At 46.3% G+C, this 58,008-nt stretch overlaps 1 long non-coding RNA gene and 3 pseudogenes across 1 annotated transcript; 1 reads left to right on the forward strand and 3 right to left on the reverse strand.

Moving 5' to 3' along the window:
* Positions 1-14,670: 14,670 nt before the first annotated feature.
* On the reverse strand, positions 14,671-27,999 carry LOC139002795 (uncharacterized). The gene is made up of 3 exons (XR_011470169.1): positions 27,912-27,999; positions 15,534-15,721; positions 14,671-14,986 (listed from the first exon to the last, which is right to left on the reverse strand). It is a non-coding gene; the product is annotated as an uncharacterized lncRNA (long non-coding RNA).
* A 12,436-nt stretch (positions 28,000-40,435) lies between these two features.
* LOC138997808 (procathepsin L pseudogene) lies at positions 40,436-41,395 on the reverse strand (annotated as a pseudogene).
* A 676-nt stretch (positions 41,396-42,071) lies between these two features.
* On the reverse strand, positions 42,072-44,719 carry LOC138998599 (nuclear pore complex protein Nup88-like; annotated as a pseudogene).
* A 9,404-nt stretch (positions 44,720-54,123) lies between these two features.
* LOC138999479 (ubiquitin-ribosomal protein eS31 fusion protein-like) lies at positions 54,124-55,028 on the forward strand (annotated as a pseudogene).
* Positions 55,029-58,008: the final 2,980 nt, after the last annotated feature.

A 58,008-nucleotide genomic window follows, 5' to 3' on the forward strand; every position in this document is an offset into this window, starting at 1 on the left:
CCTGCACACAAGAGCAGTTAGGCGGGGAAATTAGGGAACCCCAGCTCCCTGCAAAACCAGCTCAGCAAGATGCACTGGTGGAACTACTCTACTCAGCTGGTGGGAGGACAGCTATCAGCACCCCACCTGCAACCCCGACCCTGCCCAGGGATTGGAGGCCTCAGGGAAATGCCGAGATGCCCCACCTCAAGGAAGAGGCCAGGCCGCACAGGCAGGAGACACACCAGGCCCTTTACATGCACGCACAGCACTCACACATTCACCCTGTCACCGCCACCTTACGAAGCAGGCGTTCTACTGCAGAGGGGGAAGCCGAGACCGACCCCTGCAGCTTAAGGGACTTGTACAGAGATTCTTCATCACCAATGACAATGCCCCTTCCCAAATAAAAGTGACCAAACCTGCCATTATGTCACCAGCACTGGTGTTGGTCTGTGTGGGAAAGTGGCTGGGCCAAATCCGAGAAGCCCATGGCTAAAAAGGGCAGCCCCTTTTCCTTCTTCCTGGATTCGTGGGTGCTTAGACACCTGCAGTTAGAAACTGTATTGGGAATTTAATTCTTTTCTGCAGCTTAGTGCTAAGAACTGAGGATCAGGATTTTGAGTTCGCAGCACAGCCTTTTGTTATACCATTTCCTAAAATCACAGTCATCTCCCATCTTCCACAAGATTACAGTCATCGAAAATCCGGACTGTGGATCCGCTCAGGACCAACCTGGAGGACAGAAGATACGTTCTCATGGAATAAAGCAAAACTATCCTTATTTTAAAAAATCAAGACCAGAAGTCTTACACCATTTAGACTTTACAGACTAATAAAATCTAAGCCGCAGGGTTAAACATAACAAACAACACACAGTAACTAATATTAAAGATATTATAACACAAAAGCATCAGAAGCAGCCCCAGAAATTTGCTGAGGCCACCATTTAATTAATCCAACTTGTACATATGGCTTTGGTTACATGTGGTTCCAGGCCAGAGGCATGAAAGCCAGGGTCCGTGGGAGAGCCAGAAAAACAGCTGCCAATGCAGGCTATGGAGCATCCTTCCCCACCCCCATCTTGGCACCCCAGGTTCTGGTGCCCCATCTTGAGGTGCACAGAACACCCATCTTATTGGTGTACTCCTGCACCAACCCCGCTCTCTTAACCCTTGTAAGATTGTGAGTTCTTTCACATCATGAATAGTGCCTTATTCATTTTAGAATCCCTGGTGTGCTTGTGGAGAGAACGAATGAATGATCAAACATAAAGGACTGGAGGGAGACAGGGGAAGAGCAGCTCCAACCAAGGAAACTGGCTCTTTCCTAGAAAATCCTTAATGACCCTGGAGAGAGTTGGCAGAACAAAAGGTAATAAAGCTTTTGTATTAGTATTTCACTTAAGTTACTAAAAAAGGTGAGAGGGGTTTTTTGTGTGTTTTTCTTTTCTTTTCTTTTCTTTTCTTCCCTTTTCTTTTAATTAGAAGGAGCAGAGACCCACGAGGATCCCTCCAGCATTGGGGGTTTATTTTAAGGCCGCACATAGATAAGAAGATAAGGGCTGTAGACCGAATGATGGGTGTAATGGCAATCCAGGACAAGACACATGGCTCAGCCTATTGGGAGGAACAGAAGCAATTGAACCTGTATGGAGCCTGACAGAGCCCGAGATGCAGGTCAGGAACCAAGAGGTCTTTCAAGATTGTCGACGTAAGAAACATCCAGACCTGTAGAGAATTTTCATAAGAGTTTATCTGAGCCCAAACCATGGACAACTGCCTGGAAGCAAGATCTCAACTGCCCCAGAGAATTACAGTTTTGCAGTTTCTTTTATGCATTTGAAATTAAGGAGGGGTTAATAAGAAGATTACATGAAGGTAGTAGGAGAAAGCAAGGCAAGGATTGGATTACAGGATAGTTAAGATGATGTGATCTTTGAGGGTGGTTACACTTATTTCAAAGGTGTGTTAACCTAGATGCGAGCGCACACACACACGCGCACACACACACACACACACACACAATGCACAGGGCTAGCTTAAGGTAAAGACGAACCTTTCACTAAAGAAGTTACATGCCTGGGGCGTGATTACCCACTAAGAGTGTCCAGTGAGCAATTTATGATCTGCTCACTCCGTGAGGTTACTTTCCACGGTATCCCTTTTTTAGTCCACAAGATCAAACACAGTTCTACAAAACAGATACCACATCTCCTGGCCAGCTCAGCAGCAGGCTCCTTCAGTCCCTGCCTTCTGCTACTAGAGCAACTTGGTTTCTTCCTGCTGCTTATTTAAGCATCTGCTGCTTCGGGGCCTCACAGGCCTGCCTGGTCTCAGTCTCCTCTACTACCAGTGTTCCCTCTAAGTCTCCTCGACAAGTTTGCCAAGTAGAGGATCTTACTGGTATACTTGGGCTAAGCCTTCACTGGCCAACCAACAAGTAAATGGCTGCTGCTTGGACCATGTGCACAGCCCAGGGTGGTGGGGTCATAAGTGTGAGTCTGTGTGTGGCCAGAGGTTCTTTGCAGGGATGGAGAAGGCCTTGCAGTTGTCCTGAGGGCCAGTGCCCCCAGCCCCTGATCATAGACCTGGCGTAATTAAAATGTGAGGGGAGGGGAACAGATTGCTTGGAGTCACATGTTGAGTTTGTCGTTTACAGTTCTAGGATGCTTCTGACAATCACAGAGGTATCTTTTACTCTGCAAAGTTAGGGAGCACATACCCTTAGATCCCCCTGATGCCATATATATGCTCCATTTGGGTCTGAGAATCAACAATGGGTGCAGTGTGCACTTCAGCTGATAGTGGGTTGGAGGTAGGGGACTACAGAGGAAGAGGAACAGGAAGCCTTGACAAGAGATGGTGTGTGCTGATGACTTCACTAATTCATTAACGAGGGAATCTGCAGGGTGACAAAGCTGGTTTAAAAGAGGATATGAGAACAGATTGCTGCGCACGCCGAGAACAAAAAGGAATGCTGAAGATTGCAAAGTTAGATACAAAACTGGCTCGCCCTGGCCCCTGTGGCTCAGTTGGTTGGGCATCGTTCTGTGCACCAAAAGGTTGCTGGTTTGATTCCAGGTCAGGGCACATGCCTGGGTTGCAGGCTCGATCCCCGGGAGGGGACATGAAGGAGACAGCGATAGATATTTCTCTCTCACATCAATGTTTCTATCTCTCTTTCTCTCTCTCTCTCTAAATATCAAGAATAAATTTTTTTAAAAAACTGGTTAATGTCCTACACGGCAACAAAACTATAACCTTAGGGTTGTTTTTAGAAATCATTTGCATCTCTACTGAACAGAAAAGCCATTTACATTTTAACAGTTTCTACAGTCATCATTAATTTGACAGTTATGCATGTCTGGGCTATAATTGATAGTAAGTAGAAGTTACCTTCCCCTAGAGAGCCAGATGACCCCAGATGGGCTTGGTAAACATTGCTTTAATTTACTACTGAAAGGCCTTTTTGCCTGCCCCCCGTACACCAAGTTTTAATAATTTTTATTAACAGGGAGAAAAATCAACATTTTGCTTTAATAGCTATCAAAGAGGGGAAAACAATAGTGAATGTGGGCGACAGCCCAAGGAGTGGGGGCCCAGAGTTCTCTACCTGGCCTGGCAGCGCATCAGCAGTGTGACCTGAAGTCTGACCTCACTGGAACTCAGCATCCTCGTCTATAAAGTGGGGCTATTGGACTGCCCACTTGGCAAGACTTTGCCCTAAAAGTCATTTTAAAAAAATAAAATAAAAAGCACCACACCCTTTTACCCCCACTAATCCTGAGAAAGAGGAAGAGGGAAGTAGCCACAGAAGCAATTTGTGTGAACGTTGCGGGCTGGGAGAGGAGCGTTGCAAGTGGCCAGGCGCCGCTTCTTCAGTTGAGTGTGGACGAGAGGCTGGTGATGGCCACACTTCCCGGTCAAAGTCAAATGACTCACTTCCCCCACCCGCCGCAGTGGCGGCCGAAAGCGGGCGGCTGGGCGGCGCCGCGCCCCTGCGGGAACCGCCCGCCTCTGCGCCCCAGCCCCGGGGAACCGCCCGCCTCTGCGCCCCAGCCCCGGGGAACCGCCCGCCTCTGCGCCCCAGCCCCGGGGAACCGCCCGCCTCTGCGCCCAGCCCGCGGCTCCTCCCTGCGGCGCCGGAAACCCCGCCAGCTCCGCGGAGATCCGCCCTCCGCCCGGCGAGGGGCACCCGCTGCCTCCTCCTCCTGGGCTCGGGGCCAGAATCTCGCTGGGTCGACTGTACCAATGAGCCACCCTTGTTTTGTCAAACACACTCTGCAGTTTCAGGCCACCCTTGCCGGTTGCCATGGGCGTTTTCTGTTTTGACAGAAGGCGGGACATAGGGGTCCCTTGAGTCTGAGCGGCAGGTTGTGGATGTTGGCATCTCGGCGCTTTACTTCTCACTCTCCTTCTCCAGGCGCCCGACCTTGGCTACGCTCCAGGGGCTTTCGCGTTGGCGAGAGCCATGGGCACCCTTTTCCCCGCAGGTGAGGGGAGTCCTCTCCATAGTAGACGGGACCAAGGAGCCTGCCCTCTGGTTGCTTCTGCCACCTCCAACTCGGACCAGACCCACAAAAGGCCCAGAAGGAACCCTCTCCAGCAACACCGCGCAGGCATCCCAACAGGAGGAAGCAGGGATGGGAGATGGGGAGAGGGCAAGAAATAGCGACGGGGTGTCTGATCCTGCAGAAGGGGGTTAAAAAACACAAGTGCTGAGCCCTTTCCCAATCACTGCTTCTCAGTGGGGGGAGGGGTGTTGTGGCACTTGGGCAGGACAGTTCTGGGCTAGTGAAGACGGGGCTGCGTTACAGGCAGTTTAGCATCACTCGCTCCCCGGGCATTAAATGCCATGGCACCTCCCCATCTAGGTGACAACCAAAGACGCCACCTCCTGTGTCCAAATACACTTTAGAGATGGGGTGCCTCCTTGGGTTGCAATCTCTGTTGAATCATTTCCTAAACTACATTCCAAAGCACATTCATTAGCTCCTTGAGATGCAAGTTGGAATGCTATGAAGAGTCCACAGTCAATAGGATGCTGGGGTTGGGAAATGGTGGGTTAAAAAAAAGGGTGCAACCCTAACCGGTTTGGCTCGGTGGATGGAGTGTCTGCCTGTGGACTGAAGGGTCCCGGGTTCGATTCCGGGAAAGGGCACATGCACGGGGTTGTGGCTCAATCCTCAGTGCGGGGCGTGCCAGAGGCAGCCGATCAATGATTCTCTCTCATCATTGATGTTTCTATCTCTCCTTCTCACTTCCTCTCTGAAATCAATAAAAATAAAAGAGTGAAAGTCAAAAAAAATTTTTTTTTAAAAGGAACAAAATTTTTTACTACAGGACTTCTCAGAACCTTTAATACAAGGGTGGGCAAAAGTAGGTTTACCATTGTGAGTATGCAAAACACAGTTTATTCTTGTATTATTTATTAAGTATTGCTCACCCTTTATATAAACATGTTTTTTGAGTCATTAAGATTCGTCAATCTAATTGTCAAAGAATTCTTTCTCTTTGGGACTCCCGTTGGGTGGACCTACCTTGGATAACTCTTGACTACACTGTACCCCCAGGACCCTCCCCCCCGCCCCCCCGGGGGACCTTGGTGTCCTCCACCTGGTGAAGCACAGGGGTGAGTGCGCAGAAGGCCCTCGTGTTTTTACTGAATTGGAGCAGCTTCAGAACGCTGGGAAACCAGAATGTGTGAAGCTACCAGGAAGGAGGCCAGAGCGCCCGGAAACCACAGCAAAGATGACCTCACAAAGAAACCAGTGTGCTGGGCTCCGCGAGCGCTGGAGGGGGTGCGCCCAGCTACTGAGAAGCAGCAGGCCTCCGGGCGCTTCTGGCAGGCACGGTTCAGGGAAAGTAAAATAGATAGAGATGCACGTATGGCTGAAATTCTCCAAATGCTGACAGATGGGTTGGAGGTCTCCTGTCCCGCTGGCCGGGCAGCCTTGGGGTGGAAGCCTTGCCTGGGAGATGGTCCTGGCAGCGCTGGTGCAATGCTGGAAATATAAGTCCAGGCAGATACAAAGGCAGTGAGTCACCGTAAACCGGCAGCCATCAGGTGCTCAGGAGGGAAGCTGAAGCCAGAACATTCACTGCGCTGAGCGAGGAGCAGGACCATCCTGTTGTGTAAAACACAAAGAGCAGAGTGTTCAGGCCCAGGGATCGGGTTTCTCAAAATGGAAGCCCGAGCTCTGCACCCCGAGTTTCAGGCTTTGCTCCAAGGTCAGGTGGACAAAAACCTGCCTATTCCCATCAAGGACGATGCCACAAAAACACACCCATTCCTCCCAGGGCGCGGGCAGGGGGCCAGGGCTGACAGAGATCTGCCGGTTCCCATGAACAACTGGGTGAGCAGCCAGTGTCAGGGTCCCAGCACCTCGCCCACACCCTCCCGGGCTTGTAAGTCTGGCTTCTGCCTTCCCAGGTGCTCTGTGCTAGTGAAATCTCTCTCTGAGCAGTTATAAGCTGTTGGCTCCTACATTTCCCGTTTAACCTGCCAGGCCTGTGCCTGAGGCCCTGTGCTCAAGATCACAGCTCCAACAAAAGGAGAGAAAAGTGAAGATAGGTAATCCCCACTTCTACAGGGCCAGGTGGGCTCTGAGGGTTCTGCCTTAGCCTGCTAGGCAGCCCAGAGAGTTTGGGGGGGGGGGGTGGTGGTGGTGGTTAATGGGTGTGTGTGTGTGTGTGTGTGTGTGCGTGTGCGTGTGTGTGTGTGTTGCCTGGGCAACATTTTTGCTCACAGGTCACAGTCAGGCTTATTAAACTTGGATGACAGTAAACCAATGACTAACTGGATAATTAAAGCCACAAGTCAGGAGGCCTGGGTGGGTCCCTCCTCTGGAATCTCCAGTGGCCTGTTCCGTAGGCAAATGCTGCTCATTCTCTTCACAGCAGAAATGCTTCTGTGAATTGGAAACCTTCTGTGGTGACCTCCACCTCCTTCCAAGGTCACTGCTCCACTGTCCATTGCTTCATCCCCTCACCCACCACCACTGTCCCCTGCGAGGAAGGAGGAAATCTGACCACACTCCCCACCGCTGCCGCGACAGGAACATGACAGATGGTTTCCAACTAAAACCAAAGTTACTCAGCAGAGCTTCCTGCCAGGCTGCTGTGCTGGAGGCTGGAGGGCACAGCGGGCCTCCTCCGGGCTTTCTGTCCTACACGACTTCTCCTCTCAGGTCACTGGAGAGGCTCCCCACTTCCCGCGGAGAGTGGACGAGAGCTTTCAAGGCAGACAAGGCTGCCACTGAGCAGCCCCTGGCTCGCTTCAAAGGCTGTGTCTCCTCCCAGTCGGAAACTCTCAGTGAACGTCTGTCCCCCATTTCTGAGACTAAATGAGGAGCTGCTGGTGTTTGCAATGTCCCCAATGGCATGTCTTTATTTCTGCCTCAAACAGGGCCTGTGGGCCACTCTCTGTAGGAATGCCCCAGCCTCCCCTCACATGGATGCTTTCTTTCTGTGGCTGACACCATGTTGGTGCCCCTGCCCTCTCTGCTGCCCCTCTGGTGGACCCTGCTTCTTCCCTCTTCTCCACTGTGCCCTCTGTCTGTCTGTCTGTCTGTCCCTCCTGCATCCCTTGTCTTAAGCAGCAGCCTCTTTCCACTGAGAAAACATGGGTAGAGAAGGGGATGCAATTGGGCGTGGGGTATATGATTTTTATGCAAAACACAAAGAATAATGTTCAAGTCCAAAGATCGGATTGTATGCTATTGCAGAATAGGTTTGTGGTCATTTTAATTTTATTTTTTTATTGATTTTTTTTTTTTTTTTGAGAGAGAGATTTGCTCTTCCACTCTTGTATATGCCCTGACTGGGGATTGAACCCGAAACCTTGGCCTATCAGGACAACACTCTAACCAACTGAACTACCTGTCCAGGGCCTGTGGTTATTTTAATTAAAAAAAAAAATCAATGTTCCCTCCAAATCTTTGAGGACCTTTGATTCCAGGAGGGTGTGAACCATGGTTAGCCCATGGCTCCATGCTCTACCCCACCCCCACCCCCCACCCCCAGCAGGCTGCTACTCACTCTTAGATATGAGGACCTAACATGAGAAACAAGAGTAATTTGGGTTTTTACTTTTTAGCAAGAATCTCTTTCCACTAGATTATGAAACTCTCAAGGACAGGGGTTCTCTGACACTGAAGTTCATGGTCTTGTGCTAATGCCTGGAAAACAGCAAGTGTTCCCAGGTGATGTGTGTTTGTTGGATTCCTATCACTCCTTAAGAAAAATTAAAGAAGTCGTTCTCTGTTCCCACGGTGCTGCGTGTGAAGATGTTTAGGCCGCATGCAGGTTGAGAAATGGCACGTCGATCGTCTGCATCTCATACCACCAGGAACTAACATTGCCAAACCTCTGGTCTCGCCCACTGTTCCGTCATCTGTGTTTAGCAGATAAGACAGTAAACCGGAGGGCCCTTCCGGAGACCCGCAGACTGACGAGGGCATTTGAGACAAAGAAACCCAATGGAGTCCTAAACCAGAATACAAAGTAGAAAAATGATCGTGAAGTGGCCCCAAGCCTCAGACCTGCACTAGACATCACCTTCCGCCTCCGGCCTTCCAGGCCATTGAAGATGCTCATCTCAGGCCTTGCTGCTGTGGCCGGGCTTCCTGGCCAGGCAGGCCCGAGGGAGGGGGGAGGGAGGAAGCTCTGTGGGTGAGCTCGGAAAGGCAGATGAATAACGTACACGTAGGGGTGACGCAGGGAGGTGGCTTAGGACAGAGGAAGCTTCAGTGTGGACCACTCCCTTTGCAGAAGTGGCTTTCTTGTCCCCTCGTCCCTCAAACACACACTCCACCTAAAAAATAATAACTGTTCATAACTCTGAAGGCAGGCCCACGCCTGTGTGTACATCCATACCTGTATGTGTGTTCTGCCAGATTTCTTTGTTCCTGAGGAGAAACATAAGCTACAAACATACATTCCTTTCAGTGTTGAATTACTACTGCTTAAAAAATCAAAGAAAAAAAGTGCAGTCAAACCATCTATTAACAAATACATTTAAGGGAGAACAGTGCAAGTTCCTGCAGTCGCTGGTGGCCAGTTTTCCAGAACAGAATTGTGCTGTTGGCGCACTTAATAAGTGTGATGACAACCACCAATTTGTTTATTTCTTTATTTTTAAATATTGAAACTCTCTGAGTTATACACCGATCACTTACTTGAAATAATACCAAATAGTAGCATTATGGTGACAGAGAGAACTCAACCACTTCCTGGCAACTATCAAGTGTTTCATTTTAGTCTACCTTTCTAAAGTTTAGAAGTCACTTTGAAGCCCTGGCCCAGTAGCTCAGTTGGTCAGAGAATCATCTTAATATGCCAAGATTGTGGGTTCCATCCCCAGTCACATATAAGGGTACATATAAGAATCAACCAGTGAATACATAAATGAGTAGAGCACCAAATCTCTCTCTCTCTCTCTCTCTCTCTCTCTCTCTCCCTCTCTCTCTCTCTTTCCCCTCAAATAAATAAGTAAATTTTAAGTCACCCAACAAGGAGACCATGGGCAGGATCCCTGGGATATATTCTGAACAATGGGGTTAAGTCCCTGTCCCTTATGCTTTCTGTTGCCAACAAGCCATGGCACCAGGCCTGGAGGACTATGTGTTGGTCATAATGAACCATCTGGCTGCCTGGCAGAGGAGCCCATGAGAGCAGGTGTCCGGGATGCTACTGACATTACTACTGACCTCGGCCAAGGAGTGGGTTTGGTTTTACTCAGAATGGCTCAGCCTGGAGGTAGAATGCATCCTGTTGGTCCAGGATGATGTCAGGGACTAGGCTCAACATTCTCAATCTCCAAACTGAATATTTTCTTGAGCAGTGGGGCCAGCATTGCACCTGGGTTGTGCTGGGACCTCATTCTGCCCATCTCTCCCCCCACCCAATGCCCTGGCCAATGACAATGTCAGGGCCAACGCTTGGCTCCTGGAGGTTCTCTTTGTGTTTGTGTGTGTGGTTTAGTAAATGTGTATTTTGAGAAAAAAGGGGAGTTCAATATACAATGTAGTTTTAGGAGAAGTGCTTTAGCCATTCCTTGCTTCCAAACAAAATGTCACCCCAAGATTTTCCTATTTAGAAATTCTGGGGCCCCTACTCACCCACTGACACAAACAAGTGGTTTCTGATAGAGTACCGAAGCACATAAAGGACTTACCTTTACAAACTAAATGATAGCTCAAGGTTGTCCACATCATAAGGTTTCTTGAGTTGGGATGTTTTCCCAGCGTGGGAAAGATGCGTTACTGTCTGTATACTGCAGGACTTGAGGGCAGCCCGGGGAACGAGCTATCCGTTATTAGGGGTTATTGGAGGCACGGGGCAGTCAGAGGGAGACGGAGTGGGAGGATCGCCCATCCGTGGCGCTGCAGGGGGCACATTACACAGCAGCCACGAAGGGGATTTCTAGGGCCCAGAGAATTCCTTCTCCCTCCAACAGAGGAAATCGCCAAGTAGGAGGTGGGTTTAGCCTTCAGGACTTCAGGACTTAGGAACCTCCTTTGGGGTGTCTGCTTTTCGGGGGGGGGGGGGGAAGATGTTAGAGCACACCCAGACCAACCCTGAGGCCAGGCTCTCGTCTCCGACTGTAGCCAACGGTATGATTGGCTTGGTCTGAGGAATTTTCTAAATGAAATGTGTCATTATTTTAAAATTGGGAGAATTCAGTTAAATTGGAGACTTCTGACTTCTTTCAAAGAACCAAAGTATTGGCAACACTAGATTCTCATTGGTGCATGAAAACAACAGGCATGAGCAGGTAGTGGCCACACCAGGCAGCCCAGGCAGACGTCTCTTCCACACACACACACACGCACACGCACACGCACACGCACACGCGCACGCCTATGGCCCTTCCCGCCTGGGTGCCCTGCAGGCTGAGCGGCCACGCTCCCCAGCTCCCTCTGCCACTCAGAGGGAGTGTGGACACACGTTTCTGGCTCACAGTCAGCGGAGAGCCACCGTGTACTCCTGCCTGGGCCCCCACACAAACACGAAAGCCCCCTCCCCGTTTCCTAAAGCCAAAGAATGTCAGGATTAACCTCTAATTGAAACGTTTGAAAGAAGAGCTAAAGGCAGCTGTAGCCCTAGCATTCCACAGCACCTCGTTAACACGTTAACACGGGGACTTTTGGTAACTCTGGGACAACCGGAGACACATGACCCAATTCACAGGCTCCCGTGAGGCAAGGCCGCTGTTCGGGATTCTTGACATGCTCTTGGGGCCTGACGCTCTGCTCCAGACACAGCGCTGTGGTGACAGGCCCGGCCTCGGGAGCCGGGCAGTCGGGGGGACGGGGGCGGGCAGGGAGGCGGGGGGTTCCAGTCGAGGCCAAGCTCCACTGGCCTCCGGGGAGCCCAATTTATAGGCTCCAAAGCAGGGGAGAAGCAGGCTGTCCCAGGGCCGGCACATGGCAGACCTGAGCGGACGCTGGGCCACAGTGGCTGCTCCTGGAGTCACACACGGACTCTCTCCTGGGGTCCACCGTGAGGGCTGCCGTCGCCTCTGGGCGGAACGTGGGAATTGTGTGGCACGTGCTAAAAGGGGCCTCGGAGTCAGAAAACATGGGAGCCCTGCGAGCATCTTACAACATCTGTTTCAGGATTGCCAGCTGTGACTGCGCTTCAGAATCACCTCGAACACGTTCTAAATACATGTTCCCAGGCTCCAGCTCTCACCCCCTTGTACCCCCCCACCCCCTCTGCCCCCAACACAGTCTGGCTTGGGAACCACTGCTGTCCGAAGCCTTCCCCTCTGCTTCTGAAGTATAATCCCAGGTTACAGCACTCGCCCGGGCCACGCCGCTGGCCTGACAGGACTGGGTGCCTCGACTGGAATCCAGGGCTTTTTCTACAGCAACCGCCTCCCGGATGAGCCCACAGAGGGGCTGCCAGACCACCCCAGAGATTCTGGATGGGAAAGATGGCGAGAGGCTTCGTCTTTGTGCATGGAAAGCAGCCCCGATAATTTCCCCACTCTTGGCCTCCGCTGTGGGCTATGACCCCCATGCCTCAGCCTCCAGTCATCTGCGCAGGAGACTCTGCCTCCAGCTCTATCATGACCACCGCTTCACTTGTCCTGTGAGGGTGGGGGAACAGCTGCGCCTGCGTCGTAGACTTCAGTGTGCCTCCGTTTACCTCCATATAAAATGCAGAGGGTGACCGGCACCCTTATGTCTCCTTATGTCTGTGTCTTCAGCACTTTGCAGGCCGAGTGAATGGACACACAAAAGCATCTCTTGATCCCCCCGACAGGCAGAGAAAGAAGCTTTCTGTTCCCACACAAAGCTATTCTGAAAGTCCAGGCGGCTCCTGCCACATTTTTAATAATTCAGATGTCAAAATACCACTGTGGCTTTTCTGGTTACCCGGCACGCCCGCCAGGAAGGGCTGCCTGCCTTCTCTTGGTTTCTGGAGGGCTGGTGAAATATTTCCGGTGGGTGAGCATGGGAGGAGCCCCAGTTTTGAAGTACTGGACAAGATAAAAGATTAAGTACTACTATTAATAATAAATAGCTAGCATTGAGTTGTTATCAAGTGCCGGGCATTCTGCCAAACATTTTATAGGCATTATCCTATCTAATCCTCCTGTGAATGAAGTGTTGCGAGTATTCCCATTTTACAGATGAGGAAAATGAGGCTCAGAAAATTTGAAGAACTTGCCCAAGATCACATAGCTGTTAAATGAAAGAGGTATGACTCAAACCCACACACTTCAGTGTCTAGGAGCAGAGATCGGTAAAGGGGGTTGGTGACAGGCCACTGTGGTCATGAGCTTGACGTTTCCCGTAGCACTGCCTGCTACTGCCTAGTGGGGTGTTACACCTGATGCAGCTGAGGCCAAGGACAGCTGGGGCACTGCAGCTGTGCCGTCTGCTGGGAGGAGAACAGCTCTGTCAGTTCAGGGACTGCCTGACCCAGCCTAACCAAATTAGAGCAAGTGATGGGTGCGGCATAATTGACATGTACATTGTTAATTGAACCCCATGGGAGATGATTTTAAATAGAGACAAGTACCATGCTGTGTGAACTATTTGGGTTATGAAGCCCTGATTCTCTGACTCTTGCAGGGAGAGAGAACTGTGTCACGATACCCTGAACACTCCAAGGAGCTGTTCCCCAATCAGGGGAGCAGCAGGAGAGCTGGGTTGGGGAAGATTCTCCCTGGGAATTTCAGGAATTTCAATCTCACTACCTATCATTTTACCTATAAAGCCCAAATGAAGAACCATGCATGCCCAGGGACTTCCTAACCAGGGGGACTCAGAACCCCAATAAAAAAGCCAGCCTGGCCCAGCTGGTGTGGCTCAATGGTTGAGCATCGACCAATGAACCAGGAAGTCCCAATTCGATTCCTGGCCAGAGCACATGCCCGGGCTGGGGGCTCAATCCCTAGTGGGGGGCATGCGGGAGGCAGCCAAACAATGATTCACATCACTGATGTTTCTATCTCTCTCTCCCTTTCTCTCTGAAATCAATAAAATATATGTATATTTTTAAAAAGCCAGCCGTGGTAAGACAGCAAAACAGGCACAGCTTGAAGCTCCCATATGTATCTGCAACCCCCCCCCCCGCCCCCCATTCCTGCTTCCCCTTTCGCAGGTTCACAGAACCAGCAACCTTCCCAGGGGCCTTGGTGAGGGACCCACACGTACACTGTCTCTGAACATCACCAATACCCAACTCCTACTCCTGTTCCCTTATCACTAGCAGGACTGACCTGTCCTACTTCCCACGCCCTCATACTTGCTTCCTGACCTTCATAGAGTCTGTGTGCCCCTGTGTGCCAGCCTCTGATCCTAATGGCTCACATGTGCTCCTCCTCTCAGGCAAGACCTGCTGTCTGGATGGCGCGTAACCATTACCCGAGAAAAGTTTACTGTTGAATTAATGAATGAAAGTAAGAATAGCAAAAATTCGCTGGAAATCCCGTGCCTCCCCTCAAACCGGTATTGGCTCACTGGCTAGTAAAAATGAACCGGGGAGCAAAAGACCTTTGCCTCTTTAAAAGCAGAAGCTGTTTAAATAACACTACCTGGTGACAATGACCAGGAGAGATCAGGACATGAGGATTCCACCCACCCCCCCGCCCCGCCCCCCGCCCCCTTGCATTCCCTTTCCTCCCCTTCCTAGCCAGGTTCCATGCTCCCAGCCCTGCAGTTGGGAGGAGTTAACCTACTGGGTTCTCTGGGGGGACCTTGGGAGGCTTACGCCATCCAATGGGATCCATTGTCCTCGCCACCCTGGCCACAAGGGTTGGTTTGGAGATAGCCACCTGGCCTAGATGCAAGAAGACTTTGCCAAGGGCTTCGGGGTCTTGAAATCATCAGGCGCGTCAGTCTAAGAATAACGCCAGTGCTGTGGGAGACTAAGGAGATGGGAAGTCACTGGGAATTCATTGGCTTGTCCAGCTCCTATATAAGACCCTACCTGAAGTCCATCTGACTTCCGGACCTTCCAATGAATAAACAAGTAAAGCCTCCTTTTTGTTTAAGCCCAATAATACAGAACACAATTATAACCTCTTGCTTCCTTTTTATAATTGATCTCAGAGACTATATTTTGTCATTTTAAATTACCTTTATCTTCTGGCTTACTTAACTTAAATAAAAAAACAAAACCCCGAATTTTTCACTCTTTTTTCTTTTTCATTAAACTTGTTGGAGTGACTCTGGTTAACAAAATTCTACAGGTTTCAGGTGCACAATTCTACAACACGACACAATTTCTCACTCTTCAATCAAAGCCTTCCCCAGGCGTGTGCTGTCTCAGCTGAATGAGGAAATAACAGTGACTTCAACAAGACAGAAACCCATTTCTCTTTCCTGTAAAGGAAGTGGGAATCTGGCTGGTATGGGAGTTATGGTGTCATCCAGGCTCTGGGTGTCCTCTATCCTTTTGTTCCGCCATCCTTACATAGCGCCCATCTTCCAAGTCACTTCACAGTCCGTGTGGCAGCTGGAGCTCCAGCCATCACGTTGATCTTCCTGTTCCAGGAGGTACCGAGGAAGGAGGAAGGAGAAGCCATGAGTGTCAGTGTCTACCTCTCTGGAGGCGTCTTCACCGAAGAGCCACCCAACAGCTTCCGCTTCTATCTCAATGGCCATTCCAGCTACAAAGGTGGCGAACAAATGTAGTCTTTTCGCTGAGCACATTGGCACCAAGATTAAGATCTGGGCTGTGTTACTAAGGTAGAAGGGGAGAGTAGACACGGGGAGGCAACTAGCAGTTTCTGCCCCCACCCTACTTACCAAACAAGTTCACCGGCTGCTGTGTTCAGTTCTCTGCGTGGTGCCTGTTCCTCCAAGGAGAGCCCCTTTTAAGCTGCAGTTACTGCGGTTACTCTCTCCACAGACCCTTCACATCCCAAACCGGTCCCCCACCGCACCCCCACCCAGGAGCCTCTGACCAGCATCTTCTGATTTAGTCAGTAGACCACATTAGTCTTTCATTAGAATCGTGGCTTCACTTGAACTCGTGGCGCACTTGAACCTCCTCTCTGTCATGCTCCAGTCAGACCCCATTCATACTTACCCTTCTCCATTCACTAGTCTTTCCCTGGAACTGTGTTCTTTCCAACACAGGTCTGCTCGCCAAGAGTCCGTTTCTAACTTCTTTCTGGCATTAGTGTTCTGAACCCCCTGGGTAAGGCCCGGGTGGCCGAGGGCAACAAGGACTGTGGTCAGCATCAGCATCTGAGTCGGGGCTGGCCTTCTCCAAATCTGCATGAATAGCAGGGCACAGATGACTGAGTAAGGCCGGCACGGTGATTTTTTTATTTTCTTCCTTTCGGATTTCCCAAGGCCTGCTGACACAATGTACATTTCAGCCCTCATAGAGTCCCCGCAGTGCCCGGTTATCAATGAAGAGCCCACACAAGGCAAAATAAAACAATAATAATGAAGTGAATTATTGTCTCAGTAGAGACTAAACAGCTGCTCCTCCCTACCTCAGCTGCACAAAAGCAGGAAAAAAAATCAATGTCTCATACTACTAACAAAACATGTTACCTTGAGTTACCTTGAATCCTCATATAAGAATGCCATTTAGAAGTATCTAGTTCTTTCACTTGAATTTTCCCTTGATTTTAATAATGAACTGAAAGCTATTGTAACTCAAAATTTTACATTCTATTATGTCTTTTCAAACAGAAACATCATTAGGCAGATGTGAACAATTATCCCCAATTGGATTTTATTTTTAAGTTCTAGACTTCAGAGGAACAGCTAAATTATGCTTTAAATCAGAGCTTGGGTGGGTGGGAAGAGATGAACCAGAGAATTTATATGCACATATGCATAACCTAAGGACACAGACAATAGTGTGGTGAAGGCCTGGGGCGGGGGATGGGTGCGGGCCAGAAGGGGTCAGTGAGGAAAAAAAGGGAACATTTGTAATTCAACAACAAAGATAAATAAATAAAAAAATAAACCACCAGTTAAACCAGAAAAGACAACAACAACAAAAAACCAAACAAACCATGAAACCTATGAGACCTGACATTATAGATTTAACCAAGAGGGCTTGATTTGGATTTAGAAAGTTTGTTCATTGATCTAGTGATTATATATATATATATAACATTTATAAAATATATATATTTTTTAACCCAATGATTGTAATAGCGCCTATATTAGGGCCAGAGGCGTTCATTATCTTGACGACCAAATGAGAAATGGTGGAAAGGTTTGAGACGTAAGAGGCTCTGTGGCTGTGTTGAGAGGGCACATAAAGAAATTTGAAAAGAAGGTGTTGGCATACGTCCTCTCTGCTTTCCAATTTCCAACAACAGACGGTGACATCACAGTTCCAGACATTTCTCATCTATTACTTGGACTAAACAGAGCTTTATTCTCCAGGGAAAACGGGCAGCGTGAACTAAAAAGAGGTGCATTTTGCTGATAAGCCGTCGGGTCCATACTCAGGCGGCACAGCACGGTCAGAACGCCATCCTGGGAACCACTCGGCTCCCCTGGGAGCACAGGCACCAGGACCCGAGGACGTTGGGGAGCTGGTTGGGTACCAGAGGATGTGTCTTGTGGGTGCTGGTGAAGATATACTGAGGGGAGCAGGCTGTGAAACAGACAGGACTGGCCCCAGAAAGGTCATTTGAAGGAGAATTTACCGAGAAATGACATTCTCCTCCGTCCTTAAGTAGAAAGCCGGCCGGTGCTGGCAGCCCCGCAGCCCGGGCTCCTTTCCAGGCTGCAGCACCCCTACAGGCAGCTGAGCAACGTGACCCTGGCAGCAGAGAAACCCTGGACAGGCCTCTGAGGCCGGGGAGCCTGACCACCACCTCACTGAGGAGAAGTGGCCCTGACCTTGGAGACAATCTTCTTGCCTTGACTTTAAGGCCTCCTTTGTTCTCTCCACTCCGGCCTACCACAGCCGACTTCCTCTCCCCTGCCTGCTGTCGTATTTTGCTCAGGGGACCCTGAGCCACGAAGCTGGTGGGAGGTGGGGAGGAGAGCGGCGGGGGACATCATTTTACACAAGGCTCCGCACAACCAGCTGTATGATGCTAGGCATGTCACCTAACCTCTCTGTGCCTCTGTTGCCACTACTGTACAGTGGGATTCTAATCATGGTCACCTGATAGGACTGTTAACGAGCCCTTGGATCCTGCTGCAAAGCACTGGAGCACAGTGCCCGGCTGGTAGTCAGAACGCCAGAGAGGCAAGCTATTGCTCGCCCCCAGTAACAGGTGAGCGGTTTCTTCCATTGCACTTTCTCCCGGATTTCCACTTCACTCACACACACACACTGGCCTCTCCCAACACAGGACAGAGGTGATAAGCAAGGGAACGGTCTCCCTTGGTCTCACCGTCCTTTAATTCTGTCAGTAGTTCTTGGCCTATCGAAGATACCCTTGTGCCCACGTGAGCGTGTGTGTGCGTAGATTCTCTTAATTATACAAAGTCTATGCGGATGTGATTCAGTGTTAATCTAATGGCGAAAGGCTAAGTCACATTTGTTCAACTGTTAGTGCGCAGGCTTCGGGAACATGTGGATAAAATGTAACTAACGTTATCTTGGTTCAAATTCCTTTTTTGCGCCCGACCGACTGTTGTCTCATTGAACTTTGCAGGGCGTTTGGTTTTTTTTTCCTAGTTACAGCATCCAGATCTTCTCGCACGGCGATAGAGTGATGCCAAATTAGGTCTGTGGAGGCCTCCTTTTGGCTTCTCCGGTCACCGTGCAGAACATATTTTTCATGCACGTTGAAGACGGCCCATTAGTTCTTGGCAAGGAGATAAGTTTTCAGAGCTGCTCTCTCTCGCAGGCCTCCCCGTTCTCATACACAAACCTCTCGGAGGGGAGAGGCTGTCCCCTCTGATAGGACAGGAGCGAACTCCAACCGCGATCGCCCTGTGACAGCCAGGCAATCGTGACCTCCGTGACGTCTGATCCGATCAATCATCGAGTTCCCAGTGCACAGCCCGGATTAAAATCTCTCCCCCCCTTTCAGGGGAGAAGCATTTTTGTTTCAAAATCATACAGTCGGAGCTTTGGAAATTAATTTTCAAACGTCTTTGCCTCCGGAGAAGGCATGCCCGTTCACATCTGAAATTTTCCCTCGATGCCTTAGGTGATGTATCGACGGAGCTTCTGAGCTTCCACAGTGCAGCTGAAAAGGAGACAAAGAAAGTTTTGCCCCTCTCTGTTTCCGTGGAAATGTAAGCCATCCTAATGTGGGTTGAGCCAGGATTCTCAATGGAATCTTCAGACCGGTTCCTGGGAGGAAAATCCAGTCAGCGCCTGTTATCGTACCTAATCGCCACTGGGTGTGGACTCCCTGACCTAAATGTGCTCTGAGCAAAGCGTCTTCCACGTAAGGGGCGGTGAGCACCATCGTGAAAGGGGCTGAGGTGCTAAGGATCAGTATTTACTGGCAACCAGCATTTTGGAGCATGGTTACCATGGTAACATTGTCAGCCCCAAATGACTGTCATGAGGTGGAAAAGTCCTCTTAAAATAAATGCAAGCAGAAAAGGGGACATTTATAAACCTTTTACCAAACACCTATCTGTTCATAAAGTAGCACGTGTTTGTTTTTTGGGCTATAGATATTCAAAGATCCGGGGAAATTTCCTGACATAAACATTTTCTTAAAAGAACTGTTATTCTCATCTCTCAAAATATGTAAAAATAACTCATTCAGATTTTTTTTAAAGGACAGAGTTCTAAGGCCTCATGGACTTGTACATGTAGATATTATGCAGTTTTGACATAAATTCTGCACCAAATTACCAATGGCTTATTTGAAAGTTGCAGAAAGGTACTTGCCTGGGAGTCTTTATGTCTAAGTTGTACAAATTATTTCTGGCAGGTTTAATAAATAAGGTGTCATAGAATGTGTTATGCAGCGAGGGGACGACATTGGGCACACGGAGGAAGACACACGGGCACAGTTTTTGCTGAGCTCCACCCCTCGCTTGCCTTCCCTTACTAACAGGACCACAATTTTATCAGAGCAGCGATGTGCTAGGCCTCCCTTGCAGTTAGAGGCGGCCATATGCTATAGTTCTGGCCAGTGATCTATAGGCAGAAGTTCCTGGAGAGGGTGTTGTTGGGAAACAATTCTCCATGGCCTCTCATATTTCTGTTTATCTCGCAAGCAGGGGCGCTGATGATCCTTTGTTCTTCCCAAGGATGTTTGAATGGCATGCAACCTTGGAAGACAGAGCTACTGCCTCTCCAGAGCCATGGGGAGGCTTGCTTAAGATCACTTGGAAGACAGATATGGCATCACTCCAGGGCAAGAGGCAGGCCTACCTACTGGCCATTTTGTAAGATTTCATCTTGCCTCTCCTGTAAGACATTCCTGAGGCCTCTCCGTATAGCTCCCTTGGGTCTTCAGGGCAAGGAGAACGGCTACAAATAGGCTGGTGCTCACGCTACTTGCTGTGTTGAGAGTAATAAAGTCCATTATCTCTGACCCAGGAGTCTCCCGACTTCTGTCAGCATCCACGAAACCAGGGCAGACTAACTTTTAGTGTGTGAACAGGGTGAAACCTCGGACTCTCCATAGTTCTTGACAAGATATTCCTTTCAGAATAAAAGAGGGAGGGAGGAGAAAGCTCTTGCCTCTCGACCCTTCTCCTTTCTTCCTACCTTGAGGTACAGAAACCAATTTGGGACCATCAGGTGACAGCATGAGGACAAACGTCTACATCTAAAGGTGGGATGGCAGAACAGAAAGATGAAGGACCTGGGTTCCTGGTAGAGAGTCTCTGTCCTCGCCCTGGGCTGCATAATTAATTTCAGGCTTCTGCTGATATGAGAGACATGAACCTCTAATTGTTTACATCAATGTTAATTTTGTTTGTTTTTTTTTCAGGCAAATGCATCCCTAGAATTTGTGTCAACCATAGTTACACAGTAATTGCATAATAGTAATTGTGTCAAATATAGGCAAACTTATGGCTAGGATGTTGCTACCTTCCTTCTTGATTCTGATTCTACCTTCCTGTATATTAACATTATTATATGTATCTCCTATAAACTAACTCAAATCCTTTTGGGAAAGATGTGCAAAAAATCAATTCAATAAATATAATTTGGTCCCAGGCCAAATGTATCCCGGAACTTCGGCGAGTTATCTCTTAAGTTACTAGTCAAAAAGGAAAAACAATAGGACTACCCTTTTGCAAACTCACACCTGGTGTCATGAGGTCTGTTTACTCACCATTGTTATCTAGCCCCTCGCAGAATGGCTGGCTGGTAGTAGGCCTTCAAATATTTACTGACCAAGTGCTCATGAAAGGTGTCTCTTTATCAAATGTGTTGGTTATGCCCAAAGAATATTCACATTTAACAGAGAGCATTTAAGTACAGTACGTCTGTCATTTGACCACAATAAGTGTTTTAAGGGGGGAAAAAACCCAACACAACACAGCTCAACTTCAAAGAAACAATTTCTTATCTTTGTTCCTAAGGGCTACAAAATGCCACATAACTTAACAAGGGAATCAAAAGAATCTACATAACCTCAAAGGCTGGCTCAATAGGATACCAGAAGTAATAGCAACTGTCATCAGAGATGAAAACATCTTTGAATGTCATGTCCAAAAATTATTTTTAGAACATTGGATAAGATTTGAAACTTGTATTAAGAAGAAATATTAACTAATACACAAGATGAGACTATAGGAGGGCAATGTAGAATTTTACACCAATAATAGGGTAAATAAAATTATACTGTGCACAATAAGATGAGTTACAAACATCCTTAGTATTATTTTTCAGTACATTATGATTCTTAGTTTCTGTTCAAAAACCTAAGCTATGTGAAATTGCCTATGATATGTGTCCTCAGTATGATTTCTGCTTAAACATCTATCCAAACCACACGGAGATGCCATTTCACACCCCTAGGATGGCTATTATTTTTAAAAAGGAAAGAGCAAATGTGGAGAAATTGGTACCCTCGTGTGCTCCTGGTGGGAATGTGAAATGGTGCAGCCGCTAGAGAAACAGTCTGTGGATCCTCAGCAGTTAAACATAAAATCACCCTATGACTCAGCAATTCCACTCCTTGGTAGATACTCAAAAGAATTATGTGGGGAGCTGATATAGGGGTAAGCCTGGACTGACCTGTTGGCAAAGTCACAAACAAGTCCCAGCTTAGAGGGCACAGTCCTCTTAGCATAATTAGGCTTGACCTTGTATAAAGCTCCCTAGATCTTACTTGGGAGGCTGATGGGCTGAGGGAAGTGCAACAAGAACAAAAACAAGTGAAACTCACAAGAACAAAAACAAGTGAAACTCACAAGAACTGTGTAACTATGGAAACCACTACCTTGTTTACCTCTCACTATAAAATAAAGGCTCAGCTTGCCTCGGGATCTTTCTCTGTGGCCTCAGACAGGCACAGGAAGATCCACCGAGACTAAAGAGAGCTAGAGAGTTCTGAACGCTGTCTCCATGTAAAACATTCTTCGCCGACTCCGTCCACACCTTTGGGAACCCCTGGACCGCTGGGGCTGGACCCCAGCAAATTAAAAATGGATACTTGTACACCAGTATTGATAGCATTGTTCACAACAGCTAAAGGCAGAAACAACCCACTGTTCGTCAGCTTATGAAGGGATAAACAAAACGTAGTATATTCTATGATATATCACAGACTAACAGCTGAATTAGAAATCTCTACCTACATTATGAGAAACAAGTAGAAGCAAAATAAGCAGATGATAGGAGTGGGAGGAATCCGAAAATATTATTTTCACAAACAAATTCTGGCCCAACATATGCCTGAGCAGTGGGGTGGGGAGTTCCAGTGATACACACTCCTGAGAATTGAAGAATTGGAATAAGATATATTATACGTACAGTGAACTATTAGTCACAAAGAGGAATGAAATTCTGCTATACCTGCTACAACATGGGTAGACCTTGAAAACATTATGCTAAGTGAAATAAGCAGACCCAAAGGGATAAATATTGTAGGATTCCATTAATATGAGGTACCCAGGATAGTCAAATTGGTAGAGACAGAAAGTAGAATGATGGTTACCAGGGACTAAGGCGGGTGGGGTGGGATGGGAAGTCATTGCTTACTGGGTGTACAGTTTCTGTTTAGGATGATGAAAAAGTTCTGGAAATAGATTAATAGTTCAGTTGCACAACATTGTAAATGTAATTAGTGGCCACGGAATTTTACATTTAAACATGGTTAAAATGGTAATTTTTATGTTATATATATTTTGGCACAATTTTTAAAAATTTATTGATTAATTGATTTTAGAGAGCGAGAGAGTAAGAGAGAGAGAGAAAGAGAGAGACATTGATTTGTTGTTCCACTTATTTATGCATTCATTGGTTGATTCTTGTATGTGCCCTGAGCAGGGATCAAACCCAGAACCTTGGTGTATCAGGACAATGCTCTAACCAACGAAACTGCCCAACCAGGGCTTTAATTAATTAATTGCCACAATTTAAAAAATAAAACAAAAAACCTCTGAAATAAATGAAACCAAAATGGTGAGTTTTGTTTGTTTGTTATGGGAAGAGCAAATAAACCAGATTTTAAATTTTTGTATGAGGGCTTTGTTTCTTCTTGCCCTGGCTTTCTTTAAGCCCCGCCTGCCTGTGCTAGGAAGCAGAGTGACTAAGATGACCCCATGACATTGCCAAGCCTTTCAGGTTGTGGCTTTTGAGTGGTCATGTGCCTCAGGAGGTCCTACATCATTTGGAAAGATTTCTGGTTCAGCAATTTTATTCTGTGTATCATTGGAGCTCCGCCCCCACCTCCACCCCCAGGCATATGTTGGGCCAGAATTGTTTGTGAAAATATTATTTTAGGATTCCTTCCACTCTTATCATCTACTTATTTTCCTTCCTGCATCTTTCATAATGTAGACAGAAATTTCTGATTCAGCAGTTAAAATAGTCTGTGCATTAGTTATCACTTCCTTGTGACCCAGTTTGCACACAATTTCTCATTCTGGCATTGAAAGCTCAGGTTTCAAAAAAATTCCTACAACTAAAGTATGTGTCTGCGGGAAAACGGAGGGGAAGAGGTACTGACTGAATTTCTCTGGGTAGCACTCAAAGGATCTCAACAGTGGGCATCCCTGACTTCCCTTTTCATTTACGCTCCCACAAAAGCTCTCAGATTACACTCTTCTTAATTACTCCACTCCCATAAGCCCACCTTTTCCACCTCCCCTTTCTTGTTTCCTTCCTAAGGACTGCATCTCTGCGTTGAATTTACCAGACACTTGGGTCTGCTGTGCCACACGCCGCTGAGGGCACCGGGGAACACAAAGGGCAATGCGCAGAGGCGTGCAGGCCAGTGCCGTTTCTCTCCCACCTGACGGTGCTACCAGCACCCCGAAATGTCTGTGAATGCAGGTTCCTGGGCCCCGCCACCAGAGGATCTGATTCGGTGGTCTGTACCTTTAACAGCTCCCTGGAGGATTCTGATTGGGATCCTAAGAATACGTTTTGAGGAGCACTGTGATGAGTTAGAAGGCGACAGGACATACCGAGTTATACTAAGGTCACTCCAAAGCACCAAACGAACAGGGAAAGAAGAGACAAAATTGGTCTGAGAGATAGAGGGAAGGCTTCATGGAAGAGGACCTTTCAAAGAAGAGCTGAAACCAGACAGGTGGGCGGTACAGCAGGCACTGTCACCTGCCACCACCCAGCCCCCAAAGGTGAGGGCCAGACTTCGGGCCACATTCCCCCCCCACCCAGTGCCTTTGGAGCAGCTGGGGACGACGGGAGACTCTGGGACAAGGAGGTCCACTCATTTCTGAGAGGATCCAGGTAGATGATGCCTTCTCCTGGGGTACCCTCCCCCACACTGAGCCCCAGCTCCAGACCAACCTGCTAGCAGAGAGCCCTGGCCAAGGTCCCCCACTTTCCCAGCCTCAGGAGAGGGATGGTGTTATCTGCTTTGTAGGCTTTAGTGTAAGAATTAAATGACATTCAGTACATGGTCGCTTATATTATTTTCAGTATTCTAGAGTTTTCTTTTTTAGTTTTTTATTTATTGATTTAAGAGAGAGAACATTGATTTTGTTGTTCCACTTATGTATATATTCATTGGTTGATTCTTGTATGTGCCCTGACTAGAGATCAACACCCCCCCACCCCCACCCCCGCACCTTGACGTAGGGAAACACTCTAACAACCGTGCTACCAGGGCTAGATTTTTCTCTGGGACGAATTCCTAGAAGTGGGGTCACTGAGACAAGGAGTGTGTTACTAAATGGCACACATAGAAACTGTGTATGCAATTTTTGAGTTTTATGAAAGTGTCTCAATTTGAGTTCTAGAAGTAAAGATAGTTATGCATATCTATACAGATATTAGTAGTGGTCACCTCCGGATGGAAGGGACAAAGGATGTTCTCTCTGTTCCTTTTGTTGCATTGATCCACTTATTTCCTCCTCCTCCTCCTTTCTCTCCTCCTTCTTCTTCTCTCTTCCTCAGTGCTCGCCCGCTACACACACACACACACACACACACACACACACACAAACCAGCTTTTTCAATAACTGGAAACCCCTGTAAATGAACAATTCTTCCCTATAAGAGACACCTATTAAAAAGCAAACATGTTTCCTGGGAAAGTACCACATTCAACTCTCGGACCTCACCCTTTGCCCATGTCATTGACCCGATTAGCTGGCCCAGAAGAAGGGCTGGAGGGAAGATCTGGGACAGGACTACCATCCCAGAAGGGCAAGCCCAGAATCGAAACGAAAGGGACATCATAGAAACATCAGGTGCTTAAGATAAGGAGACCAAAAACCAAAGCAGTAGGTAGGTTCCTGAGGGGTCCAGAGGCAGGTTCCTGAGGGGTTCAAAGTCCAGAGGCAAAGGGATGACGCGATGGCCCTGCTATCTCCTGCACAGTCCTAGGATTGGCTGAAAAGGAAAATCATGAGCCTATTTGCACATACCTATTCTTATTGGCAGATATTGTAGATAAGAAGGTTACAGTTTATACAGGTGAGTTCCAAAGTGCTGGTAAGCAATTCTTGACCTCAGAGTAGATGCTGTAACACTTTGGAATGATTCATTCAAATGTTTTTTATATGACAACTTTCCTTTCTTGATTATCTTATTTCACAACTGTATTATTTTTTACTACAGCCTTGGTTTTAGGAAACCAGAACCCTCTAACATTCCCACCAATTGATTTTATGCCATAATTGAAATCTACTTTTTTTTTTTTTTTTTTAAGAAATGCTTCAAGAGATTGATATTTCTGAAATGCAACTTTGTAGTTTTGGCCCTTCCCAAATCGTCCCAATTTCCATGTGGAACAAAAACAATTTTTTCCCTAGAGCTCAAAGCAGTCCCTGCCCAACTCAGAATGTTAAGAAACAAAGAGATTTCCAGGGTCTTGGCAGAAGAGAGGATGCCCAGGTTGTCAACAGGAACAAACAAAGGCTAACACTGTCTTGCATTTATTGTAACAAAACGGGGGGAGGAGGGGGCAGATGGGAGGCTGAACGAAGGGACCAGCCAGGCTGTCATTCTCTTACACACATTTCCTCCAGTCTTGCCATCAACCAAAACTGCTCGGTCAGCTTCTGCGTGTTCCTGCTATTGCCAATAAACCCATTTTGAAGGAAATGATGTTATCTTCCTTCTTTAAAAGAGGAAGAGGTCAAGGGGAGAGAAATACCAACTGAGTGTCAGCGACTCGGGCCTATGAGGTTTCCACAGAGCCCAGTCTTTAGAAATGCGAGTCACAGGCTCCATGGCTACAAAGATCCTAAAGGCTGGTCAGCGGGGAGGGGCTTGGGGAAGGTCAGCTAGGGAAGCCTGGCACCCAGGAGGGGGGACACCTAGCAGCAGAAGCAGACAGAAACCAAGGCACCCTAGGGCCTCCAAGCTGCAGTTCTCAAGTTCTTCCTTTCCTTGTCGTTCTCCACAGACAAAGACTCTCCAGGAGAGAGCTGTCCTCAGATCCCGGAGACCATGCCCCTGCTTCAGAGCAGGCTTCCAGATCTGGCTGGAGCTTCCCTCTCTCCAGCTGAGGGCATGCTGAATTCCAGTCTGTCTGTCTGTCCTTGGTCCTCTTTCCTGCTATTCATCGGGGCATCTCACTTCCTTCTACAGCTCAACTGTCATCCACGCTGAGGTTTCCCAGATCTCTTCCCTGGGGTCCAAACTCTGCATCCTCCCTCCAGCCAGGTATCTCCACCAGGACACCCCACAGGCCCCTCAAACCCAACCTACACGAACTAAACTCTTTTCTTTCCATCTCCATATACCCTCCAGTGGGATTCTCCTGTCCCAGTAAGCAGGAGGGAGCTCCCAGCCACCCACTCACTCAAACCTGAAGCCTTTCCCATCTACCCTCTCGTCCATTATTAAATCTTATCAACTTGACTCCTAAGCCACCCGACCACCACCTGGGAGGCCAGGTGCCCGTCACCTCTCGCGGTGTTGGTGTGACAGCCTCCTCACTGGCCTCCCTTTCTCTACTCTGTCCTCCTCACATCCAGGGCATTTTCCTAACAAGCAAATCTGACTCTCATTTTAAGCCCCTTTCTATGTCCCCACTCCCACACACTATGTTCAAGATCTATACCTGGCATTAGGGTTCACAGTTCTACTTAGAAGTATAGCTTTTAAAAAAGTTACTGTATGGCCTGTCCAGTGTGGCTCAGTGGTTGAGCATCTACCCAGGAACCAAAAGGTTGCTGGTTCAACTCCTGGTCAGGGATTGCAGGCTCCATCTCCAGGAGGGGGCATGCAGGAGGCAGCCAATCAATGTTTCTCTCTCATCGATGTTTCTATCCCTCTATCCCTCTCTCTGCCTCTCTAAAAATCAATAAAAACATATTTTAAAAAAATAAAGTTACCTTATGAACTATTTAGGACCCACAGAAAGGCATAAAGAATGTTACACCACACATGCTCATCCCCTAACTTTAGAGAGAAAACCTTATCTCTAAAGCCAGCTGAAGCTCCCTGTGGACACCCAGATCCCCCTCCTCTCTCACAGAGGTAACTATCCTGCGTTTGTCTTTCCTATTATTGTGTGTGTGTGTGTGTGTGTGTGTGTGTGTGTGTAATTTTACTTAATGTGACTCCTTCATTTTGTTATGACTCATCATTCTTCCTACGAGCCTTTCTTGCTGAGTAAATTTTAGTGTAGTCCATCCAGGAAATGCTATGGAGACAGCTTGTCTCGCCTTCCCCTTGCTGCTCTCCATGGTGGTGGCCAGCATCAGTGGGTGGGAGGGGTGGGACTTAGTCCATGCCACATGGAAACGGAATGGGGGTGCAGGGGAGTCCAACTCCAGCCCTCTCCTGCCTAACCACACTATTCTGTTTTACTCTGATGGGTCAGGGCAGTCAGAGAGGCGTTCTCCTTTCAGATCCCAAATATGAAGCAGGGCAAGTCCCCCAGGTCGGACGTTCATATCAACCTACCTGACAAGCAGACAAGGTTATCCTTCATCTGTGCCCTTCTTACTTCTGTGATAGGTCCTCTGCAAAGACAACCACTGTTAATTCATCTCTCCCTGTGTGTGCACACTGCTCCTCCCATCAAGAAGTAGAAGCTACTTCCTTCCTCTCCCTGATTCAGGGCTGGCCTGTGGCTTGCTTTGATCAGCAGAGTGCAGTGGAAGTGATGTTCTGGTACTTCTGAGCCCAGATCTGAAATACACTGGCAGCTTCTTCTTCCCCTCAATCAGAAGCCATCCAGCCCTAACCGGTTTGGCTCAGTGGATAGAGCGTCGGCCTGTGGATGCAAGGGTCCCAGGTTCGATTCCAGTCAAGGGCATGTACCTTGGTTGTGGGCACCTACCCAGTAGGGCGTGTGCAGGAGGCAGCTGATCAATGTTTCTCTCCATCGATGTTTCTAACTCTCTATCCCTCTCTCTTCCTCTCTGTAAAAAAATCAATAAAATATATTTTAAAAAGAAGCCATCCACATCTGCTATGCAAGATGTCCAACTACCCTGAGATCATCATGCTGTGAGGAAGCCCTAGCTCTCCACTTGGAGAGGTGAAGGAAGGAGGGACGGGGGAAGGAAAGAGAGAAAGAGAGAGAGAGAGAGAGAGAGCAAAGCCAGCCCGGCGGGGGGGGGGGGGGGGGGGGGGAGGTGGTCCCTCAGCCCAGCCTGTACCCTCTCCAATCTGGGACCCATCAGGGTTCGGGCCTAAACTGGCAGTCGGACATCCCTCTCACAATCTGGGAATGCTGGCTCCCAACCGCTCGCCTGCCTGCCTGCCTGATTGCCCCTAACCGTTTCTGCCTGCCAGCCTGATCACACCCTAACCACTCCTCTGCCAGCCTGATCGATGCCTAACTGCTCCCCTGCCGGCCCGATTGCCCCCAACTGCCGTCCCCTGCTGGCCCGGTCACCCCTAACTACCCTTCCCTGCCAGCCTGGTCACCCCTAACTGCCCTTCCCTGCAGGCCTGGTTCCCCCCCAACTGCCCTCTCCTGCCAGCCCAGTCGCCCCCAACTGCCCTCCCCTGCAGGCCTGGTCCCCACCAACTGCCTTCCCCTGCCGGCCATCTTGTGGCTGTGGGCGCCACTATCTTTGAGGGCGGGGCAGTCAATTTAGCATATTCCCTCCTTATTAGATAGGATGGGGGTTAAGTTTTCTTGTATGTTCCAACTCCAACAGATACTACATGAATGAAGAGCCACCCAGCTGAATTGAGCTCAGATTGCAGAATTTTGAGAAATCCTAACATGTAGTTTTAAGCCACTAAGTCGTGAGGATGGCAGCAATGGCTAAATGAAACACCTCTCCAGCTGCATTCTCACCACTGCCTGCCTTGTTCTTTATGCTCCAGCAACTCACACACCAGCTTGTGGCCTGCTGCATATGCTGTGCTGTGTCTCACTTCCTTGCCTTTACTCAAGCTGTCATTGCTTTTCCCACCTCTCTTCTTTGCCTGGTTAACTTCTGCTCCACTTTTGTCTCATTTCTTTTTTTTTTCTCCTAGGCACTCATGATAGCTTGTGTAAACCACTCTCATTTCACTAGTGAAATTATATTCTAATTGTTTCTTTATGCATCTGCCTCCCAAACTGGGCTTGAGTTCTTCAAGGGTGGGTACTATGTCTTACTCAGCTTTGAGGCATCGCTTTCTTTTAAAAATATAATTGTACTGATTTCAGAGAGGAAGGGAGAGGGAGAGAGAGATAGAAACATCAATGTTGAGAGAGAATGATTGATCGGTAGCCTCCTGCATGCCCCACCCCCACCCCCGTGGGGATCGAGCCCGCAACCCAAGCATGTGCCCTTGACTAGAATTGAACCCGGGACCCTTGAGTCCACAGGCTGATGCTCTATCCACTGAGCCAAACCAGCCAGGACCATCACTTTCTTTGGAGCTGAGAGCAAGGCCGTTATATTAACTTCAACTCAGTTTTCCTGTGTCAATTAGGGATTGCATTCAGTTGTCTGTAACAGAAACCCAACATCACTGCATTAAACAAATAATAGATGAGGGTGTTTGTTTTTGTGTGGGTTTTTTATGTTGTTGTTTTTTCACATAAAGTGTTTAAATGTAGCCCTTCCAGGGTAGAAACAGTGGATTTATAAAAGAAATGCTATTGCCCTAACCGGTTTGGCTCAGTGGATAGAGCGTCGGCCTGCGGACTCAAGGGTCCCAGGTTCAATTCCGGTCAGGGGCATGTCCCTTGGCTGTGGGCCCATCCCCAGTGGGAGGTGTGCAGGAGGCAGCTGATCGATGTTTCTCTCTCATCGATGTTTCTAGCTCTCTGTCCTTCTCCCTTCCTCTCTGTAAAAAATCAATAAAATATATTAAGAAAAAAAAGAAATGCTACTTCTTTTAGAGAGAGAGGGGAAGGGAGATAGAGGGAGAAACATTGCTCTGTTATTCCACTTAGTTATGCATTCATTGGGTGCTTCTTGTATGTGCCCTGACCGGGGATCTAACCGGAAACCTTGGTCTATTGGGTCAACACTCTAACCAATCGAGCTACCCGGCCAGGGCAATAGTGGCTTTGCAATGTCTACTGCAGGAGAGGTTCCAGGCATTGCTCAGAGCCTAAGCTTTGAATGGGAAGCAGTAACCGAGTGGGGTTGTCTCTTTAGGGAACAAAGAGGAAAGGATGTTGCATAGCAACTGGAAGTATCCGCCTTACTCTTCACCTGCAAAACAGGATCAGGACTAGGGCCTACCTTGTAATGCTGATGAAATTAAGGGAATGTAGGCAATATATTATTCTTAGTACCAAGAACGAGTAAGCACTCGATAAAAGCAATTATCTTCCCACATTGCCAGATGTAGCATTTGATCCAAACATCCAAGAGTTTTCCCTGAGGGGCAGAAAATTCATTGGCTGAAGGCAGTTGTCCCATTCTCTGTTTGCAATTCTTCTGCAGAGAATTTGCTTCTGGTAATTAATGGGTCTTTTCTCAATCATCTACTCAACTGTTAATAAATCCAAACTGGATTATCATTATGACTCTTCACTTACAAAGTGTGACCCAGAAAAAAAACAAAGCTTGGAGAGACACAAAGGCAAAGGAGATGTTTTCATTGCTTTGTGGCTGCGGCACTGCATATTTCATCTCTGATTCATGGAAAAATATCCAGCACACAGGAGTCAGCTATATTGGTGAGAGGCCTCAGACCAGGGGGTTAAGAATCAAGTTTCCAATATCTAAGTCACTGGGGCTTGACAAGCTGACCTGGAAAATGTTAGCAATAGAAAGATTTTTATTTTATTTTTTTTTGCTAGGAACCTGCTCTGTGAATCTGCTATTCCCTTACCCCCACAGTTCTTTGTGGGTTTTGTTTTCATTTATTTTGTTTTTTGGTTGTTGTTTTTGCTTATTTTGGGGCATAGTATTTAAACTTTTTATATTGGCTAGGACTTTTTTTGTTTGCAAGGGAAAAGCAGTAACAGTGGCTTGTTAAAAAGTGAGTTTATTGGCTTGAGTGACTAAAAAGCCCAATAGTAGTTTCAAGCTCAGGAGTTTCTCCATAACTTAGGTTCTCCCTCCATGGTAACAAAATAGGTCCCTGGCAGCTCCTAAATCATAACCCACCAGCTCCGCAACTCCAGCAGAAAGAGGATGCCTTTCCCCCAGTGATTCCATAAAGAGCTTCAGGACTGACCCAACTTGGTCACATGCCCAGCCCTGAACCAATCACTGCGCTAAGGGAATACATTCTCTTATTGGCTAGTCTAGATCATATGCCTAAGCTAGAGCCAGGGGTGGAGTTAGCCCCATTGGAACCACTTAGGTTGAGAGTGGGGAAAAGATGATCCTCCAAAGGAGCGTTGGGGAGCTCCTGCCAGCAGAATAGTGTGTGAGGCCAGGCCCTGGAAAGTTCCACGTGTCCTGCATAGACCAGATTCATTTAGCTATTGTCAAACGTAACAGTAATATCAACCCATAATGCTGCCGTGACACTCTCCTCCATCTGTCACACTCCTACCCGTCTTTCAGGCTCCTTTCAAATGCACCACAAGCAAATCTCCCTAATGAGATTCATTTCCATCCGCACTCTGTCTATTCTTCTCTCCTGGCTTGTCTCATATGTTGCCCTGGATCATGGTGCCTTACACACCCATTGTCTCCATTTGGGTTTTTAAGCAACTGAAGGCAGAGCCGGAACCGGGCACGCCTTCCATTCATCAGCCACAGCCTGGGGGTGAGGGTTTCTGTCCTGAGGTGACCAGGCCTCGGAATGAAAAGAATGTGGCTCCCTCCTGGAAGTCAGCGCATCCTGGTGCAAAGCTGCATTCTAGAAGTGGGGCTGGCTCTCCTTTCAGAAGTCGTCCTGGAACGCCTTTCACTGTGGTGAAACCTGCAGTGAAGCTGAAAACAGATTCGTGCCCTATGATGGCAGCAGCCTTGGAAATTTCATGTCCTGAATGAATTAGAGGGAAAGGGAGTTGTGAAAAGCTTTCCTGCCTTCCGCAAACAAACGTGCAAATACCCCAGATGCCTCTTACACTCTCCCCCGGGGCCAGCAGCTTATTCATAAGCTCAGAACCTTTCCATGCTGCTCTTTTTTTTTTGGGGGGGGGGGGGGGGAGTCGCCTGTTTCCTCTCCTGTCATTGGTGGCTTCACTCCAGGGACCCTCCCTGGGGAGAAGGAGCCGCCATACCAAAATCCTTTAGTGTCACCCTTGCTTGCAGCCACCTGCAGATTTCCCTTGAATGTTTCCTGTTCAACTCAACAGGTTTCAATTCTGTGAACCAATATTTGCTCACTATTAAACCATATTTACCCTCACAAAAGCAAACTCCGAAGGCCTGGGATTGGGCAAGCCCAGAAAAATCTCAACATTTATGCAAACGTGTTCATGTTTCCCACCACCTAGCATTTCCTTACTGCTCCGTCGTGCTGTGTTCTGCTTTTTGGACATCTAACTCCTTGGCCTTCTCATTTACAGCAAATGACCGCAAGTTCTTTCTTTGCCATTTCCACCCACCCCTGGTGGAAGCAGGACTACGTTCTCCTCCTACAGACACCTCATCTTTTTGTGCAGAAATATTCTCTCTGTTGGCTCCTTAGTAAAGACCCGTAATGACCCTAATGAAGCTGTAAGGGTGCTTCCCTTTCTGTGGCTTCTGGGTTACATTTCTGAACCTAAAGTTGAAGACTGTCTCAGAATACCTTCAGTGTATTGTTTCTTATTCTTTTGTTGTTGTTGTTGGTAATCCTCACCTGAGGATATTTTTCCCATTGATTTTTAGAGAAAGTAGAAGGAAGAGAGAGAGAGGGGAAGAGAGAGAGAAACATTGATGTGAGAGAGATACAGCAATTGGTTGCCTCCCACACACACTCTGACAGGGGTGGGATCAAACCTGACCCCGGTTGGTGTGTGAGGGACACCCTAACCACTGAGCACACCAGCCAGGACTGTTTCTCAATTCTTGTCAAGCATATCACAGAGTTTGTTCTACTGCCAAGTTTCTCCCTCATAATTCTGACATATTTGTCCCAAAACACACTCATTTCCCACAACCAAGAGCCTGATGAGGTAAGGGGACAGACTTTAGAACTCAAGAGATATAAAAATGAACACTCATTATGTGAGTCTTAATTTTTTATAATAGCAAATGGAGGAGTTCCTAGTGTATTGCTTTTGGCCATTGCTTTCTGAGTCCAGTGTCCTTATTTTGAGCTTAGACATAATGAAAGGTCACCCCCCTCCCCCCAAATATACACACCAAGCTGCTCACAGGGGGGCATTTTGGGAAAGGAAGCAAGAATCAAGTCACACATCTATCAACCAATGGGAAGTGGGCCATTTTATGGGCAGAGTAGCAGAGTGGCTGAAGGAAGAGTGCATGCACCCTTTCACGGGCAGTGGAGCCTGGGTCCAGGTCGCCAGAAATCGGGACCACACCAGGAGCTCTGAGTGCGCTGGATATTTAATAAGGCAAAACGCACACCCTTCCTCTTCTCAAAAAAGTTCTGTGACAGTGGTTGAGTGAAAGTCTTCTGCTTTCAGTACACATCATCTGATATAAATAACTGCCTGTGATGGCCTCAACCTTGACTTCCTCAAAGCTCCGTCTTCACTTCCCCCAGTGCGTGGCCAAGTACACCTGTTCCTCCCAAAATGGCACAGTGACTCCCCCTCCGTAATTATCCTCGGGTATTTCTGCGACAGGTCCTGTGCCCAGGGGATCAGTTGCACTTCCATGCAAGATTCTCCACCGCATTTCCCCAAAGACACTCACCTACACATCCAGGTGTGTGATTCTTGAAGTCAAAGAAAATGTGCCATCCGTTATTCTTTAATCACTGCCTCCCTATAAGTATAAACAGTTCAGCTGTAAAACATGCCTGTACAGACAAGCCCATGCCGTGTGCACTGCACATGTGCACATACACGTTCTCTCTCTCTCTCTCTCTCTCTCTCTCTCTCTCTCTCTCTCTCTCATTATACACAGTAGAAAATTCCATGCTTTCAGGACAGGCACCAGCCAAATCCTTAAATTGTGAAGCTAAGAACACAAGCAGTAAACTTGTGATTTCAGGCCACTTTTGATTACATTTCTGGAGCTGGGCCAGCAGAGCAATTTCCAAGAAAACCAGCTCAGATGGTTCACGCACCCGCCTTAAACCACGCTAAGGGGGATCTTTGTCACGCTGAGGGGGTGTTTCTTCTCCTCACCCCAGCTCAAGCTCCAAGTAATCAACTAAATCTCAAGTAACTGACATCCCCAAAAACGTGTAAGGAAAGAGGAGGGACAAACAGGACAGAACTGCCTCACACTGTGAGCGACTGGAGAGTCTGCGCACAACCAAACAATTCCACGCTCAGGGCTGCTAATTAATAGGCAGGACAAGCCAGAGCTTGGCTTTAGACAAAGGGGGGAAATGGACTGAGGTCAAACACATTTCTCCCATATGTGGCCTCTACCCATCACCCAGCCAGCCAAGAGAACTGTTTTCCTCAAGTGGCAGCCTTGCCTGCGGAAGCCATGTCTATAACCCAAAGCTGACCACGGAGTTTACAGTGAAGTTCAGACTGGACCTCTGTCTGTACCGGAGATGAGTTCAGAGCACAGAATCCATTTCGGGGCGTCCACGCACACTGGGGCCTTGGGAGGGAAGAAGCAGCTGTGGACTTCCTGGTGTAGATCCAGTGGGCAGGCGGGCTACCTTGAGTGTGTCAGGATGGAGTCCTCCTCCTCATTAGACACACACGTCCGTGAGAACTGCACTTTAAAGCTCCACATGTGCATAGTAAGTGAATAGCTCCGGCCATCTGCATGCATGGCATTCTGGGCGCCAGCCACCGACTTCGAACATGTGTCCCGTTTAGACTCTAACAGGCTCAACTTAGGGGAAACTGTCCCAAAGTGAAAAATAACTGTCATTCTTCCTTTGTTTCTTTTCGTTGTTAATCCTCACCCGAAGATTTCCCCCCATTGATTTTTAGAGAGAGTAGAAGGGAGAGAGGCAGAGAGAGAGACACACATTGACTGGTTGCCTCCTGCACACACCCCAACTGAGGCTAGGGATCGGAGCTGCAACCCGAGTACGTGCCCTTGACTGGGAATCAAACCCTAGATCAGTGGTTGGCAAACCGAAGCTTGCGAGCCACATGCGGCTCTTTGGCCCCTTGAGTGTGGCTCTTCCACAAAATACCATGTGCGGGCGTGCACGTACAGTGCAATTGAAACTTCGTGGCCCATGCGCAGAAGTCGGTTTTCGGCCTGGGCGAGTCTATTTTGAAGAAGTGGCGTTAGAAGAAGTGGGGGTACGTTCACTGAGGTCGACCCCTCAGATTGAAGACGTTTTTAGCAAAGGCCAGCTTAGGAGTACCCTAACTAAGTTAATAGCAATGTACCTACCTTTATAGTTTCAGTTTAAAAAATTTGGCTCTCAAAAGAAATTTCAATTGCTGTACTGTTGACATTTGGCTCTGTTGACTAATGAGTTTGCTGACCACTGGCCTAGATCCTTTGGTGCACAGGCCAATGTGCTATCCACTGAACACCAGCCAGGGCCAAAATTGTTTTTCTTTTACTTTTTTATTGTTTCTTATCTCTTTGCTGTTGTCATCTGTCTTGAGATTTTGAAAAATAAGTATAAAAAATCTAGGCAGCAAATGGTATAATTTTATTCATTCTCTAAGTATTAGATAATAAATTAGCCTCTGGCCCTTGCCAGTGTGACCCAGTCGTGAGAACAATGGCCTTTGCACCAAAGGGTCTCGGATCTGATTCACGGTCATGGGTTGCAGGTTCTAACCCTGGCCCCAATGGGGCTCATGGGGAGACAACCAATTCGTGTGTCTCTCTCACATTGAAGTTCCTCTCTCTCTCTCTCTTTTCCTCTCTCTCTCTTCCCCTGCCCTTCACTCTCTCTGAAAATCAATGGAAAAAATATCTTCAGAGGAGAATTAACAACAACAAAAATTAGCCTCTGTCTCTTATCCTCAGAAAATAAATTCCAGACTGATGAAAAAAAACTAACCCTATCTAATAAAGAGGGACTATGCTAATTGACCCTCACACTGTCACAAAGATGACAGCCAATAAGGAGGGAATATGCTAAATGACTGCCCTGCCCTCAAAGATGGCGGCACCCACAGACACAAGATGGCTGGCAGGGGAGGGCAGTTGTGGGTGATCAGGTCAGCAGGGGAGGGCAGTTGGGGGGATCAGGCCGGCAGGGGAGGGCAGTTGGGGGCAAGGACCGGGCCGGCTGGGGAGCAGTTAGGCGTCAATCAGGCTGGCAGGGGAGTGGTTAGGGGGTGATCAGGCAAGCAGGCAGCCAAGCAGTTGGGAGCCAGCAGTCCTGGATTGTGAGAGGGATGTCGGACTGCCATAGGGATCGGGCCTAAACCGGCAGTGGGACATCCTCCGAGGGGTCCCAGATTGGAGAGGGTGCAGGCTGGGCTGAGGGACTGCCCCGCCCCCCAAGTGCACGAATTTCATGCACTGGGCCTCTAGTGTGAAAATAAAATAGTATTAGAAGGAAACATAAGAGAATATTTATAACCTTGGGATAAGAAAGGATTTTCTAAGCAAGATATAAATCCCAGAAACCATAAAGAAAAAGATTTACAGAATTGATTGTGTAAAATTTTTAAACTTTGTGAAATAAAAGGCAATACAAATGAAGACTAGGAGAAATATTTTCAACAGATGTGACACAGAATTAACATCCAGAATAAATAGAGCACATGCAAATAAATAATAACATACAAACCAACCAATATTTAATGTGCAAGGAATATTTATAGGAGATTCACAAATATAATAGGTCAGGTTGATAGAGCATTGCTCATACCCCCCAAATTTTATTTTTATATATACACCCAACACAAATGTATGCACATACTAGTATATACTAAAAGTCAGGATAAGAATGTTCATAGCAACATTATTTGCTAATAGCTTTAAGTTGGAAACTACCCAAATGTTCAGCAATGGATAAATTGTGGTATATTCACATAATGAAATATAATAAGCAATGTAAATGAATATATTACAGCTACAGGTAAGAGCATGGATGACTCATAAACATAATGTTGAATGAAGGAAACCAGATGCAAAGGAGTGCATGTGTGTGATTCCATTGATATAAAGTTAAAAAACAAACACAAATAATCTATAGGGCTTAGATGGCAGGATAGAGATTACTTTGGGGGAGGTAAGAGAAGGTCTGATAATCTACTTCTTGACCTGGGTGGTGATTAAAGAAGAATTCACGTTGTTAATTCATTAGGCAGTACACTTACAACTTGTGTACCTTAACTCCAAATGATGGGTAGGCATATGAAAAGATATACAACCTACCTGGTAAATCAGAGAGTTGAAATTTAAAATGACACAGCTTTTTCTGTACCTGATGCTGGCAATTAAAAAAACCTGATGCTATGACCAGTGTTGATGAGTATGATAGTGGCTATCTAAATCAGAACAGAATCGCCTGGCTGGTATAACTCAGTGGTTGAGCATTGACCCAGGAACCAAGAGGCCGCCGGTTCGATTCCAGATCAGGGCTCTATCCCCTGTAGGGGGGTGTACAGGAGGCAGCTGATCATCATCGATGTTTCTATCTCTCTATCCCTCGCTCTTTCTCTCTAAAAAATAAATAAATAAATAAAATCAATAAAAACATATTTTAAAAAAATAAATTAGAACAGAATTTTAGGAGAGAGCCTTGGTATTTTTTTTTTTTTTTTACCAAAAATTGAAATGTGCATGTCTTTTGGTTCAGAAATTCCATTTCTAGGAATACAACCTTCAGAAACACTTACACATAAGTGCACACATTTATGTACAAGAATATTTACTCTAATATTGTTTGTAACAGTAAAAAATGGCAAACAGCCTGGCGTCCTATACAGCTATGGGAAGGAATGTGGCTGTGAAAGAAAATGGTGGAGGCCCTGGCCAATGTGGCTCAGTTGGTTGGAGCGTCATCCTGTATACTGGAAGGTGGTGAGTTTGATTCCCAGGTCTGAGCACATACCCAGGTTGTGGGTTCCATCCCTGGTCGGGGCGGGTTCTGGAGGCAACAGACCAATGTCTCTCTCTCTCTCTCTCTCTCTCTCTCTCCTTCTCTGTCTCCCTCCCTCCCTCTCAAAAAAATCAATTCAAAAAAGAAAATAAGGGAAGCCTATATGTACCTACATAGAAAGAGCTCCAGGGGACACTGTTAAAGTAAAGGGGGGGGGGGGGAGGGGGAGAGGTCACAGAATAGAACATATTGCGTAATCTTGTTTATGTATAAATGACTGAGTGTAAACTTTAAAAACTCACAAAAAATTTAAAACAGAACTGAAATCCGGTGTAGCTCCTTTGCCCAAATATCTTATAAAATAAACTTAGCTTCTCTCTCAAAATAGATTGCACTGTATAGGAATTCTGAAAGGACTGCCCCACAAGAGGAAGGAGCCGTTTCTGGTTGCACAGCCTCCTAGCAGAGCCTAGCTAGCGACGCAGAAAAGCAGCTCCCACGCAGGCCTGAGCCAAGGCACAGGCAGTGTCTCCAGATCTTTGTGCTGCGGAAGCACTTTTCAGCAATTAACTAATCCTCCTCGAGGGCGGGGCGGGCGGGGCTCCCCCACACTGGCACTCCCCCTCCCCCCTCTGGAATGCACACAGGCACCCCCAGAAATGGCTGTACTTCAGCCCCCGCCCCACCTCAGCCCCCAAACTCAACTCGGCCAGGTGAGGAGGGCCTTCAAGGCACCCTCCAGACACGATAACAACTTGTTCTCCAGGAAGTTATACTGTTCTCTCCTCTCCTGGCTCCACCGCCACCTGTCTCCTCCAGGCTGCCCCTGCTGCCTGCTGAGGAAGAAGATTGCAACAGGCCCCGGAGAACCGCATCCTCATGCTTTCAATTTCACCTGTGCCATTTCTTGCTCCAGGGTCCTCTGAATAAGAGAAAGATGTGTGGGGTCCTTTCCACTTCTTAGTGTGCAAGTAAAATAAATAGCAGAGCAGTCTCTCTGTCATTATAATTTTCAAATGGTTGGTGTCTGGAGCAAAGTTTCCCAGACTTTGGAATTTCACGAACCATGAACATTCCAAAAATGTAGGATGGCTCATTTCTATTTTGCCAAGTACAGGCATTTAAAAAGCAACCCGAACTATTGTCATCATCACTTCAATGGCTGGGCATCCTAACACCGAAACAATGTGGTCATGACCATCTCTGATTTTTAAAGCAGCACTTTAGATTTAACATTAGTACACTTGTGTCTACGAACAATAAACACATATTTCACATAGACTGGTGAACATTTCCTCACAAGCTCGCACCAGTTCCCTTGGAAAGACCTGGCAGAGATTAAACCGTAAGTTTTCAAACCTAGCTATGCCTGAGAAAGACAGGAAGGCATTAAAAGATAGATATTCCAGCCCTAGCTGGTTTGGCTTAGTGGATCGAGCATCGGCCTGTGGACTGAAGAGTCCCGGGTTCAATTCCAGTCAAGGGCACATGCCCAGGTTGCAGTCTTGATCCCCAAATGGGAGGCGTGGGGGGGGGGGGGGGGGGAGGGGTGGTGGGCGGCGTGCAGGAGGCAGCCGATCAATGATTCTCTCTCATCAGTGATGTTTCTCCCTCTCCCTTCCTCTCTGAAATCAATAAAAATATATTTTAAAAAAATACATATTCCAGGTTCCCAACCCATATTTACTGTATTAATCAGTGAGCCTCATCAAGACTGGGATATATGTTGTTGTTTTTTTTTTGGGGGGGGGGGGGGGTTGCATATAGAATTCAGGTTTTTTTTAAGGTAAAACTTTATATGTACTTATAAGACATCAAATTTCAGTTATTAGGCAAATCAATCATACAAAACTGTTTCCAGCAGTAATTAAAGAAGTGATAACATTTTACCAGTGTAAATGTCACAGAATTCAAGTCACAACTTGGATCTTCAAGATCTGCTTCAGTAAAATGCGGTCAGTTTTAAGATAAACTTCCTCCTCTGGGTATCCTGCTCTCAATCAAGTCTTTCTTCGTCACCATCCTCTCACACAGCCGGGTAGCTGCGATTCCCCCGGCTTGTTCTGGTCCTTGGCCATCTTTACATGGCCATTCTTGCCCCCAGCTGCGCTCCAGCTGTGCTTGACAATCCGATATTTACTGCTATTTGATGCTGCTCCTTCAAAGCCACAGTCAACCACCAGAACGCCGTGACCTAGGTCTTCACTGCTGCAGTCCGGATCATCACCAACGCCTTCTTCGCAGCACCGGAAGCTGTCATGCATCTGCAACAGAGGTGGGCTCTGCAGTTGCCACTGCCTTCGCGAGGGACCTCTCCTGCACACGGATGTCCAGGAAGCCAGCGTCATTGGCCACAGAACCCTCGGGCTTGTATTTGCAGGGTCCAACCTTTGCATGATATGGATGGGATTTCTCTGAGTCCAGCCCTCCCCGTTGGACTTAACATACTGGCAGGCATTATCCATTAGGCCACCACTGCGGCCCTTATTGCCCGACACTGAGAGCAGGCTCCAAGGTTCTGATCACTTGGTGAAATAAGTTTGCCAGTTTTCTGGAACAGCTCAATAAGAACTACGGTGACCCTGGTCCTTCACAGGAACCACACAGCCTTCCTCTCTCCAATCCACAGTTGGGGGAATTCAGCAGAGAGGTTCCCGGAACACTTTTCTTCTCATGTGCTTCTGATTTTGAAGGCCATTCACCACTTGCCTGAATTCTTCATTGGTCATGTCACCAAAGGCATCCGTTGCCATGGTGACGCTCTGTTTCCCTAGGTTGTATTCCTGGTTGTGCAGCTCAATCATGTTCATATTCTTGTCCCACATCGTTCTCCTCCATCCTCCTTCATTCAGGCCATAGAGTTTCCTGTGTGTTGCCTTCCCCTGGTTCCTTCGTGCATCTAAACTTCCATCAAGTTTTGGGGCAGCTGAAGCTATTCCTCAGCAAAGGGCAGTCAGGAAGAGGGAAGGATTCATGTTTTTAAAACCTGTGGCGGGCACAGCTGCACAGGTACAGTCAGTATATGTAGGCCCAGGGGTCTTTGAGCAAGACTAGAGCATGTGTATTTTTTTAAATCTTTTTTACTGTGGTGAAATATACATCACATAGAATTTACCATTTTAACTAACCATTTTTAAGTGTGCAATTCCATGCTATTAAGTATACTCACCGTTTTATGCCATCATCACCACTATCCTTATCCGAAACAGAAAGTCTGTACCTGTTAAATAATAACTTCCCATCTCCTCCTCCCTCAAACTGCTGGTAACCTCTATTTTACTTTCATAAAATATGTGTCCCTTTGTGTTTGGTTTATTTCACTTAGCATGATGTTTCAAGGATTATCTGTCATAGCATGTATTAGAACCTTATTCCTTTTTATAGCTAAATAATATGCCATTATATGTAGTTACCACATTTTGGTGAACAGTTGAGTTATTTCTACCTTTTGGGCTATTGTGAATAATGCCACTATGAACATTGGTGCATAAGTTTCTATTTCAGTCCCTGTTTTCAATTCTTTTTTTTTTTTTATCCAAATGCCTCTATAAATTAGAAAATGCTGTTTATTTTACAATATGAATTTAAACCTTCACTTGTGTTAACTTTAGGTGTGACTGTGCTGTGGTGGTGTCAGAAATTTACACGATTTCAGACATCATTAATTTGTTTCAGCATTTCCCCTACGTGCTCGCCCTTCATTTTTAGGATGGGCTGAATGCACCTTCGCTGGTGGGCACTGAGAGTAATGGTGGGTTTTTGAGGACTCGGTACCTTTTTCATCTTTTGCTGCTGATAATCTTTTTTCATAATAACCTGTTTGATAGCATTGCCCAAATGTCAAAATTGATCAGGCATCAGCTGTAATTCGTTCTTCATGTGTCTCTCACTAGCAGAGAGAGCTGGGAGCTGATAATGAAAACTATGACATACTTTATTCATCCTGTTCCTATCTTCTTGTTTTTCCTTGACTTCCTCATATTTGTCAGCGAAGGGCTCAGCCATTTCCCATAGACCAGTGGTTCTCAACCTTCCTAATGCCGCGACCCTTTAATACAGTTTCTCATGCTGTGGTGACCCCCAATTTCATTGTTACAAATTGAACATGATTAAAGCATAGTGACGAATCACAAAAACAATATGTAATTATATATGTGTTTTCCGATGGTCTTAGACGACCCCTGTGAAAGGGTCGTTCGACCCCCAAAGGGGTCGCGACCCACAGGTTGAGAGCCGCTGTCATAGACTTTCCTCTCTTCTAGACAATAACTGAGATCTTCTCGTTGTTTCTTTTTTTGGTCACATAATAATTTGACCTTCAGCTGGACCTGCCCCTTTGCCAGGTCCTGTTTAAGAATGTACTGTTCCCTGAACACCTGGGTGGCTCTGCTGATGAGATGAAGACATTCCTTATCAGATGATTTCAAAAATGCTGGATTTGCAGCACTATTTTACAAAGTGCTTCTAAAATGCTTTTCAAAGGAATCCGAGGGTTCAGCCAGAATTCAGAGGGGAGGCTCTACCACTGCAACATCTTGAGTACAAAGCAGGGGAGGAGATGCTGGGTGGACTGTGCTTAATAAAGGCCTTGGGAGGCATTTGTAGGTACTGGGGATGCAGATCGTCACGGGCCCCAGAATCCTCGGATCAGAGCTGACTCCCTGCACGGCACTGGCTTCTTACAAACAGTGTGCTCCACAAAGCATTTCTATTTGGGAGTAACTGCCTATAAACCAGCGGTTCTCAACCTGTAGGTCGAGATCCCTTTGGGGGTCGAACGACCCTTTCACAGGGGTCACCTAAGACCATCGGGAAACACATATATAATTACATATTGTTTTTATGATTAATCACTATGCTTTAATTATGTTCAATTTGTAACAATGAAAATATATCCTGCATATCAGATATTTACATGACGATTCATAACAGTAGCAAAATTACAGTTATGAAGTAGCAATGAAAATAATTTTATGGTGAGGGGTCATCACAACATGAGGAACTGTATTAAAGGGTCGCGGCATTAGGAAGGTTGAGAACCACTGCTATAAACTATCCTTATCTTCATCTGATCCAAGAAATGTAGGAGATTTCTAAATCCAATTAGCCCAACACTATGTTCATTAGCTTCCTGAGTCCTGTGATAGCTTGAAGGACCCTTGGGGTCTCTATGAAGATTAATCGGACAAGAAAAGTCAGAATCAAAGGGATCACCCTCTACAAATGCCAGTTTCAGGGCAAGCTCCAGCTCCACACACTCATATACGAACAGAGAAGGGATGAGGTCGGCCCTGCAATCCCAGGACCTGTCTGATGTTTGATCATCTGCTTCTTCCCCTTCCAGCACAACACAGGGACACAGCTTCCTGATTCAGCAGCGATCACTAAGACACTGGGGACATGGGGTAAGCAGAGTACAGCACAAACATTGTCACCATAGTTGTCTTTAGCTGCAGGATGCATGAGCAATAGACCTAACGGCTTCCTCGTATTCCCAGGGCTGTGTAACACACTAACGTATGTAAGGAAAGTCTCCCCATTCTCATATCAGATGCACACTGGGTATGCCACTACTTGATCTTTGCCTTTTTATCTGAATTTAATTTGGGGGACTGTTGCCAATGGTCCAAAGTCAAACGCAACTGCTGACTCTCCTAAAGATGTGGCGCATGCCCTGCCTCTATCTGAGTATTAGACCTTCCTCTGCTGCTTCTGACAGTGTGATGACCTTAGGGGGTGTCTGGGGCTCACGTAGAGAGAAAATTCTTGTTACACTGTCTGATGCCAACAGCACCCTGTGGGGATCCAGCATTTCACTTGGATACCAGGCAGCATGCCTTGGAGTCAGAGAGGCAGAACTGGTGAACAGTCTCAGCGATTGGAGGGGTGCTGCAGTTCACTGTTCATTTTCCACCTTCAACTTCAGAACTCATCCCCCACCATTTAGGTAATTCTAACACCGTAAGTCCTTCTATTCTTATAAGTGCTATGTGATGTTGTGTTGGACTTAACAAGACTTGATGGATTTCAAACAAGGGTGGATTTATGTAAAGCAACCTCTGGTTTGGGGGGAGGGAGGGCGCCTCACCCACGCCGCTGAGGCCCCAAAGGCAAACCACTAAGTAACAGCTGTCTTCTCCTTCCCACAGGAAGAGTTCTCCACTAAAGCCTGAGACCAGGTTTCTTGTCAGCAACTGTGGCAGCAGCGGAGATGGACAAAGGCAATGATAAGAAGCCGGTTTCTCAGCCTCTAAGGGCTCTGGGTTTTCAGTCCCTCCTAGAGACACGGAATAGGACATGGTTCTCTGTTCTCAATTCCTTTGGGAGAAATTGCTGGATCATATGGTCATCCTATGTCTAACTTTGTGTGGAACCACTGACCCGTGTTCCACAACAGCCGCACCATTTTACATTCCTACCAGCAATGCTCGAGTTCTGATTTCTCCAACCTTTGCCAACACTTGTTATTTTCTGGAGGTTTTGTTTGTTTTTTCTTAGTTATTTTGTTTGTTTGTTTGTTTGTTTTTGTAATAGCCATTCAAAGGGGTGTGAAGCAATATCTCATTGTAGTGTTGATTTCCCTAATGACTAATAATGTTGAGCATCTTTTCATGTGCTTATTGGCTGTATGTATATCTGCTTTAGAGAAATATTTAATTCTTTGCCCACTTTTTCCCCAAAACAACAGCAAATTATCATTTCCTACAATTCTGAAGGTAGAATGGGTGGTAATTCTGTTGGCTCGGGTCACTCATGCAGCTGCATTTTTTCAGTAGTTGAGCTGAACTGGAAGAGCCATAAGACCTCACTCGTTATCTACTTATTTTAAAACTAGGTTGTTTGGGATTTTCTGGTGTTGAGTTAGAGCAATTTTTAATATATTCTGGACATTAATCCCTTATTAAATAGATTATTTGCAATTTTTCCCCATTCTATGGATTGTCTTTCCTCTCTCTTGATAGTGACCTTTGATACATTAAAGTTTTTATTTTGTTGAAGCCCAATTTGTCTTTTTTTTGGGGGGGGGGGTCTGTGCTTTTGATGTCACATCAAAAAAAAATCAATACCAAATACAATGTTATGAAATGTTTTGCCTATGTTTTTCAAATTTTATAGTTTAGCTCTTAAGTTTAGGTTTGTTTTCCATTTTGAGTTGATTTTTGTATATGGTATAAGGTAAGGGTCCAATTTCGTTCTTTTGAATGTGGATATTCCATTTTTCCAGCATTATTTGTTGAAAAGATTGTCCTTTCCCCATTGAATGGTCTTGGCACCTTTGTAAAAAAAAAAGACAACAACACTTGAGCATAGATGCAAGGGTTTTCTTCCAGGCTCTCTATTCTAGGCCATTGGTCTGTAAGTCTGTCTGTATGCTAGTACCATCCTGCTTTGATTACTGCAACTTTGTAGTAAGTTTTAAAATCAGGGAGTGTGAAAACTTTAACTTTCTTCTTCTTTTGCAAGATTGTTTTTGACTATTCAGGCTCCTTCAAGACGCCATATGAATTTTAGAATGGGTTTTTCTATTCTGCAAAAATAGTGCTGAGATTTTGATAGAGATTGCATTGAATATGTAGAGCAATTTGGGTAGTATTTTATCTTAACAATATTAAGTCTTCCAATACCTGAACACAGTATATTGTTCCAGTTATTTACATTTTCTTTAATTTCCTTCAGCAGTGTTTTGTAGTTTTCAGTGTACAAATCTTTAGCCTCCTTGGTTAAAAATTTATTCTTAAGCATTCTTTTTAATATCATGGTAAGTGGAATTATTTTTTAAATTTCCATTTCAGATTTTCTTTGCTGGTGTATAGAAATGTAACTGATTTTCATGAGTTATTTTGTATCCTGCAGCTACTGAATTTGTTTAACTCTAGCTGGTGTGCATGGGTGTGTGCACACATGAATGTTTGAGAAATCCTTAGGATTTTCTGCATATAGGTCATGTCATCTGTGAACAGAGATAATTTTACTCCTTCCTTTCCAATTTGGGTGCCTTTTATTTCTTTCTGATGCTTAATCATGCTGGCTAGAACTCCCAATACTATCCTATCTAATAAAGGGATAATATGCAAATTGACCCTAATGGTGGAACCACCAGGAACAACTGGTCACTATGACATGCACTGACCACCAGGGGGCAGATGCTCAATGCAGGAGCTGCCCCTTAGTGGTCAGTGTGCTCCCACAGGGGGAGCGCCACTCAGCCACAAGCTGGGCTGATGGCTGCGATCACAGCAGCAGTGGCAGGAGCCTCTCCCACCTCCTCTGAAGCCTGAGGGCTTCCAGGCTGCCAGAGGGATGTCTGACTGCCAGCTTAGGCCTAATCCCCCTAGGAGCTGGCCTAAGCCAGCTGGTAGACATCCCCCCCACCCCCACCCCCACCTCCGAGGGCTCCTGAGCTGCTAGAGGGCACAGGCAGAGCTGAGGGACCCCCCTCCACCCTGAGTGCATGAATTTTCATGCACCAGGATGATTACATGAAGGTGGGATTGGATTCCAGGATAGTTAAGATTCTGTGCTCTTTTGAGGGTGGTTGCTCTGAAAAAAAAAAAAAAGAGGTATCAAAGGTGTGTAAATCTAGATGCACAGAAACAATGGGCAGGGCTTGCTTAAAGCAAAGATAAACCTTTTAGCCCAGCCAGCACGGCTCAGTGGTTGAGCGTTGACCTATGAATCAGGAGGTTCAATTCCCTGTCAGGGCACATGCCCAGGTTGTAGACTTGATCTCCAGTGTGGGGCGTGCAGGAGGCAACTGATCAATGATTCTCTTTCATCATTGATGTTTCTATCTCCCTCTCCCTTTCCCTTCCTCTCTGAAATCAATAAAAATATATATTTTTTAAAAAAGATAAACCTTTTACTAAAAAAGGTATATGCCGGGGATGTGACTCCCGACCATGACCTGCCCAGTTAGGAATGTGTGATCCGGTCAGCCTGTGAGGTTGCTTCCCTGGAACCCCTGGTGTGGAGGTTCACCTGACTTTAGCAGCGTCCATCTAACTAGCTTCTTTCCACAGGTGTAGCAGGTCTGTAGCCGCTAGCGTTCTGCACAAGCCCCTAGCCTGAGAGTGCAGGGAGGAGGTGTTATGTACAAAATGCAACTCAGAGGAGTCAGATGGCCAGGGGTCCGGTCCCCTGAGACCTGGGCCAAGCAGATGGCGCTGCGACAGGAAAGAGGAAGCTTCGTGGCACGGGTTAATGTGAGGTTGTCCTCACTAAAATCCTTTCTTAGTCTGCTGATGCCTCAGATCACAGTCAATGAAGAAGTGTCATAAACCTTGCAATTAGGCAGAAAAGCAATTTCCTACAGGTTCCGTTGCCTTTTAAACTCAGTCTCTCTTCTCCTCACCCCCATCTTTCTCCGGGCACTAGGCTATGTTTCCAGTTAAAAAAAAAAAAAAACTTGTTTGGCCACTTGTGTAGAAAGAGGAATTAATGTAATATTTGAATTCTCAACGGACTGGTTCTCCTTGGGAGCAAGTAGCCAATCGCATATCTGAGGAAGAACAAAATGTCACCGAGCCTGAATGAGCAGTTCCTCAATCATCCTGCAGCACCCTGGCTGTACGCACAGAACAGCTTCCTCTCACCTGGTGAGTCACACCTCCCACACCCAGCAGGGTGCAGAAACACCGAGTGAAACCTGGATAAAAGAGTAAGAACAAGTCAGGCCGGTGAAACATTCCCCTGCTGTCAGTTTGGTGACATGCTGAACCCTGCCTCAAGGTGGAGGGAATCCCAGGAGGGTTTTCAGCAACACACGGTTTTATAGGGCGCCCCCTGCTCCCTACACCCCCACCCCCGGAAACGAGGGGCCTGCAGTGGGGCTTGGAGATCTTTAGTCCCACAGACATTTCCATCTTTAAACACAAAAGTGCATGGAAGCTCTGAACACAGAGTTTCTGTTCGTCTTGTATTAAGGGGAGGGGCATTTCTACAGAGTTCTCCACCTTGAGTAGATGATAAAAGCCAATTTGGAAGATCTGAGTTTCCTTTTCAAAATCCAAGATGTAGGTAAATCAACAAACACTTACACTGTTCCTATTTCAACCCCTCCCTCGCATCCCCCTTGCAGCTCACACCTATGAAATGGAGACGAGGCAGTGATAACAGCATCCCAGCCATTTAGAACTGGCTCAGAGACCAGAAGAGATGATAGCATTAGAAGAGATTATAGCATTAACAAGAAAGGCTGTGAGTAAAAATCCAAAGCTTGAGACCCAGTGCTCAAATATGTTCAGCTACTGTTAGATCCGAAACATTACTTCTCAAGGTAGAGAAAGGCTGGTGGGCTTGCAAAGGTGTGCACTTACCTACCAGGGTGAGGTAGCCTAAGCTGTGACCTTGATGAACACAGAGGTTCCTCTGTCTCTTTATATAAACAGAAAATGTTCCAAACAAACTTGCACTAGGTCATTCCATCATTATCGTGATGGCTTTTGTCCATAAACATGTATTAGGCATCCACTTGGCCAGCACTGACCCGCCCAGACCTATTTCAACTTCCCTGAACCATCACCTGGATGGCAAACATCTCCAAGGGCATTGCTTCAACACTCTTCTGGAATCATATCCATCAAAATTTGCACATAGATATCTGACACAAGCTTTCATTGTAAGTAGGTACTGAAATAGAGGCTCATAATTAGCTCTCTGGGGAGGCAAATGTGTGGTAGAGCAGAGCTCAGCAGGAGAAAAGTCGAGGCAGGTGTTGAAGAAACACTGCGCGGAGGGGGGTGGTACAAAGGTTACTTGAAGTGCAGGCAATACCACGGAAGTAGGAAAGGAAAGGGAGTCATCCCTGCAGACCTTTCTAGCTGTAATTCCCATCCACATCAGCACGTGGTTCTGAAAGAGGGCTTGCAATTTATCTAACACCAGGCAATCCTGGAGGTGTAGCGGGCTGGAATGTAAGATACACGGTCGTGGACAGGTCACAGCTCCATGAGGACGGCATTATGTCCACCCACGTCTCCAGCCCCGTGGCCAGCACCTGCCCCACGATTCGTGTTCCTTAAATCACATCCTTCCAGACGTCCCCACTTGTTACTTTCTTAACCTTTTTTCATCTAAATCTAAGACTGGACATCAAACCCTCATGCCTCTAAATTTAAGCACCCTGCCATTGTGCATAGAACTGGCCTTGATCCAGAAGGAGGGGTAGGATGTTTGTTGACCTCTGTTGTGCCCTGGTGTGAGGCTGGCTCACCCCAGATGAAGCTCTGGCTGCCTCACTTACTTTCAAAATGTTCCTGCCTCCCCTGAGAACGCAGAGAGGTAACATGCAGCACCAGGACTTAGCACTCACTGTGCCCTGCCGCTGTCCACTCTTTGCAACCTTTTTTCTCACTTTGTAGTGACTCTTCGCGCTATTCTTTTTCATCTATTTGGAGACTCTCACCAGATTTCTCTAACTCAGATTTCTCTAACCAAACTCTTTTCTCTGCTCAGATTATTATAATTGAAGTTACAATGGATTTGAGTGTTCATTAAACTTGAAAAATTTTGCCACCCCATTATAGTCCATGGTGGTCTAGGTGATGAAGAGGGATGCCCTAGAGGAGCTAACAACTGCATCAAAAAAAGACTATGTTCACCCTGGCCCGGTAGCTCAGCTGGTTAGCACATCGTATCGATATGCCAAGGTTGAGGGTCCGATCGCCAGTCAGAACACATACAAGAATCAACGAATGAGTACGTGAATAAGTGGAACAACAAAGCCATGTTTTTCTCTCTCTCTCTCAAATCAATTTAAAAAAAAAATTATGTTCAGCAGGAGTGTTTCTTCTTTCCCCAATATTCATGAAGTTGTATTTGCACCAGGAATGAAGCAGGGTTTTCCGTGCACAAATCTGATGGGAAAGATGCTTTCCAGCAATACTGTCCTTTAGAGCAAACTAACAATTCTATTCAGTTCTCCTCACACCTGGTCTCTTCATAGTGAGACAAACCTTAGGCAAATGCTATCGCGGTGGAGTTTGGGTAATTACACAATGCTTCATGCTACATAGACTAACAGTAAGATTTCCAAATATGTCTGAGTACAGTATTTTATTCCTGGCAGAACCCAGGAGCATAAGGAAGCATGAGGATGACCCCAAGTTTCAAGCTGTGATAGTGTGCCTGGCTCTACTCTTTGAAGGCTCTTTGTAACATGGATCCATAAACCAGGAAGCATACAATACTCCAAAATAAAATTCAACGGAAGCTCAAACCTGCTCAGAGGATTTTCACATACAGACAAGCACATCAAAGTGACTTGTATCTTTTCACTCCAGCCCAGGAGTGGACCTGCAAGAAGGGTTAGAACTCTTTGACAGCGACAATGCCCAGCAAGAGGGGCCCAGAAGTCACCTGCTATGAACCTTCCCTGGTGCTATCCATTTCCTTTATTTTGTCTCCAAGACTCCTACCCCGAGCCCTGACCGGTTTGGCTCAGTGGATAGAGCATCGGCCTGCGGGCTCAGGGGTTCCAGGTTCGATTCCGGCCAGGGGCATGTACCTTGGTTGCGGGCACATCCCCAGTGGGCAGTGTGCAGGAGGCAGCTGATTGATGTTTCTCTCTCATCAGTGTTTCTAATTCTCTATTCCTCTCCCTTCCTCTCTGTAGAAAATCAATAAAATATTTTTTAAAAAAAGACTCCTACCCCGAGGAGAGCTCTCAGAGGGTTTTATATAATGCACCCTGAAGAAACTGTCTCATTCACCCCTGATCCCACCTCCAAAAAAAGCCGCGTTTCTAATTGTTCACTGGTGGGAGGGAAAATACTCATCCCCTCCTGGCATGCCCAGAAGTGGTGCTGGAGAAGATGTAAGCGACCAGGAGTGACATTACCACGCCAGAGGATTGCGCAGCAGGGGGTGGGAGGAGCTCAGGGTTGTAGGGAAGCATAAACCACAGAACTGTTGTGCCTTCAGAAACTATCATTTTGTAACTAAAGAGCTGACAATGATGTCAATGAGCATCCTATCTTCTCTTTACGACACTGATCTGTTCACTCACAAAACTAAAACTTCTAGGATTTCTTCCCAAAAGCCATATATTTCCAAAAAATGCAAAAAGTTGCACTGAAAAGAAAACACTGGTTTGAAGAAAGCATTTTATTTTCATAATGTTTTTATTAATGTGTTCATTCATCATCCTTTTTAAAAATGTTTTTATTGATTTGAGAGAGAGAGAGAGAGAGAGAGAGAGAAACATCCATGTAAGAGAGAAATTGGTTGGTTGCCTCCCTCATGCGCTCTGGACTGGTGTTTGAACCTGCAACCTGGATATGTGCCCAGACTGGGACACGAACCCTCAACCTTTTGGTGCATGGGATGATGCATAATCAACTGAGCCACACTGGACAGAGCCATCATCTTTTTATGAAATATAATATTCAGTGAATTTTTTTTAATATTAAAATGCAATATGTGAGGGAAATTGCAGTAAAGAAAGCAAAACTACAAATTGTGGCAACAGTAGCTGGTGATGATGGTAAAGTCTCTCTCTCTCTTTTTTCTTTTTTAAGTCTCTTTTGATTCCCTTTTAGCCAACCTTTATCAAGCACCCTTGTGTGCCGAACAAACACCATGCTAGATGCTTCGGAGATATAAGAAGGCAGCATAATAAGTGGTCTATACCCTCACGGATTTTAGTTTAATTGAAAAGAACAGCCATATGCAGCTATAGATACAAAAATCGGAGTTCTAGGACATGAGCATTGTAATGGCCAGGAGCCTTGGAGCCAGACTGCTTTGGTTTGAATCCCACTCTACCACTCAAGCCAGGATCAGAGCAGCACAAAGTTTAAGGAGGTGCCAAAAACAACCCAGTAATCAAGATACATAATATTTTAATGTGATGTTTTAAAAAATCAAATTAATGTAAAAGCTGTATGATGCATGAAATAGCAAACGTTTAAATAAAGGCAGGTTCCAATAATGCTGGGCCAAGTCACATCACAGCCCAACGCCAAAGGGAAATGTGCATCCCTATATACATGGTTCAGTGTATGTTTTACTGGTTTAAATTCTTTATTTTTACCCCAAACAGAATTTGTTATAATTTTATTTTATTTTCATGGAAGCAAACTCATCACTTACCAGCGTTGTAATTCTAGGTGCGTTTCTTCACTCTCTCTGTCTTTGTTTCCTTTTCTGTAAAAAACAAAGGTAGGAGAAACAGTGCTATCTCACAGGGTTGTGAAGATTAAATGATTATTGTGTATTAAGCACTTACAACAGTGCCCAGCCCATACAAATTCTCTTCAAAGCCCTTCTTATTGCTGTATCTTTATTATATAGACAATGAAAGTTTTAGAAGATCAGACATGAGAGATCAGTTTTAGCTGAGATGATTGTCACTCACTATCTGATACATCATCACCTGAATCTATGAGGGGTAGGCTGCCTGCTCACCAGTCTATAGCCTGGTCTATAATAGGTCAAGTCCCATAACAGGCACTACGATAGGGGAGATGGGATTTGAATTGGTTGGCCTTGAATAAATAAATATAGGGTGTCCCCCCCAAATGAATATACACACTTTGAATAATTATAAAGGCAGTGTTTATTAAAATACATTTCATCTTTAAAATTGAGCTAGCAGCAGTTACAGTGTGTATACTTTTTGGGACACCCTGTATTAGAAATAGAATTAGAGATGATGAAGAGGGTATGATGACTTTCAGTGTACTAAGTTGGAATTACTAGCAATACACCCAATTGGAAATATCCATCAGTCATATGGAAATGTGATTTGGCACTTGGAAGAGAGACAGAACCAAAGTGTAAATTTGTGTATAAGTCACATGGTTGTGATAGGAGCATCGCATAAACAGATGCTGTCTCCATGGGAGAGGGTGTGCGCAGAGACTAGCAAAGAGCAAAGGACCAAGATGTGGAGACAATGATTGGATGAGTCTGAGGAGGAGCTAGGAAAGCCACGTGGGAAGTCAGGATGATTCTCAAGAAGTAGGAGCCGCCAAGTATATAACATCTCCCTGACTCCTGACACAATTCTGAAATAAATGAAAATGATCTTGAGTAAGAGAGACCCAGATTCAATAAGGGGCTCATTCTAAAATATTTTGTTCCTTCTGAAACTTGATGAAAATTTACAAGAAACATTCAGCAGTTAGTAGAATATATTTTAACATCATATATGTACTTCTAATTAAAATCTAGAAAAGAGATGCTCAGGTAAGTTAGTAAATGACAAAGTCACCAACTGCTTTGGAAAGCTGGAGAATCTAACCTTCCCTCGTGCTTTCCTCTTAATATGGAACATTATATGGCCCCTAATTGGTAAATTGATTATTCTTCAAAAATTTTATTTTTAAGCCAGTAGTTTGGAAACATCAGCAATGTGGCTTGGTTCCAATCCACCTTGTAAATACTTATTTTCCCCCACAATGTCCCTGAACCATATTATTGATAGTTCTCTATCCCCCACCCCCTTATATAACAACCATCATACTAGATGGTTTGCCTATTTACTTATTTCCTCTACAAGTTCCTTGAGGGCAGAAGCTGTGCTTTATTTACCTTTCTCAGCACATAGCACCCTGCCAGGCTGACATAGGGTAGACACTCAATAAATATATACTAAGTGAATAAATAAATGGGAGAATGGCATTCTGAGCTCTCTTTCAGTCAGTGGAGAAAGAAATTCTCTCCACTTTCTTAAACAGGGAATTATAAGGCTTCTGGGGACATGGAGTGGAGGTATGTGATGGGGTGTGGGTTAAAGAGAGAATACCCTTGAGGCTGTTAAGAAAGGGATGGTGGCAGTTGAAGTAACCCCAAGCATGGGATGTGGAGAGAGAAACACATTAGTAGAAATGTATAAAAAACATTTACAAGCTATTTATAAGCTCATAAGGTATAAGTTGTCATGATATACACTGCTGGTTGCCTGTCTAAATCTATCCCATCCATCCTTGGGAAAGCAGAGAATTGGTCTCCATGGCCATGTGCTATGGAAAGGGCACCCTGGGTCAAGCACCAAGGGAGTGGTCTAGATTCAATTCTAGCCAAGAGAAGAAATCTGCTGGGGTGGGGGCATAGTTCTGGGAGAAATTCTCTCCCTACTAAGAAGAGACAAGCAGCTCTTCCTTTCCGACCCACCACCTGTAGTGGAATCATAGCTAAGATACAGATTTTCATGAAAACCTTTATGGGAAAGACCATCATTCTCAAGGTTGAACCCTCGGACACAATAGAAAATGCAAAGGCCAACATCCAGGATAAGGAAGTATTTCCTTCTGATCAGCAAAGACTGATCTTTGCTTGCAAGCAACTGGAGGATGGACGTACTTCATCTGGCTACAACACTCAAGAGGAGTCCACTCTTCATCTTGTGTTGAGCCTTCATGGTGGTGCTAAGAAAAGGAAGAAGTCTTACATTGCGCCCAAGAAGAATAAGCACAAGAGAAAGAAGGTTAAGCTGGCTGTCCTGAAATAATGCAAAGTGGATGAGAATGGCAAAAGCAGTCGCCTTCGTCAGGGGTGCCCTTCAGATGAATGTGGTGCTGGAGTTTTATGGCCAGCTACTTAGACAGACATTACTGTGGCAAATGTTGTCTGACCTATTGCTTCAACAAACCAGAAGACGAGTAATAGCATATGGGTTAATAAAAGATGTGAACTGGAGAAACCAAGATGGCGGCATAGGTTAATGCCAGAGTTTGCTGCCTCGAACAACCACTTCAAAAATACAACTAAAAGACAGAACGGACATCATCCAGAATCACAGGAAGGCTGGCTGAGTGGAAGTTCTACAACTAGGAGGAAAGAGAAAAGCATACTGAGACTCAGAGGAGGCGCAGTGCTGAAGTAAAATACTAAGGTGCGGAGTGCATGCGGAGTGGGCTGGCGGCTGAGGGCGCGGTTGTCTGTTTCAATCGGGAGAGAGTCTCAGACTCTGAGCTCCAGATTCAGGCAAGTCTCTAGGGACCCAGACTCAAACGGGAGAAGCGGGACTGTCTGGCTTCGGTCGGGACTCAAAGGCAGCTTTCTCTCTGAGGTTTGCAGCGGTTGCTGGGACTCTGAGAGGCAGAGCCCCTGGGGACAGGACTGAGAGCAGCCATAACTGCTTGCTCTGCCCACCCTGTTGATCCCCTGGGACCCGCCCTGCCCAAACCCTGCACAGAGGCATTTGCTGGATAGCCTCAGGCAAAGGCTAGATTAGCACCTCCCTAGAGCACAGAAGTTCTCCCACTGCAGACACAGCTGATTCTCACAGCCAGTTGGCCTGGAGGTCAAATTGCCCCCAGTTTACCTACAACAATCAAGGCTTAACTACAACAAGACTGCGCACAAAGACCACTAGGGGGTGCAGCAAGAAAGCATAAAAAATGCGGAAACAAAGAAACAGGACACAAATGTCAGAATGGGAGGATATAGAGCTCAAAACCACACTTTTAAGGTCTTTTAATAATTTTCTAGAAACTGCCAATAAACTTAATGAGATCTACAAGAAATCTAATGAGACCCTTGATGTTGTGATAAAGAACCAACTAGAAATTAAGCATACACTGACTGAAATAAAGAATATTATACAGACACCCAACAGCAGACCAGAGGAGCGCAAGAATCAAGTCAAAGATTTGAAATACGAAGAAGCAAAAAACATCCAACCGGAAAAGCAAAATGAAAAAAGAATCCGAAAATACGAAGATAGTGTAAGGAGCCTCTGGGACAGCTTCAAGCGTACCAACATCAGAATTATAGGGGTGCCAGAAGATGAGAGAGAGCAAGATATTGAAAACCTATTTGAAGAAATAATGACAGAAAACTTCCCCTACCTGCTGAAAGAAATAGACTTACAGGTCCAGGAAGCGCAGAGAACCCCAAACAAAAGGAATCCAAAGAGGACCACACCAAGACACATCATAATTAAAATGCCAAGAGCAAAAGACAAAGAGAGAATCTTAAAAGCAGCAAGAGAAAGAAACTCAGTTACCTACAAGGGAATACCCATACGACTGTCAGCTGATTTCTCAACAGAAACTTTGCAGGCCAGAAGGGAGTGGCAAGAAATATTCAAAGTGATGAATAGCAAGAACCTACAACCAAGATTACTTTATCCAGCAAAGCTATCATTCAGAATTGAAGGACAGATAAAGAGCTTCACAGATAAGGAAAAGCTAAAGGAGTTCATCACCACCAAACCAGTATTATATGAAATGCTGAACGGTATCCTTTAAGAAGAGGAAGAAGAAGAAAAAGGTAAAGATACAAATTATGAATAACAAATATGCATCTATCAACAGGTGAATCTAAGAATCAAGTGAATAAATAATCTGATGTACAGAATGAACTGGTGATTGTAATAGAATCAGGGACATAGAAAGGGAATGGACTGACTATTCTTGGGGGGGAAAGAGGTGTGGGAGATGCGGGAAGAGACTGGACAAAAATCATGCACCTATGGATGAGGACAGTGGGTGGGGAGTGAGGGCAGAGGGTGGGGAGGGAACTGGGAGGAGGGGAATTATGGGGGAGGGAGAGGAACAAATGTAATAATCTGAACAATAAAGATTTAATTAAAAATAAAAAAAGATGTGAACTAACAACAACAAAAAAGAGCCAGGTGGCCCTGGCCAGTTTGGCTCAGTGGATAGAGTATCCGCCTGTGAACTGAAGGGTCCTGGTTCAATTCCAGTCAAGGGTACATACCTCTGTTGCATGTTCAATTCCTGGCCCTGGTCAGGGTGCATGCAGGAGGCAACCAATCAATGTCTCTCTCTCACATTGATGTTTCTTTCTCTGTGTCTCCCCCTCCCTTCCACTCTCTCTCTAAAAAAAAATTTATATATATATATATATATATGTATATATATAGTAAAGCATAATATGCTAATTAGACCGGACAGCCAAATGACCTTCCAGACATCATTCTGTGGTGAGGGCTGAGGCAGAGGCAGTTAGGGGCAATCAGGCAAGCAAGTGAGCAGTTAAGGGCAATCCGGCAAGCAGGCAGAGTGGTTAGGGGTGATCAGGCAGGCAGGCGAGCAGTTAGGGGCCATGAGGAAGGCAGGCAGAGTGGTTAGGGGTGATGAGGCAGGCAGGCGAGCAGTTAGGAGCCAGCGGTCCCAGATTGCGAGAGGGATGTCCGACTGCCAGTTTAGGCCTGATCCCACAGGGATCCCTGCAGGTCAGGCCTAAACCAGCAGTCGGACATCCCCCGAGGGGTCCCGGATTTTGAGAGGGTGCAGGCTGGGCTGAGGGACCTCCCCTCCCATGCACAAATGTCGTGCACTGGGTCCCTAGTGTGTGTGTGTGTGTGTGTATATATATATATATATATATATATATATATATATATATAATATCTCAATGGAAAAATATCCTTGCATAAGAACTGACAACACACACACACACACACACACACACACACACACACACAAACAGAGAGAAAGACAAGTGCCCAGCTGATGTGGTTCTGGTTGAGCATCAACCCAGGCACCAAGGGGTCACCGATTCCCAGTTAGGGCATATGCCTGGATTGTGGGCTTGCTCCTCAGTGGGGGGCATGCAGGTGGTGGCCAATTGATGATGTTTCTCTCTCATCGATGTTTCTGTCTCTATCCATTTC

This window comes from Myotis yumanensis, unplaced genomic scaffold, assembly GCF_028538775.1.
Source record: "Myotis yumanensis isolate MYYU_CA2020_CCGP unplaced genomic scaffold, mMyoYum1.0.hap1 SCAF_1, whole genome shotgun sequence".
NCBI classification, from domain to species: Eukaryota; Metazoa; Chordata; class Mammalia; order Chiroptera; family Vespertilionidae; genus Myotis; species Myotis yumanensis.